This window comes from Odocoileus virginianus, chromosome 19 (assembly GCF_023699985.2).
Source record: "Odocoileus virginianus isolate 20LAN1187 ecotype Illinois chromosome 19, Ovbor_1.2, whole genome shotgun sequence".
Classification (NCBI taxonomy): domain Eukaryota; kingdom Metazoa; phylum Chordata; class Mammalia; order Artiodactyla; family Cervidae; genus Odocoileus; species Odocoileus virginianus.
In genome coordinates this window covers 27,654,338-27,726,426 of record NC_069692.1, presented here as the reverse complement: position 1 = coordinate 27,726,426, position 72,089 = coordinate 27,654,338, and the positions used below count along the sequence as shown (strand labels likewise).

The 72,089-nt window shown below is 41.0% G+C and overlaps 1 long non-coding RNA gene across 1 annotated transcript; it reads left to right on the top strand.

Moving 5' to 3' along the window:
• Positions 1 to 42,629: 42,629 nt before the first annotated feature.
• On the top strand, positions 42,630 to 70,677 carry LOC139039625 (uncharacterized). Its single transcript, XR_011492959.1, has 2 exons — positions 42,630 to 42,767; positions 70,185 to 70,677. It is a non-coding gene; the product is annotated as an uncharacterized lncRNA (long non-coding RNA).
• Positions 70,678 to 72,089: the final 1,412 nt, after the last annotated feature.

Sequence of the window (72,089 nt, the reverse complement as noted above, 5' to 3'; positions counted from 1 at the left end):
AGAAAAGAGAACCCTTTTATACTGTTGGTGGGGGTGTATGTTGGCACAGCTACTCTGGAGAACAGTATGGAGGTTCCTTTAAAAAAAACTAAAAATAGAGCTACAGTATGATCCAGCAAGCCCACTCTTGGACATATATCCAGAGAAAACCATAACTTAAAAAGACACATGTACCCCAACATTTATTCAGCATTATTTACAATAGTCAGGATATGGAAGCAACCTAAATGTCCACCAACAGATGAATGGATAAAGAAGATGTAACGTATATATACAGTGGAATATTAGCTATAAGAAAGAAAGAAATAATGCCATCTGCAGTGACATGGATGGACCTAGAGATTGACATACTGAGTGTAGTAAGTCAGACAAAGACATATCATATGATATAACTTACATGTGGAATCTAAAAAAAATGGTACACATGAACTTATTTACAAAACAGAAGTAGGATCACAGATATAGAAAACAAACTTACGGTTACCAAGGGGAAAGTAGGGGGCATTGAGATTGACATATACACACTATTATGCATAAAATAAATAACTTAAGAACCTAGTGGATAGCACAGGGAACTCTAGTCAATATTCTGCTGTAATGACCTACCTATATGGGAAAAGAATCTAAAAGAGAATGAATATATGTATAACTGATTCGATTTGCTATACACCTGAAACTAACACAACATTATAAATCAACAATGCTACAATAAAAATTAATTTAAAAAAAGAAAACACGAACCTCTCTTCTAGAGCCCATATCTCTCGTTTTGTAGAGGCTCTGTGCCTTTAATATCAGAGATCCTTGTATGGAGCAGAGAATTGATCCCCTAGGAGTAGTTGGAAGATCTTGGGGAGCTGTGGAGCCATGGGGTCCTGAAATCACTGACGGTAGAGCTCTATCATTCCCCCTTTTAACCACTCATCTTTTGCCTTCCCCAGTCCCACTTCTTTTTCTCCTGTCTGCCCAAGCCCTTAGCCCCTAATGGGATTGTTCAGTTCAGTTACTTTAGTTCATTTCAATTCAGCACATGTTATCAGATGGGAGGATATCTGTGAAAGCACTTTGTAACAGATAAGGTGTTTTACAAACAAAGTTATTATTCCTAAAATACTCATTATGTGCTAGTCCCTTTGCCGGATGTAGGCAGGAATAGTGAAGGCAAAAAAGATGAAAAGCCTTGATTCTGACATTCCAAGAGCCTGGTGTCTATTAGAGGAAATGGAAGATAAGAAAAATATGATGACTGCAGTGAGAATTAGAGATCATCAGTCATAAAGTGGTCTTCGTAACCTCCTGGAGAGGAGGCAGAATTTGAATGCACCTAGAAAGACATGAGAGACTTCCACTTGCATAAGTGGTGTGGGTATTGGAAAAACATAAGAAATATGGTATGCCTCTTGCACAGGGATTCACATGACATGAAAGAAGTGGATCCCTTCCAAAAAGGAAAGAATCCCACCTGATCAATGATAACCCAAGAGAATGAAGTGAATGAAGACTATAGTCATCTAGCTGTAGCCTCCATGATGTTGAATGTATGGATTAAGTGTGTGGGTTTCATCCCTACTCAGAAAGATGTCAACTTACACCTGAGGTCCTTAAAGAAACATGACAGAAATTCACCTATGCACAGAAAGAAGCCAATTCCCCTTGGTCTGGTTGTAGGACTTGAAGCAACTGAGGGTTTCTTTGAGCTACAGAGAATAGCCTGGGAGTGGAGGGTAGGAGGTGACATTCTTTTCTAACCAAAGTGCAAACACTCTTATAAAGAAAGGTGCATTTAGAAGGAATGTAGTCCCCATACATCACCTGTGATTAGCTTTGGGGCAACTTCCATGGACAGGAAGGCTTCTATTGAAGAGTAGACAATTTGCCTGCTTACCTTGTGGGTCTTAGGTCATCCCCTGAGAATGGGAACAATGCCCCCCAGACCTGTGGAGGAAACTCAATCAACCAACTCAGGTGTGCAATGAAGCATTTGAAGAGCCATTGAAGATGATGTTTACTCTCATTGTTTTTTTTTTTTTTTTCTCTCTCTCTCTTTTGGATGGAGGTAGATAGCATGATGTCTTTTACTAGGTACTATACCTGGGAGATTTTTGTTTTTCTGTTTGGGGCTTTTACCAGTTCTATATTCAAAGACCAACACAAAACCCCTGTTTACTTTCTGTCCTGGAAGATGCTGTCTGTTGTGCACTGAGAAGCCCTCCCCTCTCCTACCCTAACAAGCCTCTTCAGTTTGGCTACAAAGGGATATTTACCTCTGACACTTACCATCAGAGTTCAAACTTTGTCCATTTTTTACCAGCTCTGAACACACACAGTCAAACTCCCCTAAAAGGACACTGGGCACTTCTGGATGCATTTCAACAATGTTTTTACCCTAACTTCTGCATTTTAGATAATTGCAGAGAACCAGATCTCATGACCATGTGAAACAATTTTGTCAGCTGTGATTTTCCTAATGCAGGGATCCATATTCAAAGAAGAGGGCAAGAGAAGAGTTTAGCCCAGATATTAAAAGAGGGGGAAACAAAATGGAATAAATAAGCTTAGAATGGCTGCAAAGTTTTAGTCTTACAAAAAAAATAAAATAAGGCCAGAACTGTAATTAGATTCTCAGATTATAACCTTCTGATTATATCCACTTGTTTTTCTCTTCCACGCTCATTCAATATCACTTCTTTGACAAAATTGAAAAACTTAGTATTTCTAACATAAATTCTCACTGCGTAATTGGAAATGGAAGTGGAGGGGAGGCTTGAGGCAAGGGAGGGACTCTCTAAATGTCATTCAATGCAAAACTATCAACCTAGATGCAGGAAAGAACTAGCGAGTGAAATAAATCACCAGAAAATGTAAAGGAGGGGGGAATGAGCACCCAGCAGTTGTAAAACTCTTCCAAATCTTCAACTGAATGTATTTAGCTGGCGTGTTACTGCAGAAATTAGATCCTCAAGGAAAGAACCAAAACAGCAGACAGTAGGATCAGACAGCACGGGCAGCAATTTTGCGCCAAAAGACCTTGTAGAAAGGGAATGTTTATCACCATTCTTGCGGGGATGGAGGGGGGGGCGGGGGGGGGGGGGTGATGCAGGGAGATACCATTTTAGCATCCTCCCACACAAAAAAGTTTTGTACTTCTTACCATGGAAATATTAACTTAGAGAGGAAAGAAACAGACCCTTGGGAACTACTACCCTAAAGCCTTTCTGAAAGGGAAATACCCGGAAACATATCCAAAAGGGAAGAGACTGGCAAACGGATTTGTGCAGAATCCAGACACCAGATGTGTCTGCACTTACTCACCAGGGAGGCAGGCAGATCACTTTTCACACTGCCCTCCTGGCCACTCCCAGCCTATGGCCCACTTGTCAAGCCCTCATCAGAGCCCATGGTTTTTCAAAACATCACATAGCAGCACCCATCCCTGCTCAAACCTGGCCAACTCCCTGCAGCATCCTAGGTGCCCGGATGGTCTTATCTTAGTTGCCCTGTTCAGAACCTTCACTGATCCCATAGTTGCAGGATGAAGGCACTAGACACACGGGCACCCAACTTACTTGGGAGCCAAACCCCTTCATTCAAAATGAATTTCCGCTTTCTAACATCTCATGAAACAGTCGGAGGGGGTAACCTTGGTGGACTGCTAATGAACTTTCCTTGTATGCAATTTCTCCCTGTTTTTTTTTCTTCAAAGAGGAAAATTTATGAAAGCATTTACACAGTCATATGGAAAATTCTGGGTTTGGCATCCATTCCTTTCCCTTCACAAACACCACCACATTCATCACAGGCTAATGACTGGTCACAAGGGGCTGTAGATATGGGAGGAGGGGAGTACCCTTAGGACACCCTGCCAGTTTGGTGATGTGTTTTCCGTAAGTCCTGGGCGCCCATATTCTCCAGGTTCAAGGTAAAGGGGAGAGACTGGAAAAGAAAGTTCAGAACACGGACTTCTCCCATTCCAGGAGTGGCCCAGTTCCATTGTATATTTAGGACAATATAATCATTTATAATTGCCAGGTGGCTCCTAATGATTTGAAAAGAAGGTTGTTTTCAAGTGAAAGGCAATAAAAACAAAATTATTTTTCATGGAGAGGACTTTCACGGACAGAATATTTGAAGTCCTGTGTTACAGACCTCACTTTGCCTCTCAGCAGCTATCACAGAAATTTGTTGAACACAAAGATCTAATCTGAAACACGAAGAAGGTGAACTCACAGGTTTGTAAGGCCACTTCCACATGAAAAGTTCATGAGCCATTTTCTTCCTATAAAAATGTTCAATTATCCAGTTATCCAACAGCCAATCACACTGACCTTTCCTATACAGTACTGCAGCCAAGGCTGGGCCAAGTCCCCAGCCAGAGAGAGAGGCTGGGATTTTATTGTATCCCTAAATCACATTAGGCTATCTCTTCTGTTTCTACCTGCCTGCATCTCTTCTCCCTGTTGGCACAGATTACTCAGAGTTAACCCTCTAGTTGATTCAGCCAAAAATCACCTGGCAGATGGGCATCCTGGGCAGTTTGCCACACATAAAACAATAGGACATTAGAGGATCAAAGAGCCTTAGAAACTACCAGGATGAGTGGCATCAACACCTCAGGAAGACATACAAGAAGATCCATCAGAATGTAAGAAAAAGTATTAGGTCAACTGTTTTTATTTATTTTATCATATGCCTTTAAAATTATTTTGTAGGTATGTTTTATAGTACATCTGCTATATTAGAACCTTGAAGAGTCATAATCTTTATAAATTAGTATCTATCTGTTGACACTTGAATGCTAAACTTTTTTGTTGTTGTTACTTACAAGAGTATGTGATCAACAGAAGTTCAAAGATTAATCATATATGGCCCCAAACCAAGTTCTGTTTTTGTAAATAACGTTTTACTGGGACATAGCCACACCCACTCATTAAAAATCATCTGTGGCTGTTTCCACACTACAAAGGCAGAGTTCAGTAGCTGCAGCATAGATGGTGCGACCCACAAATTCTGAAATATTTATTATCTGGCCCTGTTCAGAAGCACAGTCACTAACAACCTCATTTTTACAGATGAAAGAATTGAAGCCAGAGATGTCAACTAAATCGGGAAAGCAGAACTCGAACCGTGGGTCTTCTTCAAAGCATTCTTCAGCTGAGGCTTTGTGCACGCTAGTACACTATTAGCCCCACTCACTTTGTGTTCTTTCAAGTCTTTTTTGCCCAAACCAAGATAGTACTTGACTAAAATCCCATTTTGCCCATAAAGGCTATCTGCCTGAGTTCATCTCATATTTCCTCCATGACTTGGTCCCTTTTTACCCCAGGTTGGGTGGCATCAGCTTCTTCTGTGTCACACTAGTGGCCCATCACTGCCAAAAGATGCTGGCACACTACTCATCTGATATTTAATCCAAACAGAAGATCACTTATTTTTTCCCCTATCCTTTACACAATCTAATTAGTATACTGTATTTCTTGAAACACTTAGAAATATGGTGATCAATAACATATTCACCCACTTGAAATATCTGGCAAAGGTGTTAGCACTGGTAAGATAATGAACATCAGTCAGAACTCTCCAACTGTGGGATCATCAAGAGATCATGTTCTGCCTGCTCGCCAACCCCAAAGTCTACTTCTTCAGGCATGTGAACTTCCTAGACAGAGTCACCAATATAAGCAGGTGTGAAGTTGGAAGTCTGTCCTCATGAACGGAAATTAGTCTGAGACTAAGAGACTGAGTTTCATGATGGAATCACTGAAGTTTGTGATTCTCTAAGTGTGGTCCAGCAGCAACAACACATGGGAACTTGTTAGAAATGCCAAATTCTCACTCTAAAACCATTGAATCAGAAACTCTGAGGGTGGGCCATAGAAATCAGTGTTTCAACAAGCTCTTCTGTGGATTCTGATGCTTGCTAAAGTTTGAAACACACTGATGAAAGGAATTTGGCATCACCACCAAGGACCAGGAGCCAGAAGGAAAGAAACTCTTCTATCACCACTGCCCTCCCCCTACAGTCTCAATCCTGCCAACCTCTACTGCATCTTTACATTTACAGAAGGTCCAGGGAGAGACACTCCTTCCTTGCCTTCAGTGAAACAGAAAATCTAAGAGTGAGCTTTGGATAATGAACGGGAAAAAAAATTCCAGCTTGCCTGCTGACCATAGTGTCTTACTTCAATTACAGTCCTTTCCCACTGCTGGCTCATTGCATTTTTTAATGCTTATCAAGAACTTCCTAAATATAAAACTCTTACATAAAAATGAATTATGGACATCTTTCTCAGTGAGCATTTAACCAGTACTATGGAGTTTGCACTCTGATGAAGGAGATAGATTTTTAGCTAAAATAATTACATGCAAACAAACATTATGAAAATCCAAGTAAGTGCTTTGAAGGAAAGGAACCAGTTGCTACATGAATGTATCATAGAGCAACTTGCCCTAAATGGGGACGCTTCCCTGGGGAACTGACATTTGAGCGAATCTATCTAAAAGACAAGATAAAACAATTTTTCAAAAGAAACAGGAGAAATCATTGTCCAGTAAGGGGGAAAAGTTCATGCAAATGCCCAGTAGCAGAAGGAAAATGATATTTTGAAGAAGTGAAAGCAGATCTGTGGGGTTGGAGCACAAAGTGGGAGGAGTATGTCAGGAGAGGAGGCAGGGAAAGTGAGGTATGCCCACGCAAAAGATTTAGCAGTGAGATCACTCAGGCTGCTGGTGGGAAACTATAAGGTAGCTGGAAGGGAGGGACTATTGTAGCTGTCCAGGCCAGACCAGAAGGTAAGTTAGGTCAGGAAGAGGAAGAGAGAAGTAAACAGATTTTTGGAAGATATTCCAGCGATAACAGTATATAAGACTTGGTGGCAAAAAGAGGAAGTTGGCAGGGAAGACTCCTTAGTTTCTGGTGTAGGAAGCTGGATAACTGTTCAGAGAGAGCACTGGAAGAGGAGCCGCTGGAGCTGGGTTGGAGCAGATGTGGGAAGTCTGTGAGGTTTGTTTTGAACGGGCTTATTGGGGTTCCTTTGATATTTACAATGAAGAAGGAAATGGCAACCCACTCCTGTATTCTTGCCTGGAGAATCCCGTGGACAGGGGAGCCTGATGGGCTGCTGTCCATGGGGTCGCACAGAGTTGGACACGACTGAAGCAACTTAGCATGATATCTACAAGGGAAAGTTCAGGTAGGCAAAGTAGAGTTCTTCTGGACTGTGCAAAAACGACCTAAGCTGGACGTATAAAATTGATACTCACAGGCCTAGAGATGATACTAAATCTACAGACTTGGGAAATTACCTACAGAGAGTATACTCAGAGACAGAGAAGAGGGTCTGACAGAGAAAGAAAAATACTGTATGATCTCACTTATATGTGGACTATAAAAAAATGCTGAATTCATAGAAACAGAGTAAACTGGTGGTTGCTAGGGTAGGGGAATGGGGAGATGTCGGTCAAAGAGTACAGACCTCTAGTTATAAGTTGAAAACTTTCTAGGGATGTAATGTACCGCATGACTATAGCTAACAATACAGTACTATATACTTGAAAGTTGTTAAAAAAGTAAATCTTGAATGTTATCTCACACACACACAGAGTAATTATGCGAGGGGATAGATGTGTTAACTAGTCTTATTGTGGTGCTCATGTTCATATGTGTGTGTGTGTGTGTGTGTGTGTGTGTGTGTGTGCGTGTGCATCAAATCATGTTGTACCACTTAAATTTACTCAGTGTTAAGTGTCAATTATACCTCAAAAAACTGGAGTGGGGGAGAGGACTCTGAGACAAACTCTTCAGGAAATACATGTAGTCATATATATATGAGAGAGTACTTCCTTTGAGAGATAACTGAAGAAAAGACTAGAATGGTTGTGAAAAACCGAGAGAACAAGGCATCACAGAAACCAATAGAAGAAAATGTTTCCAGAAAGAGGATTCTACTCCCAGGGTAGAACTCCAGGCAGAGTCACCATTTCGTAAGAGATGTAGCTGTCAGCAAGAACCTTGACCTCACATCCCAAGAATGTGTGGAAGTTCGAAAAAATCATCAGAATATCATTCAGAAAAAAAAAAAAAGATTCTGCAAATCCAATCACACTAAAAAAAAAAAAAAAGAAGAAGATAGTGGGACTTCCCTGGTGGTACAGGAGATAAGAGTCCATCTGCCAATGCAGGGGACACGGGTTTGATTCCTGGTCCAGGAAGATTCCACATGCCGCGGAACAGCTAAGCCTGTGCTGCGGCTACTGAATCCATTCAAATGAGAAGCCCTCACACCCCAACTGTAGAATAGCCGCCACTTCTGGCAGCTAGAGGAAGCCTGCCCACTGCAACAAAGACCCAGCACAGCCAATAAATGAATAAATACATATACTGAACTACCTTTTCTCTGTATGGTAAATGACCCGCAAGTGCTTGCATCTCCTAATCTCCCTCCCAAGGCCCCATCAGGTGGCGCAGATTTTTGGACAGCAATGGAAAACTTTCTTAGTGCTGGCTAAGACAACAAATCCAATGCCATAGCTCCAAAACCATGTCATAGGAGTAAAGCATTAAGCAATAAAGACAGCCTCCTTAGGTAAAGCTTAACACAACACAGGATATGTACAGATAGTGGCAACCATGTGAAAGTAGTAATTGGCACAATAGATAATTTACTGCTTTGGATTAAGTTTCTTTTAACAATAACTTCTAACATTCCCACTGGGTCTGTTGCTTATCACCTCATTTAGCCCATACCCAAGGGGTTGACATAGACAGTTAAAATGACTTGGACAAGACAGCACAAGTTGGATAGGTCTTGACGGTACAGGCTATCTGCCAGGGCAAGGCCTGTGTCTGATTCTTCTTTGTATTCCCCACAAATATAAATGAAAGTTACAATATGAATATATGTTGGGTGCAGTGTCGTTATTGACTGATAAGAAACACAAGGGAATGGCATATATGTATAAAAAGTAATTGAACTGTACACTCAGGATTTATATACTTTATATTTACATACGTCACTAAAAACAAAATAAACCTCAACATAAATATTGTTTGATTGCCAAATGCTCACCCTGAATTGCTTGACCTAAGGCTGTAAACAGTCATACCAAACCGTTCAGTTCATTATAACTTTATTTTGCATAATTATTTTGACAAGAATGGGCAGGGGGTTAGGAGGGAGGGGCAAGCAAGAGGGGTTGGCCCTGGAGGCCTGAACCTGTAACTCACATCTTCTGCACTGAATATTTAAGATATATCAATCCAATTTAATTATCACAGAAATTCAGTGAAATAGTTGTTATCATTCTCACTTCACAGAAGAAATGGAGACTCAAAGAAATTAAAAGACTTACTATATGTGTCTGAGCTCAAAGATAGTGATCGTTTCAATAAACTTAATGGGCAATAAAGAAATTCTGCCCAGGAAGCAACACGGCCAAGTGGCAAGTTCCACCAATAACCTTGTATTCCAAGGTAAGGATACAAGACAGTTCTGTGAAGGGGAAAGGCAAGAAAGGACCCAGATCACGAAAACAAAGCTTGTATTATGTGTGGGAAGCTGGGTGAAAACTGTTACACAGACAATGTTTTTTTAGAAACGTAAAGTGTGTGAAAGGAAAACACAAAGAATTTTTAACTCTCTTTTTTTTTTCTTGTTCAGTAAGTTTATTATTGTCTTATCTGAAAAATCTTGATAGAAAATTGTGGTTTGGTTTAACTCTCAGCAGCTCATCTCTGAGTTCTAAGGAAACTTGCCTTCTTCTGAGCTGCCCGATCTTTCTTCTGGGCAAGTGACATTTGGGGACGGTTCCACCTCTTCTTTTTAACTTCTTTCTTAGGCTTCTTCTCATACACTGGATTCTCTCATATTGCAGCATGAGCTTTCTTACACATCTCCTCCATCATGTCTGGAGTTACGCTGTTCTTTATGTACTGAGAGAATTGTTTCTTGTAAGCATCTTCATCTTCTTCAATCAGGTAATGCATGCAGTCTGCAACGTTCTGTCCCATGATGTACCTCAGCACTTTGGTGTACCTCAGCACTGAATTTTTAACTCTTTAAAGAAGATTGTAAGGCAGTATAATGTTGAGCCACTTTTGAATCTGAAGAGGACAGTCAAAATAGAAATGTGTCTTATTTCTAAACAAAATTTTTTAAGTTACTATTATATAATTCTTATAAAACAAATGTGTCACATCATTAGTTTGTTTACTTGGACATCTATTTTTCTAAATGTATTTCCTTGGGTTTGGCCACGTGCTGAATTATCACTTCTAATAGTTGATTATCTTGCAGTTTTTAAGTAGAAGATCCTATAATCCAAAAATCACAGTTGACAGTTCTACCTCTTTCCTTCAAATCTTTGGCTAGAACTTCTAGTTCAGTGTTGAATGTTATTAATGATGATATTCTTTTCTTTAATGAGAATGTTTCTAATTTCCTATTTATGTTCTCCTTTTCTATATTTCAGCCTCTCTCTCATGTTTCTGCTTTCTTTGTTTTCACTCTATTTATGTCTATCTAGCAGAAAAATTTTGGGAAAATGGTGAATTAATTTTCTTTTGGCATGAAAAATAAAGGCCAGAATGGCTAGGGGCTAGGAGCAGCTGAATCCAGAGAATTCCCAGAGCACAGGTGATGGGGAGGATGAACACAAGCATACACTCATCACCAACAAAGGAGAAGAGGCAGATGCTCATCTTCCAAAGAGTGGGGAGAGAGTCCAGAGGTCCTGGGTGCCACATCCACCTGTAAGCACCAAGGAACCAGCACCAGCTCCCAGCTTCAGATAATGATCCAGGCACTGATTTGTCTTTTTATTACCATGTGCAGAGGTCAACAGGCATTTTCATATGGATCAGACTTTGTCACTTATTTGGATCAGTGGACAAAAGAAGAAACTTGATACTAAAGAGATGTTTCTTATCTTATGAACCTGCCATTAGGAATAAAGACCAGTTGTTTTCTGTCTTTTTTCCTTCTGGGAGGTTATTGATACTAAGTAATTTTTCTGCCCCACAGCATCAACAGGACTCTATTAAAGGATATGAAAACTCAGAATCTTCCTCACTGAGTCAGGGAATCTTTAATCACTTCTGACTTCCTATTCCTTAAATCACTCCTTTGACAAAAGCCAGATGCTGATAGAAATGTTTCAACCTACATAAGAATCACATCTCTTGGAAAGAATCAAAATAAATTATTTTACAACCTTATCAGTTGACACTTAACAATACATTTGAAATATTCAAAAGGTATATGCATACCTAAGGAAATTAGGTATATAAACAGTGCAATTTTATTTATGTATTTAATGACTTTCTGGATTCTGCTGAGATCTTTTGTGTACCTCTAGAGACTGTACCATCCAAGAAACTGTAGACTTAACTAACTTCTAACAGAATCTGATCACCAGCTATACTAGGTTCTAGGAAACCTGTGTAACTGTGATCAGACATCGCCACAGATACATATATAACAGTATTTTAAAAAAATAAAAAAAACTTTTTGAAAAAATCACTATTCATCACCACCTCAATGGACATGAGTTTGAGTAAACTCCAGGAGTTCGTGATGGACAGGGAGGCCTGGCATGCTGCAGTCCATGTGGTCACAAAGAGTTGGACACGACTGATCTACTGAACTGAATTGGAGTGCTACAAAGATACCACGGAGGGTCAATGTTTATCAGAAGACAGTTCTCCCTGCCCACACTCGAGCTCCTCCAGACTGGGCAGCATGCCTTCCTCCACCGCACCTGCCCACACCAGCACCCTACAGACAAGAGAAGCCATCAGACCCAGACAAGGAACCCTGAAGTGAGAACTTTACTTAGAGTAGGGGCCAGTTAGAGATGTTTTAGATTGAGAAAGGGAGAAAAGGGGAAGAAAAATGAAACTACACCTGTGCAACTAAAAACACAAGAATAAAGGAAACAAATATAGCATTTCATTCAAAAGAAACATCAGATGGAGGGTGAGAGATTGTTACTCCATAGCAAGTAATGAAGCCTGGATGCAAACTGCATGGGGATTCCTGGAGAGTCATCTGGTGAGACAAGCTTTGGTCCTTGATATCTTCTCACTCAGCAGTGTTTTCTTTTTGAGTCATGACTGCTTTTACAGCAAGATCAGGGCCAAACATTTAAGAAGATTACCATTTGAAGAAGAACAAAAACTTCCCTCTGTTTATACTATTTCCTCATCTTGGGAAACTTCAAGGCTAAAACTTTAGCAAGCTGAATTTTTGTGTAACTCTTACATATTAAATTGTAGCCAGTAGGGCTGACTTCTTCACAGATTTTAAGTTCTGTTATTAGGAGTAAATTAGAAAAAAAAATCCCCTTATATCTGTTCCCTGAGATACTCACTTATTCCCACCAGGAACAAACAACAAACCACAACCAAGTACTATATTCAGAAGAGCCAGTAGCTAGAGAGAGAAAGTCAGCCTAGCCAAGAAACATGTATGACATCTTACCTCTTTCTTCTCTGGAATCAAATCCTTAACTTACTAATTCACTATCAAGTCAGCAAACCTACAGGCCAAATCCAGCCTACAGACTGTTTTTATATAGCCCACAAGCTGAAAATGGCTTCATACTTTTTAAACAGTTAGAAAAACATCAAAAGAAGAATATTTCTGTGGTAGAAATTACATGAAATTCAAATTTCAGTAGCCTTTAAAAAAAGTTTTATTGAAACAGAGCTATACTGAATCACTGACTTACCACCTATGGCTAATTTTGAACTACAACCATCAAGCTGTATAGTTCTGACAGAGACCATATGACCTGCAAAGCCTAAAATATTTATTCTCTGCCCTTTGCAGAAAATGTTTGCCAACCCCTGCACTACATAATATCTGGCCATCACCATCTTATAATTTGAAAGCTTCATATTTCATAGTGTATTTAATATAACCCAAATGGCATATCACTAAACAGGACAAAAGCAACCACTTATACTGGATTTTGTGGGACACTCCTTATTTTAAATATTTTGCCATGTCGCCAATATATTGTATTCATTATGCAGTCCATGTGAAAGGCAGGCACCAATATCAAGGGGCTTGCACGCCTTGCATGCTTGTTTGGGAGTCAAGATGGAACTTTACACTAACAAGCATTTCCAAATGAAACTCCTGTGGAACAATGTAAGAGAAAGAAAAAAATCACACACTGAAATAATGCCATTCAAGAAGACCCAAATGAAATTTTACTAGAAGGTTTTCAGTTGCTTTTGATAGTGAGGCAAACAACTCTGCCCCAAAAATTATAGCAAGGTTGAGAATGAAACAGCAATTACCATATATTTCTCTTTATCTGCAGAAAAGGTAATGAAAGGGAAGGATTTCTACACCTAATGCAGCGACTTAACTGAAAGACACCGGATAACAGGGTAAATGCCTCCAAGAAGGCTGAGTGTGGAGAGGAATCAGACAGACGTGGTAAGAACTGGGGTAGCTGAGTAGGAAAGATCTACAGGAAGCTGTCCACAGCATGACAGAGATGGAAACTGACAAGACTTCTCTGAAACTGTACCCACAGATTGTCCAAGGACTTCTGATAGAGTGCTGTAACAAGTGTGTGTGTGTGTGTGTGTGTGTGTGTGTGTGTGTGTGTGTGTCCAAAAGGAAAGTTTAAGGAACACGGTGATAAAAGAACATATGGCTAGGTGTGGATGTCTTGAGGAATACATCTGCACCAATGTAAACATGCTATCTATGCTGCAATTTGGACTTGTCCAAGTCAGCTTTCAGATTCTCACCCAATTTTCATCATCAACAGAAGCACCGATTTAACGTTCTCCAATGATCCAGGGAAAAATTTCTCAGTGTACCAAAGGTCCTTGAGCAATTCCTTGTTTTCATGTGTATTTCTGAACTTGTATGTAACTCAGGGTTCATACACTGAATATTTCTTTCTATTTTATGGAACGAATTGCCTCCATAGCTGTTTCTACACCTTAGGTGCCATCGAAGTTTTTTGGGTTTTTTTTTTAATGCGACCACTCATTCAAACTGACTTAAGGGCTATGATTTATGGAACAGACTGAGTCACTAATCTCAGCTGGCTGCCTTTGTCCTGCTTGGTTTACTTCCTTCTTTTCTGAAGGGAATTTTCTTTGAAGAGAAAAAAAAATTACTTTTAGATTACTTGTTACAGAACTTTTTTTGAAAGGGAGTTTTTTTTTGGGAAATTATATGAATCTAATAGTGAAGTTCTTGTAAAGCAAAAATTCTGCTCTTCATGTTGTGGACACTAACAAAGAATGTAGAGAAAATCATCTGTGTGGAGATTGTTTATAAGACACTTCAATGAAAACAAAATCTTTTCTTAATAAAATTGACTTGGGGGTGTGCCTCTAGCTTCTCTGGGCCTCATGGTATCCTCCTACCATGAAGTAAATTAGTTAGATAGTGTAATTGAATTCTATCATGCTAAGAAGAAACACAATATGAAAAGTACTACTAATACTAAAATTTAAAGATTTGTTCTACTGAAACAAAAAAGTTCCAATTTATGAAACAATAAAATATGGGGTAATTCAAGTGTTATAAGTATTTTACTACGGGGTTCTTGTCATAGCCAGGTCACGCAGGATCTGTCAAAATGTAATGCTTTCACTAAATAGATCCAATTCACCAAAGTTGATGAATGTAACCATTTTGAAGCTCTTATACTGCTTCAATATGATCTCTTTGTATATATGTTGATCCACATATCAAAATATATCAGATAACTTGATGCTCTAGGCATTTCATAGACATTGTCCAATTTAATCTTCCTAACTTGGAATTTACAGAAAAGGAAACTGAGGGCAGACCATGGGACTGTTGCTTGAACCTCACCTGAGTCTGTCTGATACAAGCATTTACACCAAGACTGTGCTTTGCAGACTGGTTCCATTCAGTTTTTACTTTGTCACAAAAAGAGACCTGGTCAAGTTTATTTGTTCTGTTAAAGCAGATTTTTGGTTTAAGTTCCTTTTTTCCTCCTTTCCCACCCCCAACTCCTTTCAGTTGTAGTGTTTTTTTCTCTTTTGTGGCTGGGTTTGATTTTTAAACAGACTTCTCAGGAAACCTGTGTTCATGTAAAACTGGAGAGCCGAGGCACTTCCTAACTGGAGTAGGCAGGTCCCACCTGAGGGTGTGGGGAAGGAGCCCACCCCCAGAAAAGATCCTCTTATATATGTCCGCCAGGTGATATATCTGCATACCTCAATCTCTTTAGTTCATGTGACATATTATTATGAATGCTGTTTTCTTTTCTAAATGAAATCATAAAAGGATTTTGCCTTCACTCTAGCTTACTTGTGAACATAAGTGATCAAGGAGACTTAAATGCCATTCTCCAAAAGCAATTAAATCAAATGATTACTTACAAACTGTTGTCTTCCCAGTTTCATCTAAATGTATAAGCAAATTGAAACCTGCCAAATATTAGCCTCAAAGGTTAGTATTTTCCCTACATGTAAGAAGCCCTGGTACTGAAGCTGAGAACAAATGATAATGGTGCCAAAGTCTTGGGAAGATTGCTTCTTCTTAAAAAAAAAAAAAAAAAAACTCGGTCTTATTTTTTCTTTCTAACCTGCTATTCATCAATAACAGGAATATTAAGAGCTTTCTATTATAGACCTGATTTTTGAAGGGAGAAATTGGTTGACTGTAACCTATCTGGATGGAATTTATTTTAAATTTTTTCCTATTGAATATTGTGCTTTTCTGATTGAGAAACATCTTGGGAATTCCAAAAGTTGGTACACTGCTGGCTTCTTTCTGTCCCCATCTTTACCAGCACATTGATAGTGCTACTTTCTGTGTCGTGAGGCAGAGTTAAACATTTCCTTCGTTAGCTGCCACAATCAACCCAATTGTCTGCAGATGCACAGTTCACACTGTGACACATCATCCTGACGGCAAATTCTTTTCATGGCTGTGAACTCTTCTGCTTAAACCACTTACTTCATTGACATAAGCAGGATCTTCTTACCCTGGCCCAGCAGGAGACAGAAGAAATCTTTTCCAAGCATGTCTTTCTACTGCCACGGAGAAAGTGTGAAGCCAGAAGTTTAAAACCGCACCATTTTGTAAAGCTAGGCCTTGGCATTGCTCCAAAGTGCACAATATCTTGGGAACCAGGTGTGCAGGCAAAAATAGCTGCTTTCATTTCTATAACACTCCGAGTCAACAAAACTCATTTACATACATTATTTCATTTGAGTCTAACAATAATCCTGTGAGGTCAGCAGGACAAAAACTATTATTGCTATTTTTCAGATTGGGAAACCAAGATTCAAATGTTACTGGTGTGATTATTTTAAGACAATGGGAGCTAACAAAGAATGGTGAGCTGGGAGCATAATGTGATTTCACGTGCATTCCCACAATTGCATGGACGACAGCCCTGCAAGGACGTGGGACAAATCCTCTTAATCCAGGACTTCAGATAAAGAAACAAATAAGTGAAGGGAACCTCTGTCTGTGTCTCTGCTGACAAATATCTCTACAGAGCTTTTGACAGGACACACTCCCCTTGTCACTGTCCCTCTTGGCGGGCAGCGATGTGGAGGGGACAGGCCAGGGCCCTGGCTAGCACGTTCTGCTTACTGGCTCTGGCTCCACCCCTCCTCCCACTCACTTCCAAACCCCCCTAGCCAGCCTCCACACAGCTGTGGAGAACAACTCAATCAGACATATTTTTATTGAGAATTTGAATAAAAGTCATATAAATAACATTACTGAAATTTTGGAAAATAGAAAAAGAAAAAAACCCACCAAGAAGTCCCATGACCCTAACTAAACCTCACTTAGTATTAGGGTAAGTTTCCTCTTTTTTTTTTCCTTGTACATCTGCTTTTCTATTTGTAATTATAAGACAAATTTGTATACATTTTAATTTTGCACTGTCAGTAATTGTATCCTAAGGTGTTTATCTTGTCACTACACTAGTCTTTTTAATGGCCATTCTATCAAGTAAATAAAATATCATTTACCGTGACTCGATTGTTAGACACATATGCTATTTCTGCTGTTTCGTGGGTGTCGTTTTCTCCCTGTTTTGGATTGTTCCTCAGGATAGATTCCCAGAAGTGGGATTACAGGGTCAAAGAGCGTTTTTTTGGCTCTCAGTCATGCCAAAACACTTTCCTACGGATTTGTCCTAATTTAAACTGCCGCTGGTAAAATAAGAGATTTATTAGGATAATTATTTTGATTTTGCATATTTTATTTTTTATTACTCTATTATCTAAATTTGTATATTGCTAATTAGTAGTACACTTCAACATTTCATTTTCATATTTTTTTGGTGTGTGTCAATGATCTGTTCATGACAGTTAGACTTTGACAGTATTGTCTCACTGAATAGTTGAGACTATGAGTAGTTCCCAAAGCATGGAGAAAGAAAAAAAGCATAATTAAGAAAAATAATGACTTCTAAAATCATAGTTAAACGACTCGGCAGCTTTCCTGCCTGCTGCTCCTCCTACATAATGTACCAGAGTTTGCTTCGTGTATGTGATGTGGGAAGCACAGTCAAAATCATATCAAGGTCCATCAGTTCAGTTCAGTTGTTCTCTCAGTCATGTCCGACTATTTGCGACCCCATGGACTGCAGCACGCCAGGCTTTCCTGTCCATCACCAACTCCTGGAGCCTACTCAAATCATGTCCATTGAGTCAGTGATGCCATCCAACCATCTTATCCTCTGTCGTTGCCTTCTCTTGCCTTCAATCTTTCCCAGCATCAGAGTCTTGACATGTGAGTTAGTTCTTCACATCAGGTGGCCAAAGTATTGGCATTTCAGATTCAGCATCAGTCCTTCCAATGAGTATTCAGGAATGATTTCCTTTAGGATGGACTGGTTGGATCTCCTTGCTGTCCAAGGGATTCTCAAAAGTCTTCTCCCACACCACAGTTCAAAAGCATCAGTTCTTCAGTGCTCAGCTTTCTATATAGTCCAACTCTGACATCCATACCTGACTACTAGAAAACCCATAGCTTTGATCAGACAGACCTTTGTTGGTAATATCTCTGCTTTTTAATATGCTGTCTAGCTTGGTCATACCTTTTCTTCCAAAGAACAAGTGTCTTTTAATTTCATGGCTATAGTCACCATATGCAGTGGTTTTGGAGCCCCCCAAAATAAATTCTGTCACTGTTTCCATTGTTTCCCCATCTATTTGCCATGAAGTGATGGGACTGGCTGCCATGATCTTAGTTTTCTGAATGTTGAGTTTTAAGTCAACTTTTTCACTCTCCTCTTTCACTTTCATCAAGAGGCTCTTTAAATTTGTAAATCAAGGTCCATAAATGATCCTAAACCAAAACATTTTCCCTGTCTTTACACTGGACTACTCTTCACATTAGTTAACACAGAAAAAGTAAAGATTATACAGCCTGGTATAAACTGAGGCCCTACATACTACAGACCAACTGAGTTATCTTATTCGGGATAAACCAACTAAACGTGCTAAGCCTGCATCTTCATTTATAGAAAAGAATGATAGTGATCTTTATACAAGGATGTTGGGATGACTGGGGAGACATATGTATATTACCTATGTATATTAAAATGTTAGACATTAGCAATTTTGAAACACAACTTAAAGAGCTAAGAACACTGGAGTTTAGAAGTGCCAACACAGATACAACCTTCTCATTTTCTAATCACTGAGGACCCCAGCTAAGACCTATAGGGAACAAATAATATTTTCTTCTTCTATGTTCGAAGCTCAGTATTATTAAGAGACCACAAAACTACCAGTCCTTGTTGTTAACTCGACAGAGACAGTAGGCACTGGACAATTATGGCTTCAAATGGTAAATGTTTCTTCTTAATTCTAGACTCCCATGAGAGCAGAAACTGTAAACTCTTCAATGCCTATTGCAATGCATGGCACAGGAGGCATTTCATAAATATATACTTGCTAAATACAGAAACTAATCCTAACAGAGTAACTAGAAGTTATTGATTCCGGTTTTGGGCTGAATAAACAGGCTGAATGAAGGAGATAAATTTGCTAAAGAAGTCTGTTTGAAGAAGAGTGGGAGTTAAATGACCTGACTTACTAGTGCAAAAAAAATACATACAAATTTAAATACCAAATCTATGCAATCTGCTTCCTAACAGTACTAAAGAGCCTCACTCTGGTGCTCTCAGCCCTTCACAACGTATACAAGCAAAGCCTAAGAGGAATTAGCTTGTATTTGAAATCCCATCATTGGATCCTCTTGATATTCTTCAAGAAACAAAATCACCGAGCTGCATTAAGACAGCCAAATCCTCTCATTTAAAAGCTTGACTTAGGAAACAGAAATGTATGTACCAGGGACAGTGAAAGGATCTAGTCCACGGACATGCTCAAACATTTTAAGGAAAGCTATTATTTTCAGCACATGTCAAGATGATGAGAAGGGGATGTGATGAATTACAGAAAAACTGGTGTTTATGCCTGAGAGGTCTCTGGGCTCTTCTGTGCCTCCTGGAAATTGTTTATGTGCACAAGTCCTGTGATCACGGGGCTGTGATTAGCGGATGCTGACAGTGTGACAGCAAAGGAAAGCATGAATCACTGCTGCTCCATATAGGAGAAAGCTGAGCAAGATCAACTATGCCTAGAGAAGGACTTTTTCCACATTCTGCCTAAGTTCTGGTGACTTGGTGCTATGTATGGGACAGAATGGGGAAAGAGGGGGAGGATAGATGAAGGATGAATTTCACCATTTCTGGAAGTTCTTCCACTTTTTCCAGTAACTCTCCTCTATCAAGAAATTATAATTTCTTAATTTGTACCTAACAGCTAATGATCTCGTGGCTTTTTTTTCATATTGATCCATCTATTTTTTTATTAATTAAACCACCCAAAGTGCTCAACACTATATTTCTGAAATGACTCTAGCAATAAGAACATTCATATCTCTTCATTCCATGCTTTCTCTACATCAAAAATCCAAAATAAGACTGGGTAAATAAAATATGGTAACTTTCCCAAATTTCTAGGAGTTATCCACCAGTGAATTTGACTGGATGATTGAGACATAATAACATGTCATAGCATTAGAGATATTTTGTTATCATCTAGAAATGGTAGGAAAAGGTAGCTAGAAAAAAAGTCTTCACTGAACACAGGTAGAGATGTCCATCTTTGGCAAAGTCTGTTCAGTCTTGCTTGGTTGAGATATTGTTCTATCTTTAGCTACAAAGACAGAATATGAATTTCAGTTGAAGAAACTAACTAGAGAAAAAATACGGTGATACACAACCACCTAAATCAGTCAGAAGACACTAGTTCAAGTATTGGCATTACTTGATTGAAAAAAGACTTTGTACCTCTGAATCCCTTGAATTTGTTATGTCTGATTCTTTGGATGAGGGATAGTTATTCTATATCTTACTGTCCACTCAAGAGAGGTTCTTGAACAAAAGTAGATGCACTTCCTGTCACAGACACCAGTGGTGGATTTGGGAGTATAGCTAGACTCATCTTCCTGCAGGTCCTTCTCCTGTCTAAATCTGAAAAGCTGACTCAGTTCTAATGGATGGTATGGTGGGGAAGACCCGATAACTGCAGGTAACCGAGAAGAAAACACCCTCAGAATGACATGAGGTGGGACAGTTAGAACTGATGTCATCTTCTGATGGCTTTCCAGTGATTTCCTTAGAAGAAATCTGTCCGTGATCCCTCAGAGAGATGCAAAGGAAAAAAAAAAAAAAAAAACCTGGGGTTGGATGAGGGCCTTTATTCACAGCTGAAACTGATGAGGCCTCCTGGCAAAACCCCAAAGCACTTTGTTTCCTGTCTTCTCAAAGTCCTGACCTCCAGTATTTAAGGAACCAATAACATTTTCTCATTTCTTGAGTTATTTTTCTCATGCAACTCATGGCAGCTGTTTGCCAGCTCAGCATTCAGGCTAATTTGTTACAGAAAATGGGGTTAATGTGTGTTTACCAAGTTCTAAAGATTATCATAAAGGCCTAAATACGTGTTGTGTGCAATCGAATTAAGTGTATAATATCTTCATCTGTCACGTGTATTGTAAAGTTGGAACCTTGAGATCCAGAACACAATTTCTAGATGTGTCTTAGTTTCTCATTTGTTTTTTTTTTATTTTTCCTTGGAAAACATGATAGCAAAATATTCTGATAATGATTTAACTTTTCTTTAAAAAGCTTTCTGAAAAGAAACACAATTTTTGTATTAACTATGTATTCGTGCTATTTTACAATATTTTTCTTCTGTATCTCTAGTAAATATGATATTCATAGGTGGCTCAGCAATATTAGTTGGGTTGGGAGAAGATCCCCTGGAGAAGGAAATGGCAACCCATTCCAGTATTCTTGCCTGGGAAATCCCATGGACAGAAGAGCCTGGTAGGCTGAAGTCCAAGGGGTCGCCAAAGAGTCGGACATGACTTGGTGACTAAACAACAACAGCAGTCTTGCATATTCACTTGAGGACTGAAAATTTCCACCCAGATAACGGGAAAGAAAAGAAAAATATACATAGTCCATTCATTTCTTCAAATATTAAAACTTTGCAAGTGCTAAGCCTGTATGTATCATGTTACTATCTGCTTTCATTTGAAAAAAACATTAGTGATATTCACATACAAGGGGAAAAAACTGATATTTGATTGTCCCACTGACAGCTAAAATCCATTGGAAACCACATACATTCACTTCCTTTTAAAAAAATTTCCAGGAACTCTCTCAAAAGAGAGAGCCAAAAAGCTTCCCAAGCCATAGCCATCCCATTGTTCCCTGGTTCTGTTTGGGGTTTTGTAGCACTAGCTGATGGAGGAAAAGTTACCAAGCTGTGGCAACATTTTTTCAAGTTTAAATCCTTCTCAAATATTGGAGTTGGGGTCCAGCTTGGGTATTCTGGTACATGATTGTATATATTTTTTTGTCCAATGCAACTTTCCGTTTCTAAGCAGAGAAGAGGCTGGAACAGTATAGTAAAAGGATCATAAGCCCGCTTGGACATCAAAGAGTGCTCCACAAAACTCGAAACTCATATTTTGATGTTAAGAGTAAATGAATCAGAAACTTATGACTTACATATCCCTAAAAAACACACATGGACTCAAAGAAATGAGTTTTAAAAAATTCATAACACAATAGCTTTAATATACTACCAACCAACATTTAAAAGAAACTAATTCAATACTTGTAGTAGAAAAAAAGGATTTGCCCAGGATTCGTCTGGGCATGTATCTCTGCCATCCTTGAAATATAATGGCCTTCAAGGACTCACCTACAACCCAAACCAATTTAAGCACTAAAGTACATAGTTTTCTTAACCAGTTTCTTTATTGCTTAACATTTTCTTTGAAGAATAAGTGCTGAAAGATACTAATAGCAATAAACAGAGTAAAACATAATAAATTATTTTCTACCTTAAAAAACTCACTTATTCATTTTTCCCAACAAATATATATTGAGCGTCTACTATGTGTCAGGCACTGTTCTGAGCTCCAGGGACTCAATAGGAAATATAACGGTTAAGGCTCTGTATGTATGGAATTTACCACAACAGGAAACCTTCCTTTTCTTGCTACTGTTGTGAAGCAGCTCTTTAGCTGTTGTCAAAAACTTGGATTTAGACATCTGGATGACTAGCTTTGTGTCTATGCTGAACATCTGCAGAAGAGGAAGAATAAAAGGTCCTAGGAGACTCTAAGTGAATTTATGAGAGGCAGGCCTCAAGCTCATTGGATTGGCTTTCTAGCAAAGGTGCAGTGAATACAATGATGTAAATTGATCTGATTTTCAGAGAAAAGCTGATGTTATAACAGAAAGTTATGATTTTTTCAAGGGGCTTATTTTAATCAGCTATAAATGACACAATCAAACCTGACATAGCATAGATCTTTAACCAATATAAATCAATTCAACAGGGCAAATACTCAGATAGCATTTTATTTATTCCCAGCTCAAGAGAAGTGCCATGAGGAAGAGCACAAGAGATCCTAAGAACTAAAGAATAGCTTCATACGTTACCCAGCACTTAGATGCCCTTGGTCTACTTATGTACCGCATAACAGCAAGACATTAAGTTAGATCTCCATCTTCCAAAAATTGCCCACATCTTCTATCTTAAATCACACATACCAACCCAACAATACTGCTGTTCCAAGCTCTGATCTCCTGACTCCCCATCTCCCTCCTTACATGAGTCTACCAGCGTTACACAGCCCCGACCCAAACAGGTACCCCATTCCCTCACCCTCAGTTGTCTGTATCTCAGCTTCCTACATGTTTCCTTTCCTGTTATAACCTTAATGCCTGACTCATAGTAAGTAAAATATTTTTTTGTTGCATGGATGGGTGGCTGGATGGATGAGCATCCCTGAAAAATTTCCTGACTTGAGGCTCCTGGACTTTTCCGAAACTACAGCTTCCATGCAGATTCTTAGGGAGAGACCCCTGATAGATTTACCCCCTCAGTAAATTCCTGACAGGAGTCAATACAAGTAGATTCCATTGTCAAAGAGACCAGAGTTCAAATTCCAGTTCTCCTTCCAGTTCTCTCAAATTCCAATTTATGAGCTCTATTATTCTGACCAGTGACTTTTCATCTCTGGGCCTCAGAGCTTCATATTACACCTGTCTCCTCAGGCTGCTGAGGATGGCATGTGATGGGTTCCTTAAATCACCAGATACATGCTGAACTCTCCCTCTCCACCTTCCAATGCAAATTCAAGACAGTTAACTTTGGGCGGGGGGAATAATCTCATACAATTAAATTTTACTTAAGAACTCTTGAAGTCAAGAGTTGGGAACAGCAGAGGGAAAGGCTGGAAGGTCTTGAGATAATTCTTGTAGACATTTTCCTGAGAACAGCCGTGCCTAAGGAGGGCTTCCAGGGAAACCTCTGGAAGAGAGTAGGAGAAAGGGGAATAGAGTCAGTCCTAAAAGGCATTAAGACTTAGAATATGTCAGCAAGCTGTGTCAAGACCAGGGGTCTCCAAAATGCATGAGATGACCCATGAGGATGTGGAAAGAAAGCATTAAAGTCTCTACTTATAATTTTTTTAATCCAAAAAGAAAATCTTTTTAAAAATTAAGCTTTACCAGCACTTACAATACAGGTTGGCACTGGCCTTCTCATCTTATCCACATATCAAGAGGTCAAGGCCTCAGTGACTGCTCAGGAGGGGTCCCAAGGGAGAGGGTTCCCTTGGTGGACAGTGGGACTGGGGCTTTCGATGCATTGCAGATCCAATGTGCCTGGTTAAGTGGGTTTACAGCTCATCTAGTCCAGTTTTAACTGAACTAACCTCAAAATAGTCAGGCAGCCCAGAAAGTTTACTCTAAAGAAACTGTGGGTTGAAGATAATACTCATAATATGAGGATCAGCAAACAACACGAAACTACAAAGCCAACACTTCCACTCCAAGTAAGACTTCTTCATCATCTATATTATGAGATCAAAAACTGTAACAGTCTTGTCAGATCTGGCATATTAAATCACACTGTTCTCACTTAAAATGTTATTAATAATATTTATCTCAGGAAAAACAAAAATGTCTTTTGTATCATTGAACTAAGTGAATGAAATAAAAGTTATGAGTAAAACATCACAGTTATAGCTCAACCCTTTAAAAGTTACATATCATATATGCTTTATAAAATATATATATATATCTTGATATAGTAAAACATGCATATATTTTATCCATAAGTAAGTAGGCATACACTAGAAGCACATGCTCCTAATTTTTTCCTGACAGGAATTTCCCCTGACAACTTGAGAGACCCTGCCCTTCAGAGCAGTTTGTACATGTACACACTGCAGGAAATCACCTGGCTGCAGTGAGCAGAGCCCTGCAAGAGTGAATCAGTGTGAGCCAAGCCCTGTCTGGGTTCCTGGAGACCACCAACAGTCAGGCCATGGGACAGGAGCCATGCTGGCAGGCTCCCCAGAGCAATCACATGGTCAGCAACCAGGATGGGCAGCAGGCAGGCTGACCAGCCCAGGTGAAGACCCACTAGAATTAGTAGGCATTTATGGCTTTGTTTATACCCCTTACTCATGGAAAATATTTTGAGGAGGATGTTAAAAGAAAAAATGGAATCTGGATTCTTGAACAGGAAGGGGGGAACTTTCAATTGTAGCAAGCAGTCTGGGGGAATGCAACAAGATGGGATTTGGAGATAAGAATACACAAGGGGCAGTGAGATAAGATGACTCAGCCAAGGGTGTTTTGAAGAATGAAATGAACTCTTATTCTAGGAAGCAGAAATGGGGAAGGAAGCTCCTTTGATGCCAGGATTCTCATTTTGAGACATAACAATAATGGCATACTTCACAATGGCAGAAAGAAGTGCAGGAAAGAGGAGAGGTGGTGCTCAGGATTTAGCCTAGTTTAGGGACTAAGAAACTAGCATGCACCATTTTGGCATTTCCAAGTAAGTTTTGAAAATATAAAAATATTCTAAAATGGATGATGGAGGAGTAGAGAAAGCTCCCCTCTTCCCTGAGAAAGAGCCTATCTATCAATTATAAAAGGCTCACCCTTAATATCAAGGGTTTCCTTCTCACTGCTGCAGAGTCTCGGTGAAAACTGCAGCTTTCCAGGGCAGCTTCTTTCTAACCTGTGACTCAGGAATCAGGCTGCTTTCATCTTGTGGCTCCATAATTTTAGCCCATAGTTTCCAGGCCAGCTTGGCAAGGGAAGATTGGACCTTACAGGTTGCAGGGGCCTCCCACTGCCTCTGCCTAGAAATGGCACTTATCATTTCTGCTCATGGTCCACTGGCCAAAAGTAGCTGGAGAATGTTGTCTCCCATGGGCCCAAGAAAAACAGGATATTGGTGAGCATCCAGATGATCTAAAAGAGTATATGAGCACTCACTTTGAACTACATTATGAATTTGCTGGAGAATCCATGAAGAATTTAGAAAATGTGACTAGGAGCATGAAATAAACAATCTAGGTATTCTCAGGAATACTTTGCCAGAAGGTCTTTGTTCCCCATCAAAGGTGTCTAAATTCTCCCTTTAATATCCTAGGGCAGAGCTGCTTACTTGGTCAGGTAATCTTCTGTGTAAATCATCAGTAGTAATTACCAACTTCTCCCTGGTTCAAGAGAAATTTCAGTTTTTACTTAAAGGTTGATATGGGGTTTCCAATAATTACTTTTTCCTCTCCAAATAACTTGTTAATAACTTTGCTTGGAATCAGGGGCTGAATCAGTTCCCTGAGTGAGGATTCTCTGTCACCTCAACATTTCTTGGATCTTTACCATTCTGTTCCATGAATTTCCTGTTTCCCTTCTGCAGTGACTGTTTTTATCCCAACTCCCCATGTTCACTGACAACACTTTTGTTGCTGTTGTTGTTGCTATTGTTGTTTAGTCAGAGGTGTCAGACTCTTTGTCACCCATGGACTATAGACCGCCAGGCTCCTCTGTCCATGGGATTTTCCAGGCAAGAATGCTGAAGTGGGTTGCCATTTCCTCCTCCAGGGGATCTTCCCAACCCAAGGATCAAACCCATGTCCTGCAGCGCAGGAGGAATTTTTTACCACTGGGCCACCACTTTAATCTTGGCTGAAAGTCTGCAGGACCCACTGGAACATAGGTCAAGTTGACATGTTAAAGGCAGGAACAGAATGACTTGGGTCATCTGCCACAGGAAAGAGGAGCGATAGTAGCACTGCTGGTAACAATCAGAGCTCCCATCTGGATTTCCCCACCGTAGCCTGCTTCTTAAGAACGTAGGAAGAAAATACCCCAGGAAAACTAAAGTTTTTCTTCATTGCTCATTCTTATGTTTGATTTGAGCCATTACAGGGAAAGGCAGAGAAATGACTCAAATCCTGATTTCACAGGACTGTCCAAACCATCAGTGACTCCAGAGCCTGGATACCCTGAGGACTGGGGCACCCCAAGCCCCATACTGGGAAACAGAGTCAGTTTGGGGAGTTACAATGCTCATGTACAATATGGTGCTTCTCAAGTGATTCCTGGAAATGTCAATCCTTTGAGGAAAGTTCAACAGTTGAAATCCTGACCTTGGGGAGCAGGGGGAGTCATCTTCCACTTTAGCCACAAACACTCCATTTTCCTCATCTATGGATTAGAGATTTTAAAAAATAGTAATATCCAGTTCAAACAGTGGTTGCAAGGATTCAGTGAGATAGTGCCTAAAGCAACAGTTCAGGGCTCAATCACTTTAATCTCCTAGTAGAATCAGTTCAGATGGTGAATACCTCTGAGCCGCAGGGAGCAATATAGGATTAAGTGGAAGACAGGAGACTTTTCCATTCTTGTCTTTGTTCCTCTCTCTCTTTCTCAGCTCAGACCCAGCCTTCTCTTACCTTACCAACTCCTCTTAAATTTCATCATTTCATTGAGACTAGCAAGAGAACTCTACTGCTCCAAACTTTAGAGAAGCAAATGGAAAAATGGAATGAATAAAACTGGATTCAACCTAAACAAGAAGAGTCAGGAATTTTACAAGCTAACCCTAATAGAGTGCTTTCTCCTTCCATACTGCAATCTTGCACCTCTTATAAAGTGGCCCCTATTGTGGAATATTATGGACAGTTTTGAAGTGCAGGTAAAATGGGATGCAGAGACTACAATCGTGTCCACACTTGTCCTGAAGCCACTGTTTGACCTAGCCTCTTCAGAGGAAAAAAAACATATATATATATGTTGCATCAAACTAAAAGTGCCAGGACTTATACCTTTAATTATACAGCTTCTCTGGATAAAGGAGGCCACCACTAATTTTATATTGTCTGACTATTGCCTGCACAAGTACAGTTTGCAAGAGAACAGAGCAACCCCAAATTGGGCCATAAGGACCAAGGTCTGTGCCATTTAGTGCCCCCATCTAGGTAAACCAAGACATGAATAACCTTATTTCCATCCTGTGAAACTGTAATAGTAATGATGAAGTAAACTTTCATTGATGCAGATTGTAGGTTCTCTGGAAGATAGTCTATTAACTAGTAATCCACTCGGGATTACTCCACTCTGAAAACGTATTAGCTATTGATCCAAAGGAGAAGCTTACTCAGGGAACACAATTCAATCAGAAATTTCCAGCAAGAATTAATTGTATAATAACACTCTCATTTTGACAACCAATTGTTGTTTTGTATATGTTTATGAAGCCTTGGCACCGTGAAAAGAAATCATGACTCTTGACAGAGTGATGACCTAGCTTATAACCCAATGGCACAATACTTGTTATGATGTTTTATAATCATTTATTTCTTATGATAAAAGTAATCACTTTAAAGGTAATCCTGGTTTACTGCAGAAACTTTGGGGAATACGATAAGGAGACTGAGAACTCATAATCCCGCTTCTCAAACAATTACTGTTCACATTTTAGGTTTCCTTCATTCATGCACATTGACCTGAATAGCTGAAACCATGCATGTATCTTTGTATACTGCTTTTTAGACTTATTATATATTCAGCACTGCTGCTGCTTTTAAGTCACATCAGTCGTAGCCAACTCTGCGCGACTCCAGAGATAGCAGCCCACCAGGCTCCCCCATCTCTGGAATTTTCCAGGCAAGAACATTGGAGTGGGTTGCCATTTCCTTCTCCAATGCATGAAAGTGAAAAGTGAAAGTGAAGTCGCTCAGTCGTGTCTGACTCTTCGCAACCCCATGGGCTGCAGCCCACCAGGCTCCTCCGTCCATGGGATTTTCCAGGCAAGAGTACTGGAGTGGGGTGCCTTTGCCTTCTCCATATTCAGTACTAACAGTCATTAAAAATCATCTGCTATGATCATTCTTACAGCTTCATTCCTTTGCATTGAAGACCATGCTACTGTTAGCATGGAAGTCTACTGCTACTTATTCATTCTCTTAAAATTAGACATGTAGGATGTTCCAAGTTTTCAGTTCTTATAAGCAATTGTGTGTTGAACATCTTTATGCATACATTCCTATCAGCATTTTAAACTATGCCTTAAAACACACTTCCAGACGCCAAATTATAGAGGCAGAATATATGAACACCTTATAAATGTTTGTTTCTAACACATAGCATACATACAGCATCACACTTATCTTTCTGAGGTGGGACAAAGCAGATGAGATTTAGGGATAGGAGTAGGGAATGGTGAGGAGGCAAATAGGAACCCCAATCTCTAGTTATCCTATGAAGTATTCTGGCATCTGCACCACCCAGTGAAACAGTATCCATTTACCTAGTTCCTGAGGTGTAGGATGTTTTGACAGAAGGACAGAAGGGGAAAAAGCAAGCTTCCTCTTCCCAGATAGAGAAGAGCTGCTAGACCAAAAACCTGGCAGGGGCATGTGGGTCACCCACCTATGGGCCTCTGTGGCATCCAGAGAAGCCCTCCTATTCTCAGCCCCTGCTGGAGAACGGAAGATACCCCTGGTTTACAACGCCCATGACACCTGCTGACGGACATCCATGCAGCTCCCACCTCTGTCCAGAGAACTCCCAGCCTTTTGCATTTAATGCAGGAGGAAGAAATCAAGCAACCATTTGTAAATGTTTAGGAAAGTCTTGTGCAAGTTTGGTGGGTATGTCTGGCCAGGGGGAGGCAGCAGTCTTCTCCACTGGGATCCCCTACACTCACCCCTTAGGTGAGGGATCACCTCATTCACACCTTCCATTTCTCAATTTGTTTTTTGATCTGAAATATATTTATTGGATCCTATCTACCACCAGGTGGTAGCTTGGCAAAAAGGACTCAACAGTAAACGTGATCTCTGCCCCACCCGCATAAAGCCTTTGGTTTAATCAAAGAAATAAGCAGTTCAACAAGACACAACAACATAGAAGGACAGCCTGAGGTCATGGAGGCTTCTTGTTGAGGGGCAGGCTAAGCAAGGGCCATAGAGTGAGCCCAGGACACAAGTGCCCCAGGCAGCAGGAAGAAGGATCCACATGATGCTTCCACTTCATCCACTAGGTGCTGGGGGTTTTCTCAGTAACCTTTCCTCCAGGGGCTCAATGCATATATATTCAGTTCAGTCACTCAGTTGTGTCTGATTCTTTGCGACCTCATGGACTGCAGCATGCCGGGCTTTCCCACCCTTCGCCAGCTCCCCCGGAGATTGCTTAAACTCATGTCCATTGAGTTGGTGATGCCATCCAACCATCTTATCCTTTGTCGTCCCCTTCTCCTCCTGCCTTCAAGATTGCCCAGCATCAGGGTCTTTTCCAATGAGTCGGTTCTTCGAATCAGGTGGCCAAAGTACTGGAGCTTCAGCTTCAGCATCAGTCCTTCCCATAAATATTCAGGACTGATTTCCTTTAGGATTTACTGCTTTGATCTCCTTGCAGTCCAAGGGGTTCTCAAAAGAGTCTCAAGAAGATATATATGCATATATATTCCTATGTTTAAATATATGTGTTCTAGATAATATCAACAGACACGATGTAATAGTAACCTCTAGGTTTACAGAAAAATCTTTTGACTCCATTATTATCCCTCTTTGAATTTGGCTGAAGCTCAATATTTGAACTGCATTAAGTAAATAGTCAAGGTTAGGGTAGGGGGAAGCAGCTGCATTCATAACTCTGGCCCACAACAGAGAGGATGCACGTCCCTACTGAATCCCATCAAGGCAGAATGGCAAATCCTATTGTTTGTGAGCACTGAGTCCATTCATGGGCAAAGATGAATATGGAACGCAGGAAATGATGCTGAAAATTAAATGTCTGTTGCACGGTAGCCACAGGCAAAGCCCTCCACAATCAGTAGGGATATATCCCCCCACTGAAGAAGGTTCAATCAAGGATAAAGCATGATATGATTATGTACACTCAGTAATCCACTTACCTCTCCTGAGACTGCAGAACCTTCCTCCTTTGTGTCTTCCTTTCCATCCCTCTAACTGAACTGCAGTAATGGATGTCAGAACAGTCCTTGCATTTTTTTTCCCTATCAGATCCGTTAAGAGGGGACGAAGGTTCCTGTTGTTAATTGCGGGGGATCTCCCACTCTTTGTTTTAAGGAAAGTTTAAACAAAATGATCACCCACTCTGAGGCTTTAAACAAAGTTCAAACAGAACAAAGTTCTCTTGCCAAGGTTTAAGGCAAATTTCCTCCGTCCAGATGGCTTCCTCAGGCAGGCCAACGTAAGAACCAAGACACTCAACTCTGCTGGCTTTTAATGCGGCTCCTTGATTGTTGCTAACGATCCCCAGCTGTTCGCCCTTTACTGGCTCCTTCGCCTCTACTCTGGGGCCACATCTGAGGGGTAAGGGACATACTTTGCCTCCAAAGCAACACAGGTGGGCTCCTAAGTGCTGGGACCATGTACAAGGACAGGGTTAGAAAATTCATTTGCACAAAAACCTTAAAAAAAAAAAAACTCAAGGACCATTTTTGATATTAGGTAAATAAACCACTGACTCACATACTTGGTGTCTAGAATATACTTAGCAACAGGGAAGGCACACAAATACCACCCTGCCCAGAAAAAGAGACCCTCAGATGAGACTTCCTAATACAGACCTCAATTTTGCATTGATCTTTGCTCACTGCAAATGATGTAAAGACTTGACTGTCTCCCCACTTGTTGGTATAAGGCCCTTATCCTGTCTGTCCTACACATGTCCTCGAGTGACAGCAATTAGAAACAGGACCCAAATGCTGTCCAGAATCTTCAACAGTTACAGATTATAAAGAGGCTTTTTGACAAAAGTGAGAGCAAGGTGGAAGCAGGAAGCTTTACTTTCTCACATTAAAACATGAGATAGCTCTTTAGGGCCTCCTCATCAATGACCTATTGATGAAATATGTTACATTAGAGGCAAGTCTAAAGAAGTATGCCTCCCGCCAGAAGGACTGCTAGGTAGTCGTGGCCACAGTGCTTTCAGGCCAAAAGAGAAGATCAGGCAAAGTCAGCTTAAAAGCAACTTATTCGTTACACAACACACAATCTCCTATATGCATGGCCACTAGCAAACACATTCTGGATTTCACTAGTTTATATCTTTCAGGCTTTCTTCAAGTTTTCAACCTGACTTGTCTTTAAACTTGGAAGAGGATTATGACAAGTCAATGCACATGTGCGTGCCCCTCTTCGATGGCAAAGCAGAATTATCACTGGTTCCTTTTCCTAATTCAGAACTTCCCTCTTCAAGGGATCCAGAGATTTCATGCATCTGTTGAACCCCAAGAAATCTGCATTCTATTCCAAAGAACAACAACATGGTATTAAGTTTTTGTGAATATAAATAAAACATTATGTAATGATGAACCAACAATAGTAGTAAGTCCTGTAACACAAAATAAAACAACAGCAGCTGCAGCCTGGAACAGGTGGTGAGGAGCCATACCCAGAAATCAGAAACAGCCTTTGTGCTGAATCAAGGCCTAAGAAACCCCCTTCCATTTCTGTGGCTTGGCCAGAAGGAGGTCTGCCCCTCTGAACAACAACAAACACAAAACCAAAGAGAGATGGTGCTATGAAGCATGATTTGATCCATTTTCCTTTCCAGCTTGGCCAGCTGCACTGGATGCCATCTTCACAGGACCAGCTTCTTTGTAGATTCTGGCACCATCAGTGACTCCAGCCACTGCCTCAGCACACATAGACCTAAACATGCACACATCCTTAGCTGAGATATTTCCACAGATCTGGTTTGGTCTGATGTTTCCAGGACAAGCTCTGGTGTCCATGTACCAAGGCCCAGCAGAACATGGTGGGAAGTCTATAGGGTGATGTCTCTGGGAGTGAGATATCCAGTATCACAGACCAGGAGATCATAGCAATGGTCTTAAGAGAATAATGTTAAGCTTATCTTCTGACAGTTATGTTTTTAGGGAAAGAGCTTCTTTAGGTCAAATGCAGCAGATCAGATCAATTTTTCTTGGAAAATGTTGGAGAAGAGACGATAGGTTCTCCTCTGTGGACCTTAAGCTGTGTCCAGTACAATGCAGTTTCAAGAGTATTACTTTTTTTTAATTTGACTTATTTTTTTAAATCTTCAAAGGCAATTATAGGGCACTTCCCCAGTGGCCCAGTAGTTAAGAGTCCACTTTGCAATTCAGGGGACGCAGGTTCGATCCCTGTTTGAGGAACTATGATCCTACATGCCATGGGGCAACTAAATTTGACACCACAACTAGAGTAAGCTCACGTGCCACAAGGAAGACCCAGTGTAACCAATGTTTTAAAAATTAATAATAATAATTTTAAAAGCTTATGAATAAAAATTTAAAAATAAAGGCAGTTATAAAAAAAATGAATTTAATGTCATCAACTTTAGGGAAAAAATCAATCATGTAACAGTGGCAAATAATAACTTTGACTAGACCCTTAGATAACATTGAATTTTAAGGGCATTAATCTTCCCCTTGTTGAGCTGTTGAATAAGCAGATCCTGTGTAATCCATTCTTTTGGTCATTTTTTTAAAGACTGGGTTAATGTGCTCACAGGCAAGCAACTGGTATGCTTCATGGGCAAGTCTGAAAGTCCACTGGGCCTGCACAGTATCAACTGCAGGGGTGACAAGACCAACAGCTTAGGCTGGCTTCTCAGGGGAAAGACATGATGCAGAAAAAGTGCCCTGGATGACACAGGTGCATGTGCACCTGTGGGGGGGCGTGAGGCCAGACGAGGAATTACAGACCCAGACCCGAGATAGAAAAGGCAAGCAATGTTCCCATCAGCAGTAGAACCGAGAGTTCTGACGCAGCAACTTTCCTTCCTCCTTCAACCAGGGCTCCCTTGGTCACTAGAACTGTGTGGACAAAGTATTTGTCTTTGGGCTTCTGAGTGATTCTCTTCCTGTGGGAGAAAATGGAGCTAATAATCCAGAGGTAATAACTGTTAGGAGCACTTACTAAAATAAGTGAATATGCACTAGTCGGGCCTGTCCACCTCCACTGACAAAGGTCAGCATGTAGTTGGAGGGAGAAAAGCAAAAGAAGGGAAGAAAAAAGAGGCAGGGAAGACAGGCTGTTCCAAATCAGTGTTGGGCCACAGTTAATTCTTAGCCAAAAACCAGTAAAACCTTTTTGAAAATTAAATCTTTGCATGAAGTCTATTTCCCCAGCCCTATTCCTTTCCTCTCTCCTCTCTTCCTTTTCTTCTCCTCACTTCAATTTTTCTTCTTCTCTCTTTCCTTTGAAATCACCCAGAAGATTTGAAATGGCTTAAGTGTAATCCAAAAAACAAAAATTTTAAATATAAATTATGTTAGAAATTCAGAAGCAAGGATAATATATATTAGAATAGAAAGTTGAGCCCAGGGGAATTAACAAAGCATAATTGCAGGTCAAGGATCTCACAATTATGCAAATCAAGCTCCACGTAAACAAAAAATAAATAAATAAACCAAAAAACTGACCCTAAAAGAAACAGAAGAACTGAAGAGAACCTTTTGAAACAGTGATTGGCAGTCTCAGAGACATTTAATATTAGATCCACGTTAAAAAAAAAAAGGCTAATTTAAAAAGGAGAGATTAGAAAGCATAACACAGCTTCACAAAAATAACAAAATATGTGGACACCAAAAGAGCAGGATCTATATAGTCAAGTTCAGATATTATCCCAGCACATAGAGCACAAATTAAGAGATAGACATGAGAGAAAAGAACACCAGTGGGAGGATACATCTAAGGGAAAGACTATGTAAATATTAAATAATCAAAAGAAAATATAAAATAAATTTCACCAAGCTGGTGAAAAACACAAGTCCTAAGAATGAAATGGCCCTACCAATGAGGGACAGATAAAATTTTTAAAAGATCCACACCAAGATAAACATTGTGAAGTACCAAAATTGTTTAGAGAAAACTCTAGTGGGTTCCAAAGAAAATAGATAGATTTATCTATAAAAAATGAGAATCAGAATGATATCAGACTTCTCATCACTACCTTACATGCTAGAGGAAGCAAAGCCTTCAATTTTCTAAGGGAAATGTATTTGAATCTAACATGTCTGTGCCCTACTAACTTGTCAATTAAGGACTAAAACAGGTATTTTTAAATATGCGAGAACTAAGAAATCTTATTAGCCAAGAATTCAAAATGAATCCATTATCCAAGAAAGTATAATAGCAACACCAAAAAAAATGATTTTAAAAGGAAGAAAATGACAAGAGAATAAAAAAAAGTACAATCTTAATATGACCCAGGAGGTGTAAAAGGAGCTGAAAATAATTAAAAGAGAATCCACTGGACCTTGACATCTAAGACCATCTATTCTGAGAAGCAAGATTTTCAGTGACACGGGATTACTTTTCCTTCAAAATAGAGTGAATCACACGACTTAGTTTTTGCTATTTGGGGGGCTTAAATTTTTAGATGTCTTTAGAACAGTAACAGAAGAACTTAATTTTATTAAAGGAAAAAATGTAAATGACATAAACCTTGACAATTTTAAAATGATAAAAATCAGAAGTGAAGCAGGAAAGGGAAGTGAGAGATAGTAAAATGCTTGATTCCTCATAGAGGATGTAACGCATTGTGTGTGTGTTTGTGTGTGTTCAGTCATGTCCAACTCTGCGACGCCATGGACTGTAGCCCACCAGGCTCCTTTGTCCATGGAATTTTCCAGGCAAGAATACTGGAGTGGGTTGCCATATCCTGATCCAGGATATCTTCCCAACCCAGGGATCCAACCCAAGTTTCCTATGTCTCCTGGATCGGCAGGTTAATTCTTTACCACTGAGCCAACTGAGAAGCCCTGTAATGTGCATTAGCAGAAAATAAAGCAGGAAAGAAATTTCAAGTGTGACTATGTTAGGGAATGAAATAGTGAGTTTTCTTGATCAAAATGGCCAAATGAAGAATGCCTCTCTTCGCTCTCAAATGCAAGAAAACATAAAGGAAATTGAAACGGTCTAAGCCCATAATATGAAAGAGAACTAATTAGAGAAGAACTATCAGGGTATGAGGACCTTCCAAAAGTTTCGGAAAAAACGGATGATGTGTTGATAAATTAAAACAGGGTGGAGGAACCTCAGTCAGTTATTCCTGGGGAGGAAGCTGCCACAGAGGAAGGAACAGGGTATCCCAGGTGCGAATGGATGACACAGGGCAGAGGTGAGGAAAACGGTGAAAACATGAAGACTAATTGAAATCGTAATCCAGAAGAGTTACTCACCCCACCACATTCTGTCCCTGCTCCTACATCCAGACTGCCAGACAGTTACACATTACCCCCAAATTGTAGCGTTCTTTGCTAAAGAAATTAAATGAACTCTCAGAGGAGAAATAAGGAAGCTAACAGAAGTTCCACTCACTCTGGCTTTTAAGGGACATGTAGGATAAAAGGTAGCTCCCACCCTTTCTATCTAAAGAAGGCTAGCACCTCGATCCACAGAACCGCCAAACAGTGTCCCCACACAATCCCCTCTATTCTCAAGCTTAAATTTGGATAGAATAGATGTGGGATTGATGCATAAAATGCATGCAGAAAAAATGAACAGATCAATAGTGTACTGCTCAATGTAAAATCACAAAGTGAATACACTAATCTTGTTGTTATTTAGTCACCAAGTCATGTCTGACTCTTTTGTGATCCCCATAGACTATAGCCCACCAGGTTCTTCTGTCCATGGAATTTTCCAGACAAGAATACTAGAGTGGGTTGCCATTTCCTACTCCAGGGGATAGTCCATCAACTACCACCTATATCACCTAGATTTTAAATATATACATATATATTTAAATATACATATATTACCCAAACCTCAGGGGTCCCCGTCATGCCCCTTTCTCGTCATGACTGCCTCTTCTCCACAAAGAAACGTGGCTCCCAGATTTGTTCGGTCTATATTTGAGTTTTATATAAATGGAAGTGTGTAATATGTATTTTCTGACTTTTTTCAACCCATATTGTGTTCACGAGATTCATCCATGAGTCTATGAAGAAAATACAGATGTGGTCCTGCCCTCATGGAGCTTACCCTTAAATGTGTGGAAATATTCAACAACAAGCAAATAAGAACAACAACAAAACTGCTGGTTACACAATGATAGAGTTTTGTAATACAAAGGGACCAGATAGCTCCTCTAGACTGAATGAATGGAAAAGTCTCTCTGAGAAAATGACATTTAAACTGAGACAAGAAAGCACCAATCAGAGTAAGGATAAGACCATATATAAGGGGCTTCCCCGGTGGCTCATTGGTGAAGAATCCCGCTGCCAATACAAGAGACACAGACAGGGGTTCGATCCCTCATCCAGGAAGATCCCATGTACTGTGGAGCAACTAAGCCTGTGTGTCACAACTATTGAGTTGAGCCTGTGCTCTAAACCCCGGGAGCCACAACTACTGAAGTCCCCTTGCCCCAGAGCCCCCGCTCCACACCAAGAAAAGCCGCCACAATGCGAAGCCCAAACACTGCAGCTAGAGAGTAGCCCCCTCTCACTGCAACTAGAAAAAGGCCCACACAGCAACAAAGACCCAGCACGGCCAAAAATAGATTTTTTTTCAAAGAATTCCTTTTTAAAAAATCCATAGATAAGTAGCAGTGTAGAATATATAAAAAGCTCCCTTCTTCCCTCCTTACACACACACACACACACACACACACACACATCGATAAGAAAAAGACAGTCAAAACAATAAAAATTGGGCAGTAGAACGGAACAGTCATTACACAAAAGAACATATCCAACAAATATATCTAATACTTAAAAAATCAATACATATACAAAACGTGCTCAGATTCATTACTAATCAATAAAATTAACAATTTTAGCCATCAGAGACTTAAAAAAATCCGCACAACTATTTTACCAAGAATTAGGAAGAGTATAAGAACAACTAGAACTTTGCTGATGCAGGAGTGTCAATTGGTACAGCTGATATGGACCAGGGTTCTTGACCTTCCCCAATCAATAGAAATTAACTAGAAACGAGACAAGAAATTCAGGCAAGGCATTACTGGGGCTCCTGGTGCAGCAGTGGGAAATAAGAACTAGTAAATTTCCCTTGTTCAGCCCAGGGGGTTTGGGGAGGGGGCTGTGAGCTGGTTCCTTCTATGGGCTAAGAATAGGGGGTGTGTCCAGGGGTGGGCCGGAGGGGCGGCTCAGGTAGTTTGCCCACCCTTTAGGTGCTGTTGAGAGCCAGGGGCAAGCACAGTACCCTGCTTTTGCTCCCAACACCCTGTTTCAGCTCTGGGCTCTGCAGAAGTGGCAGTTGGGTTTTTGGTCTTTTTGTGTCTTTTGTTCATAATGTGCCCCAACTGGGCATGCATGCAGTTATTTTTAGTCACTTATAGTTTCTTTGTAATTTGTAGCTCCAGGAGATGTTTGTCCAGGTGCAAGCACTGCAGCACTGCAGGAAATGGTCCCAGACTGTCTCACAACTATTTGGAAGACTGTTTGCCATTATCCTCTAAAGTTGAATTTAAGCTAATCTCTGACCAGAAATTTCATTTCTATTTACATCCAAAAGAAATTTGTCATATGTGCACCACACAGTTTTTTTTTTTTAATGTTTATAGTTGTTCTGTTTGTAAAAGACAAAAATTGGAAACACTCAAATGACCAGAAACAGAAGATGAATACACTGTGGCATATTCATAAAATAGGATACTGCAGTATCCTGCAGGAAGAACTAATGAAGTGCTTGCTGCTCCACAAAACTGGAAGGAAAAGTCTGCCTCCAAAATCCTCCTTTTGTTCTTTCTGAACTCGGGGATTCAAACTCCTGCCCTCAACTGAGCTGGCAGTCTCTGTCTCCAGTTCTGTGCTTCCTGACTCTGGGTCGGTCACCAGAACGCCACACAGACATTCCTTTCTCCATCCACCCGCACCCCAACTCGTGCACTCGCTGGCAGCCAGGTAAGCTCTCCACACTCCTATTCCTCAGTTTTCTGGTGATCCTGACATGCAGTGGTCAGGGGGACAGTCCATGCCAGGATAGCCCACGTCAATCACCACTGTGTGCCCAGCGCTGAGCAATGCCTGACATAAAGAAGGGGCTCAATAAATATTTTTTGAACGAAAGGATGAATGTTCAATCACTGATGTTCCTATGACATCCCATTTGGGATCCATTGAAATCTAACTGCTTGAAAAAGTGGACTGTCTATGTAAGCGGCTGAATGCAGTGGTGTCTCAGATGGTCTTAGTTGGCACCATGTGACATGTTTTGCTTTGCTGATTTTGCATGCACACACACGCACACACACACCATCAAAATTTGTTTTACTTTCAGTTGTCTTTTCGAATTTAAATATAGGATGGGCAGCTTGTTTTTCCCAGGCAAGGATGAATTAAATTTGATTTCACTTGGTTTGTCCTTATAAATGGAGACTTCTCTGTTTAGGAAAGTGCTCTGAGGCCCTTAAATGCAGAGAGTTTAACCAATGATTTGAAGAAATCTTACTCCCACAGGACTTTCTTATCTCCTAAATGGTATCCTTTCCTTTTTGTGTAAGGCAGACTGAGAGTTATACTGACATTCAAAGGAATGAAATAGGAAATCCAACTGTAGAGTGAATTTCAATGAAAATGAGCTAATTAGTAAATAAATGACATGACTTTCTGACACCTTGGTAGAAACAGAATAGAATAAATAGAACTCTAATGATGATATCTAGCAGCTACCATATACTAAGAATGTATTATATGCCAGGCAGTGGGTTAACCCTTAACTAGATAAAGACAGGATAAATTGATTTTATCAGGGTGCTAGATCCAGCCTAGAAGAATTCAGTTCTTACATGGAATAGATAATACAATAGTTGGTGCTCTGGTGTGAACCAGAATGACTGGTTTCCCCCTGTCCTTGCTAAAATTACTCTGCCATAAAATTGGCTGTTGGAAAGTCCTAAAATTCTGAGAAATCACAGGAAATACAAAGATGAATGTAAGGATCAGGGCCTGCCTTCCAGTCGCTCACCATCTTGAGTAAGAAAGACAATGTGTGTTTGTGTTAAGTCACTCAGTCGTGTCTGACTCTTTGCAACTCCACCCCAAGGACTGTAGCCTGCCAGGCTCATCTGTCCATAGGATTATCATGGGATTATCCCAGCAAGAATACTGGAGTGGATGCCATTTCCACCTAAAGGGGATCTTCCCCACCCAGGGATCAAAACCGCATCTCTGGCAGTTCCTGAATTGACAGGCAGAATTCTTTACCACTGAGCCACCTTGGAAGCCCCTGAGGAAGACAATACATAAATTCGATCAGAATGCTAAGGACTATGAAAGACATAGTGGTAGCCTGGGCTTAACTGAGGAAGTGATGTCTAAACTGGGTTCCCGAAGGAGGAATAGGAGTCTGGAAGGAACACTCCTCCCAGGCACAGGGGTCAGCACATGCCAAGGACTAGCTGTGGGAAAGGGCATCCTACATGAAGAGAACTGAAAGCAATTCAATACTGACTGGAGCACAGAGTGTGTGTGGACATGGCAAGACTTGCTATTGAGAAGTAAACAGAATCCAGACCATGAGAATTTTTAAGCCAAGCTGAGCAGTTTGGAATTCATCCTGTGGACCATAGGGAGTCACTGAAGAATTTAAAGTCAGAGAGTGATCAGATTTGTGTTTAGAAAAACCACTTTTGAGAGGTCAGACTGAGTATAGGGGTGGGTAGTGATTTGAAGAAGATCATGGTGATGACATCATAAGCCAAATTAGAAGCATCAGGAATGGAGAAAATAAAAAGATGAAAATCAAGATGAGAGGGAAATAAGAAACTAGAGATGACTCCTAGGTTTCCAGATGACTGTTCCAGAAAAGAGTACTATACTTTGCAATAAATGATTGGGGCTTCTCTTGTGGCTCAGTGGTAAAGAATTCACCTGCCCATGCAGGAGACGTGGGTTCAATCCCTGGGTAGGGAAGATTCCCTGGAGAAGGAAATGGCAATCAACTCCAGTATTCTTGCCTGAGAAATCCCATGAACAGAGGATCCTGGCAGGCTACGGTCCATGCGGTCGCAAAAGCATCAGACACGATAGCAACTAAACAACAAAAATATATGATTGAGGATGCTTCCAAGTCAGGAAAGAAACATTCATTTGTTTTTCAAAACTTCAAATTCTGTTAATTACAATTACAGTGCTGCTAGTTGGGAAGATCCCCTGGAGAAGGGAATGGGAACCCACTCCACTATTCTTGCCTGGAGAATCCCATGGACAGTGGAGCCTGGTGGGTAACAGTCCATGGGGTCACAAAGAGTCGGACATGATTGAGTGACTAACATAAGATAATACCATCAGGGGGCTTGACCACAATTAAGAGGAAGCTCAGCACTTCAGTTTCTTGTAGTGGGGGGATCTACGAGTTTCCTAGTTCATTTCATCTAAGAGGAAAGAGGACTTGAACGACAGTTAACCAGAGGCACCAACTGATTACAGTCTAGGGAGAGACCTAGGGAAAGGCAAATTGCCGCTGCTGCTAAGTCGCTTGAGTCATGTCTGACTCTGTGTGACCCCATAGACGGCAGTCCACCAGGCTCCTTCGTCCATGGGATTTTCCAGGCAAGAGTACTGGAGTGGGTTGCATTGCTTTCTCTGAGAGGCAAATTAGATGTTGGTCAATCCGCAGAACAGAATCTCCTGGCAAGGAAGCAAAGGGAGAACTGAATAGAAGAGAATGATTAGTGTCAATGGGATGTCACCAAGTGGGCACCACAAGTGAGAGTGAATTCAGGGTAGAAGCCAAGAATTAGATTTGATAGAATGAATTGATTTGCTGAGAACTGACTGGCCAGATATAAGGAGAGGATCCCACTGCTGAGATCCTGTAGATTGGTAAGTTGGCTCAGAAATATCTCAGGTATAACTCAAACTGCTTCCTGTTTGCTGTTAGCAAACTGGGCAGAAACACTTGGAGATGCTCTCAAGCAGCTAGCAGAACTCCCCTGCCTTCTATGAAAAGCTGCAGCTCTTACACTAATGGTTGTTTGCAAACTGAACTATGAGTAGGACTAGAGATGCTTAACAAACCCTGAACCAGCCAACCCCTACAATAGGCTCATAAACGAGGTATACCAAGGCAAATCACAAACAGACAAACATCATTCTTTGTAAGCCTTCCCTTGATGCCTACTGTTTTCTTCTGGTAAAATGGGCTGGACCAAGTGAAGACAGAAGTTTCCATTTCTCTCGAAGTGGTGCTTGAGGTCTGGACAAGTTCTCCAGTTTGGGCAGTAAAACTCCCTACAGGTCTGAAGAAGCATTCTTAGAGGTCTCCCAAGTTCTCAACAGGAATTTTTTTATTTCGAGTTTCCACTTCAATAATGATTGTAAAAACTAACATAAGTATATTTTGAATTAACTTCATGACCTCCTTAACATCCAGTACTGCCCAGTAATGCCAGTGTTCTCTTTGTTACTAGTTACAGACTCACTGGTGACAGGTAGTACTTTTTTGTTGTAAGCTAATGAGAGCGGGGGAAAGAACAGAAAACATTCAGTAGAAGTGATTCTCCAGGTGGAGTGCTCCTAAGTACTCCAGTAAAATTAAAGCACTCGGTAATAAAGCATAGTAAGTCACTTGGTAGATAATATTTCAAATGCTAAGGAAAGTCTAAGGTACAGTAATACTAAGAGCAGTCAGGAAGAAAGCGCTGCATCCTGCTTTCATAAATGACAAAACAAACCTATCTTTGTCAGAAATGCCCCTGGGGAAACTCAGAAGACTTAGGCAAGGCGAGCAGGAGGAAAGGTCTTCACACAGGGGTGACTGATGGGCCCTAAAATGCATCAGAAGCTAGAGTCCGCACAGGGAATGGAAGCCAGAGTTCAGGACGGCACAGAGAATGAGAGGAGAAGGTGCTTGGGAGACCTCAATGCAGGGCAAGAATTCATCTTAAAGTTTTGGGGGAAGGTAGGATTTAACTTGATTCTGTTTTCTCTGGGTTTCTGCATTCTTCTAGGTTCTGTGGCTTATGATATATAATACCTAGGTTTGAGCTGCTTTTCTTATGATACTTATAAGGCTGAGGTCACCTTTATTATTAGGTTGGAAAACTTTTATGATCTGTCAGGTTCTGCTTGTGTTAACAAGGAAAAGCATCCACCTTAATGGCACTCCCAGGCCAACACTAAATTTATTCCTTTACTCACCAAATTTACTGGCCATCTAGTCCATGCTTGCCATCAGGATATGCTGTTGTTCAACCACTAGGACACAGTCAAGAACAGGAATGGCACGATCCCTTCCCCCCCAACCCATGCCCCATGCAGGAGCTCTCTATCATCTAGTAATCTAATGGTCAACACCACTGGACCACGCTTAGGATATAAAAGCTCCTCCCCATCCTGACACTGCATTTATTTTTAAAGTGAAAACAATAAAATAGATACCAATGTACTGGTAAGGCGGGTTCTCTGGGCCCTCCCCATTCAAAGTAAGGCTCCTGTTCTGATAGCAGCAGCACCTGGGAGCTTTTTAAAGTGCAGAATCCAGGTCCCATTGCAGACTGCCTTGTCTGAATCCACATTCTGACTCCAGGTGATTTACATGCACATCAAGAAGTAAGGTTCTCTTATACAGTTTTAAGAGAAATGGTTGCCTTTTATCCATGATAATAAATCTGCAAATATTTTATAGGTACTCTTTTTTAAAAAATCATTTAGATTTCATCACAGTTTCTCTGGATGAGCCCTATTTCAATGAGTCCTGAGCCAGCCAAGAAAAGTGTGTCTGGTAATAATCTAAAAATAAAATTCTCAAGTTCCCTTTATAACTTCTGCATTTCTCATACTTAGTTTTTTTACTTTTACTTCCAAACAGCCTATTGAAGGGAAAAAAGTCTCAATCGCTATGACTTTTCTTGAAAATTTTATGGAAATTTTAACCTTGGCATTCACGTGTTTAGAATATTTATTAAGATTGTCTAAAATAATAATCTTAAATCTGATTTATCCATAAAACCTCACAGACTGAATCCTTAAAAATTAAGAATGTAACTATCAGAAAAGTTTTCTACCAATTACATCACAGGTATGCCTTCCTTTTTATCAACTATAGAGATAATCAAGGGAATTCATGAGAACTTTATATAGATTTATATTTATTTGGGGGGATGGGTGAGAAACAGAGAAGGAGAGAAACTTTGTTTACCAAGCAATGTTAAATAAAACTATTTTAGGACTCTCCTTATTGCACAAACAGCAAGGAAAGTAAGAACTGTTTGGAAACCACTTTATCAGTTCCAAGCGCTTCACTACTTTAATATCCTACTCTTCTTCCTCAGGGCTTTCCCTTTATTTGTCCAGTCACCTAAAAGGCTTTCCCTTCTCTCTGGTTGTCAAAATCTCTGATTCCCCGAGGTGTTATTTTACTCCTTTCTTTTTCTTCTTTCCTGGACTTTTAACACTAGCACTCCCATACAAATAGCATCCTAACCCACACTTTCACACATTCAACCTTGTGATTTTTGCTGATAAAATGCTAGTCTCTAAAAGACATGAAGTTAGATATAAAAAATATATTTTATATTTATAAATTATATATTAAATTATAGATACAAGAAAATTCTGGGCACATAATAATTACCTAATAAAAACACATCTGTGGATTGGTCAGCTAGGTAAAAACTCCACTTGCATTGAATGAGCAAGGATATGAAAAGTGTTCACATCACTTAATTTAAATGAAGCTGAAAATTATTAGAATTAATAAGATTCACAATGAACACCTGGCCTAAGGTTAAGAAATTTAGGGGTTTCACAGTATTTGGTTAACTATTTTTTTGGCTCAGTTTCCCCTTCAAATCAGCTAAAGAACTAAAACAATTTAAGAAAGGTTTTTTCAAAGTGTTTCTGTGCCCACAAATCTTACCAGTATTAGTAACAACCTTACGAGCACAATCAAATGGAAGCTATAAATAAAAGGAACACAGTCTAATAAGAATTCACAAGCACATGGTGACCTCTAAGAAGACACAGCTCAACTTGAAACTCTGTCTACACATGACTCCATGGTCGACCCCAAAAAGCCCAAAATTAATTTTAAAGTTTCCCATCATCTGAACTAACTCTTCAAAATCCATTAAAAGTCCCATTTCTTCCAGCAAGCTCTCTTCTACTCCTAAAGCTAACTACTACCCCTGTCTTCTACAAACCGCAGTTAAGATTTTACACTACCTTAAAGTGTATTTGTTCTCATAAATGCTTTGCATTTATACCTTATATTTTTTAAAAATTTGCTATATCTGTACAGAGCTTAACACATAGAGCTAAACATATAGGCACACAAGAAAAGTTTGCTAATCAAATAATGACAATTCTACCGCAAATAATTCTATTTGCTAATCAAATAGATATACTGACTAAAGAAAAGTAATTATTTGCTCATATGTAGTAAGATAGGAAGTTTTGGAAGTAAATTAAAGTCATGAATGGTAAAAGTGAAGATTGGGGAATGTGGGATGAAAATGATAAGTGATTTTGCATCTCACAAATGTTTGGGCTCATACATTTTTCTGAAAGTAGTCAGGATGAATTTAAGATGCATATATGAACACACCAGCTTCTATGTTGAAGCATTGGCTCTAAGGAGAAGGCAAATGATCTGTATTTGTTGTGCAGATTCAGAGTCTAGTAAGTTCAACTCAGAGTTACACATTTCCAAAATCAAATGCCAAATCCTTTCACATCGGCCAGTCCTCCAAAACCATAAAACAGCCATCAATCTATCAAATATGATGGAAGAAGTATTAAAGTTCCTGGCATAAATATCATTCTGGGTATACTTTTTCTTTTCCTATGGGAAGACAACACAAGACTCAATATTATTAGACAACCATAACATTCCATATTTCTTCACAGTCAACTCATCCTGAGTGCATAGACAAGTACCATGCATCTCACCCCACAACCTATACTCCCCAGTTCCCAGTGATTAAAAAAAAAGAACTTCACCCAAGTTCTGCTGACGTCAATGGTGTGTTTGCGTGCAAAGACAGTCTTGTGGATGGATTGAAGACAGTGATGTTGTAACTTTTCTTAAGGCCTCAATTATTCAAAAAAACCTCACTTCTAAAGGGAAGTGTCAGAAAGTCCAGAACTCTATTTCAAGGGAAGGCAGCAAGTAAATCTTAAAAGAACTGAATGTGTTTCAAAGTATGTCCTTAAACTGAAAGTTGACATTCATGCCTTGGCAATGTCCTAAACTCCATTGTAATAAAAAATGATAATCATACCTCCTTAGCGGGAAAAGAAGGTAAAGGAAAAAATAGCATAAATAAAAATAGAATCACAAGGAGCCATAACTTTTCATATTGGGGATTTTTTCCTTTGTTTCTTCAACATTTTACTTATGCAAAATATCATCTATGAATCTAAGTTCTCATAGAGTTTTATGACTAATCAGAAAATTAGTACTAGACATTCTGGTATCTACAAAAAGCCAGTTGCTCAAATAATAAATTAGTATTTATTAAGAAATAAAAATGTCACATGTTGGACTTTGCACTACATGGTAGGGAATAGTGAGTATCTAAAAAAAACTAGAGAGAGAAACTCTTGCTCCCAAACATTCACAGTCTACTAAGAAGGACAGGTAGATATTCTGCTTTTTGTTAATTCAGAAAACATTTGCTACCAACCAGATATGTAGTACAAAATAACTGAATAAAGCTTTAAACATCAGTTGACCAATAAAAAGCAATGAAAGTTAGAGTCCCAAGTGCATTCTAAGAAGGGTGCACAGAGGTTAGTGGATATCTGGAGGCAGGAGTGGGTTGTCCCTCAAAAAATGTTGTATTTGGTCCATCCTTAAGATTGTTTTTTTCTTGTACTCTACCCCCTTATAAACAACAGGGTGGGAAACCATCTCTGCAACTTGGAACTGTTCTCATTTACAAAAGTCTGTCAACCAGAAGTTCAAAATAAGAGTGTTCTTCTTTTTCAATTTCTACATGAAGAAAGGAATCCTTTCGTTCCAGGAAAGACAGTGTTACCCAAATGAATCACAAAATGGTTGCTTTGACACACTTCCAGATTTGTGGTTGTTAAAGGCAAGTTTCAAGTAGAAAATGCTGTCTAATTGTCAAGTAGCTTGCTCCTCGGAGCCTTTTCTGAAGCATAGGGTACAGATCAGCTGACCGGTTGTTTCAATTCATTTCAGTCCCATAAGCCATGTAAAGATCTGTTCTCAGTGCTGAAGTGACACATACAAAATGAAGACAGAGCCTCCACCCCCATCTCCCCAGTGGACTCACTTCCACATAGAACCATGTTTGGTGCCCCCACGCAACAGGGACACCAGCCAATCTGGTTATCTTAGTCACTCTAGCTTGCTTTTTTCATGCATAAAAAATGCCATTAGAGGGGGATGTGATAATAAGATAGGCTATGCATGTGTGGGGACTTAGGGGAAATCTCTACCTCCAGCTAATTTTGCTGTGAGCCTAAAACTGTTCTAAAAAATAAAACACCATTAGATAAGCTAAGTGTTTTTATTCATCATTTGAATCTTACTACTTTAGTCAGAAAGGACTGAATGCTCAGGAGAGCTTATCTAGAACTCTCACCAGATGTTGACCTTCTCTATACTTCCTAATCACTGTTGTCAGGGAGGTGCTGTGTTTGCATGTTCACTGTACATATCCTCCATTAGAACATAATCTGTATCAGGGCAGGGCCTTTGTTTTCTTCACCATCACAGCCCCAGAGCTTGGCACAGTGCCTGGTACTGAGTAAGTATTCAATAGAGTTAACCACCATCTGGCAAAGAGAATGAACACACTATTGGAGAACGAAGCACAAGGCCACCCTTCCAGACTCTACTCTCTCGGGGCAGGATGCCTGTGGGATGATTCTCTAAAATCAGAAAAATACACAGTAGGGATTCAGTAAATGTGTGATTTATCAATGAATTCAATCACAACATCTTAGAGTCTGACTAAACATAGGCAGACATCCTTATGCAGCATCCCATCTGCACGATCATTCAGCCCCTCCTGGATGCTTCCAGTGATGGGGACTCAGAACTTCCACTACAATTTCTACCCTTATGTTAGCATGACAAATAAGAAAGAATTAATTACACCTTTATTCAAATACAGCTCTGTTCAAATGAATTGAGACATTCTCCTTGCCTCCCTAAAGAGGCCCCTTTCTAGCTGAGTGTCATCCCTGAGCCCGATGTTGATGATTCCTCTGGGTATATACCCTGGTATGAGTGGATAACCTAAGGCAGTGTCCTTCACAATGTGTGTGGGCCTCTGAATCCTCTTCGAGCCTCAGAAAAATACAAATGCCCATATTCCTTGTTAGACTCCCCAAATCAGAGCACCTGGGGGAGGCCTCCAGGAAGACATAGTCAACCAGGGCTGAAAAACACTGAAATAAGGACATTTTTAGTTTCAGGTTCAAGAAAGAGAGATGTCTGTGGCAGAGATCCTTTAAATCTTGAGTGGGAGAGAAAAGGGCTTGAAGACATTTCTCTGCCCTGCTCCCAGGATGGTTTGGGCTCCCACAAGGACAGCAGGGGCAGAGGTGGGAGAGTTGAGGAGACACTATGGCCCGCGGAGGGAAGCCAGCATGCTGATGCAGCGCAGACATTCGGGGGCAGCTGCTGCAGCCGCCAGGAAGGCAGGGCAGGGGACTCGGGACAGCCAGAGGTCACAAGGGGACTGTGGTTGACACATGGACTTGAGCACATGGTAGACACCCTGCTGGGGACTTCCAGACTGGTTGGGGAGAGAAGAACCCTGCAGGGAGAGTCATTCTTTCACCTAAAACATCTTTGCTGAGCACCTACTATTTCCCAGGCACTGTTGGAGGTTCTAGGGTTACAGGAAAGAATGGAAATAAGTATAGAATCAACCATAGCAAATGTTGAGTTCTTAAAGCTCAAATGACTGGCAGAGGCTTTGCCAAGTGAGGACTTCAGGAATCAGGAATGCAGTCTTAATAGCTAACATCAGAGCAGATACACAAAATTTCCCCCAAAAATGTATGCTTAGTGAAAAGAAGTTAGACAGAGAAAGACAAATACTCTTTGTTATCACATATACTTGAAATCTAAAAAATAAAACAAATGAATATAGATAACAGAAACAGATTCAGAGATATGGAAAACAAATGAACAGTTACCAGTGGAGAGAGGGAAGGAGGTGGGAGCAAGACAAGGTATAGTGTTAAGAGAAAAAACCTACTATGAATAAAATAGATAAGCCACAAGGATGTATTATGTCGCACAGAGAAATTTGGCCTCATTTTGTAAAAACTTAAAGTGGGATACAACCAAAAAAAATAGTGAATCACTCTGTTGTACACCTGAAACTAACATAATATTGTAAATCAAGTATACATCAATTTTTAAGAAATAGATACACATAAAGAGATCTAGTGGGTATTTCTCTTCCTGGCCTCTTACTTGAAGAGGAGGGAAATCACTCTTTGGCTTGCCTATATTTTTATAAAGGTACACATCTGCAGCACACCCTGGCAGTTTCTCTGGGATTCCAGGCATCCCTTCTACACAGAGCCACCCTCAGTTCTCACTCTGCCCCACAGCACTCAGGAGAATGTCAAGTGGGGTGCAGCCTCCCCTTTGTTCTGGCCGCAGCTGTCTCTATGGGGATGAGCCCTCTAAAAGCCCAGGGTAACGGTCTTGCCCATAACTGCTCAGGAGAAGCTATGAAAGGCTAAACAGGCCGCCACATGAACATGATGCTCTTTAATTACGAGGTCCCCCTGTGGAAGGAAGGCCGGCAGACAGGCAGACACATTCCAATTACACTAATACACCTTGTAAACATCAAATATTTTTATTCTGAGATTAAAGAGAGCCTGTATCCTCACAGCACTCCTGAGACGACCGTGCATCTCAGGGCTGTTGCCAGTGCTGCTGGGGAAACAGGATTTCCTCTGGTTAAAATAGACTTTCACAAAAATAACAGCCTCGAGTCTAGAGGTGGTCAAATGTGACTTCCACTGCAAGCTGTCCAAAATTTCAATCACAGTATTCAAAAAGCTTACAAAAGGACTGAGTTCACGTTCTCAGAGGAAACTGATCAGCCTCCCCAGTGTCGTCCCAGCCTTTACCCCAACCATGCAGAGCCTGTGGTCGGTTCCCTTGGTTAAGCCTGATGGTGGTAGGCCTTGAGGCTTCAGTCTGGTTGCCGTATGGGTCACTCACCTCCATCAATGTCAGCCCCTCCTGGCCACACATACACACACACACACACACACACACACACACACACACACACACACTGATGGAACTAACTCAGCCACATTCTCACATTCAGGTCAACTAGCAACCAGTAACCTGAATGTGCCAGGTAAATAGTCTTGAGTCACCAGCCACTGGCTCCAAGCTAATCTGAGAAGTGGGTAACGAGATTGAAAAAACCCACGCATAAACCTTTCTGAGAGCAGACCTTTTGGTGGGTCACCATCATATGAAAAAAAAAAGTCCTTGAAATTCCTATTCTCTATTACAAATAAATGTTGTCACAAATAAACTCCCTAAGGAATAGGTTTTTCCATTTGAACCAGTAAAACTCAACTCCTATAAAATGAAAAATCCTACTTAGAGCAAACAACTCCACAATACAACAGTAGCTGTTTATGGTCTGCTAAACAGTTGCAGGCAAATCAGTCTTTATAAGGGCATCACAGTTTCAACACCTAAGAGAGTTCAATACACAGAGAAGAAGGCAGAGAATCATTGAAAACTCTTCTCCTGTGGCATGAGCAATCACTTGTAATTTCTCCATCACATTAACATGAATTTTTGTATACCAGTCCCTCAAAGTGAGTGTTCCTGCTACAAACTGGGGGAAAGTACACCTTATGGGTCCCTCTACAAAACACAGTCTCTCTGAGACGAGCAAAGGAGGTAACAAGAACCAATGACTTTCACTTTAGGGGCTCTTAGAGCAAAACCCTGTCCATGGAGTTGCAAAGAATCAGATATAACTGAGCAACGAAGCACGCATATACAGCAAAACTCCCAGATACTCGGGGGCTACCTGAGTGGCTCAAAAAGCAAGGAAGTGGGCAAGTGACAAGCCTGTTCACCTCCTCCTGTCCTCCCTTCCCCTCCATTTCATCTTGGGCTTTTATACAAATGCAAGGGAACACATGGGAAACTCTGAAGGGCAGGTCGGTACTAAGGGCATTGAGTGGTAAAGAGTGAGAAAGGCAGGGTCCATTCCCGCATACACCCCACATTTGGGTTAGGGAGAACATGATGGCGGGGGTGCTTTGAGCTCATTGTTGGTACCCAGGAAGCCAGAGCAGTCAGTGCTTTGTTCACTCAGTGAACACCCTGACTACTCAGCTACTGTGGAACTGGCACCGGGCTGAGTTTTGGGGTTGGAAATGTGAATTGGACAAAGCCCTCAGCCTCAAGCCGCTGAGAATCTGGTACAAGAAATACATAAGGAAGCATGTTCAAAAATGAACAGTATAAAAGCTCATCCTAACGCGATGTGAAGAGAACATAAAGTGCAGAATTTGCATAAAGGAGAAAGATTACCTTGACCTGGGCGGGAGCAGAGTGTTTGGGGTGGGAGGAAGGGGAAGGGGAGGTGTCTAGGCTTTGGTGATACGAGCCAGACCTTAAAGAATAAAAAAGAAATCCACCAAGGCAAAATGAGAAAATAAAATTCTAAGCAGAGGGAACAATCCGTGGAAAGTGCTGGCATGTACAACAGTACGGAGCACTTGGGCAACACCAGGGCCTTCAGGATGGCTAACTGTGCTGAGGCTAGATGCAGGAAGCCAGGCCATGGGGACTCGAACCTCAGGCTAAAGAAACTTGACTCTATCCCACAGTCTTGGGGAGCCACAGAAAGCTGGGGGGGGTGGTGGGCAACAGAGTCACTGAATCTGCAACGTGCTTTACTAAAATCACTCTGGCTGAGGAGGAGAGAACAGATCAGAGCAAGGCCAGACTGAGGGAAATGAAGGTTATGGCCCAAGCTCAGGGTAAAGCAGCAGGAGCTGGTGCTAGGGCAGCGGCCATAGAGATGGAGAAAACAAGAGAGGCTGGAGTCAAGTTTACAAGGTTGAATCATGACGGGACTTAAGGAATGAGGAGGAGGAACTGCATCTAGAGAGATTCCCAAGGTCTCGGGTGCTGGAAGAGGAACAACAGGGGAGAAGTTTTGAGCGGGGTGTGTAGGATGAGTCGAGATTGGGATATTTTGAGCCTGAGGTTCCTGTGGCTCGTTCAAGTTTGAAATGTAGAAGAGAGGTCTGTACTGAGTAAATATCTCAGAGCCTCATCTCTTCCAAAATTGGGCAGAGCCTCAGCATAGAGGCACCCAGAATATATTTTTTAACTAGAGAAGAGTCTAGTAGAAAAGTATGGTAAAAATGGGAATGCCAAAGCAACACCAAAGATGAAGAGGCTGTCCACTCAAGGACTTGGTAGATTTCTGCTCAGGTGTACTGTATTTGAGTATAAATGCCAAATTTTCACTGTCTAGGAAACTTGGTAAACCTCTTCTAGGTAAATATATATATATATACACACACACACACACACATATATATACACATACACATATATTTATGTTTCCCTTTTTCTTAAACTTTATGTGGAAATCACTGCATTAAGACTGACAAGTTACTTCACTTACAATTCCAAACTTGTTTTTACTTTTCATAAAAACTGAAAGTGATGCTTCTGAGCAGAAATGGATGGGCATTTTAAGGACTGCCTTCTTTTATGAAATCTAGCCCATATCAAACATTTTTTATTAGAAATTACTAACACATTACAAAGACTCACATTTCCTTAAATAGAAAATAAAAGTCCACTTTCCCATAACTTAGATCAGAAAGACTGCTTCTTGTTTGCCGGGGGGTTTTTATAGTTGCAGCTTAAATTCGGGATGATTTTTATGAGGCAAGGACGACGTAGATCCTTCTGCAAAAAGAGGAACTTTCACAATTAGTGAAAACCAAGAGTGCTGACATGAGGAGCTGGGGGGGAAGATGATGTGACCACAGCACCGTGACGAAGGGAAGAAGAGCCCCAGCCCCCCTTCCCAGCCTGCATGCCAGCCCCACACATGTCCCCACGCTTATGGATCATCCTCCGTGGGCTCCATCTGATTCCCAAAGCAGGTACCACAAGAAAGAGCCGAATGCCTATCTCTGCTTCTAATATTGAAACCAGCTGTGTTTATATCTCCCTGACCACCTCTTCTGTCTCCCCTCATAGTCTGCACAGACAAAATGTTTTCAGGCCAGCCAGCAACCTTTCAACTTCACGGAGCACGTAACTTCTTAACAGCAAAAGCCTTTTGTAAGCTTGTTTTCAAAACCTGCACGTAGCCAGTAGAAGCCAAAGTGATATATAAAAGGATGTTCTCCTCTTAGCAGGAAAAACTTCAAAGCAATCCCTGACATACCAGAATTCACTGCTTTTCCAGTAAATATTATCTGTTTTGGCCAGAGAATCCTAGGTTTGGGGATAAATTCAAAGATGAAGAGCCTGTGTTTGGTATATTTTTTCTATTTATATTCTAAGCTGGAAACGTCATCCACTGGCTATGTATAACTGCACAAGGTGGCCACTCAAGGGGAGTGGGGTGAAAGCTCACTTTGGCTTTGTGGGTTCTGCCCTTAGAGCCATTTTGGCAAGCACATGGGCAGGCGTGTAGCAATGGAGACAAAAAGCAGGTGTGAAGGGAAGTCTGCTCCCAGGAGTGTTTGCCCCTCAGAAGCAGGGCAAGCACCCTTGTAGAAAGGAAAATTAAAGGCTTATCCAATCCTTGGATAAAAGCTGCATAACTTCTAAAGATAAAAAAGTACTGTAAAATAGTTGTTATATTATTATGAGTATTTTATACATATCTGTTAAAGAATTTGATTAATGAACTACAGGGGTTTGGGGCTTGTGTTTGTTTTGTGTGTTTGCTTAATTTGTGTCCTCAATTCTCATTCAGAAGATGTCCTTTCAGTCTGCAGCCTAGGTTCCAATCTCACCATCTTTCACGCACTCACCACAATCTTCCCCATAAGCTTTACCAACAGCTCCGTTTGACCACTGCTGGGTTTTGCTGCTGACACAAAGTACCTTCCGTACTTTGTATCATTCTGCAGGGCACCAACCTCAACAAAGCCCATGGACATCTTTTTCATTTTTTTTTTTTATGAGAGGAGGGGGAGAAAATGGTTTACTCTTTGACTTAGAGCTTTGACCAGGTGAGATCTCTTTCTCTTTACCTCTTTATGATCATAGCAAGCATGTTTCACAAACTCTGGTCTACCATATGCAAAATGATCTCTGAGCATCTCTGACACAAAGGAATTCATGAGCCAATCAGAACCAAGGCAATAAAAAGACAGTGTATAAAGGAACAAAATGTAGATAGAGCCACATTGCCGATTGGAATAATTGAGATTTACTTTGGCTGAACACAAGATAAGAAGTTAGAGATGTGGGCATTTGAATCCCACTTTGCCATCAATTCACAGGGCACCTGTTCACCACATCCCCTTTGCCTCAATCTCTCCATGGTGTAATTCAAATTACCTACCTATCTAGGACACACAAAGTTATCCACTTTTTTTTTTACCACGTTTTAAATGTGGTTTTAGTCTGAAAAGCAGCTTTTGGCGGGGGAGGAGGGAGGTAGAATATTTACTTTTTAGGAGAAAAATTAAGTCTGCAATCCTTAGTATCTAAAGAATAGGGTTACTTGGGAATAGATGCCCAGAGACCCCTTGAGCATTCCTGAGCCCCCTAAAGCCCAGACAAATGATTCTTTCCAGCTTCAAAAGCCTGGCTGGGAGTTCCAGATTGCATCTCACAGGCATAAGTCCTTGATAGATCCACTGTGGTTTCAGAGCTCAGCCTTCAGGAACTCAGCTTCAATCAGCTGAGCCAGCGTGGATCCTGCCAGAGGCAGTGGGCTCAGGCTATCTAAACCCATGAAGAGTAACTGCTCCAACAACACACAAATGAACTGGTAAGGTGGCCTCATGTGAGGAATGAGTCCACGCATCTGTGGGGGTGTCCCTTTCTCGGATGGTTAGCCATCCAGTAGGTTCACAAGGAAACTCCCGCTTAGCAAACTCCATTTTCCATCAGGAGCAGCTGGTCTTTGTCAAGAACTAGTTCCTACTGGAAACAGTCTTATAGAAACTGCTCCTCTCCTCCAAGGAAGCTTTCTATACCAAGAACGAAGGCTGGCTGACCTGAAATCAAACACACTCTTATCTGAATTCAGCTGGAAAGACTTCTTCCTTAGTTTGCTTTTTCCTAGCCCTTCTACATAGCACACCCTTCTATTCTTGAAGCCTAACAATTAGTCAAATTGAAATGCAGCTGAGTAGTTCACACTTTCTCAATGTGCTACATTTCTGGATTTTTCCGATAACATCTTAGAATCATTGGCAGCATTTTAATAAACCATCTCTTAAGTCTCCTTCATTTCCTGTTGATCCTTTCCAGCTACTGTTTCACAGGACAGGTTTTCTCAATAGGGCCCCAAATTTTGAGAGTCTGGCTTCAGAGCCTGCTGCTTTCCAAGAGATTAACTGCGTAGGCAAGCCTCTTGGCATGAAAGAGAATCAAAACAGGTCTAACATGTGACACACACAACTAGGCATTCTTAATTGAGTTACACTGTGTAACAAGAGAAATCAGACCCACCAAGGCTATAGTTAACTTTGTCTCAGTAAAGTATGCTACCCTGCAGTGTACCAGTAATAATATACTGTCCTTTGGGAACAGTAAAGAATGTTCCCAAAGGACAGTCCTTGGACTAGGTGATTCATCTGATTCAAAATCTATACAATTGTTCAAAATATATATTCTCTAGTCCCCACACCAAACCTACAAATATTAGAACTTTTTTGGCGAGATCCAAAAACCTATATATTTTTTTAACTTTCCTGGGTATTTCTTTCTTCCCCCCTCTTTTAGCTAGAATGCTAGCTCTGCCATTACTTAGGAACATACACTGGGGAAGTTACTGAACCTCTCTGAGCCTTAGTTTCCTTCTCTGCCAGATGTTTATCATAGACACAACTTAGGATGTTAGTGAAGGATAAATAGGACGATATGAGGGAACTCCCTGACACAAAGTAGGCACTTCAGACTTGGGAGCTATCAACAATAATAAAAGAGCAACGCAAATGAGAATGGCCATGTGTCTGGGGCAGGCAGGAAACCAAGGGGGACCGAGCAAACTCTGGGCCATACACTGAGGGGCAGATTCCCCAGAAGGTGCCCGGACACCATTCATCCCAGCAGGCACGGCTGTCAGCATCCAAGCGCAGGTCCAGCTGTCAGCATGAGAGGCGCGACAGGAAAGAGCAGGGAGGTCTTGGGACGTCCTGGGAGAAGCCCTTGGGACTAGAGGGAGGAGACCAGAAGCAAGGAATCCGAAAGTCTCAGAAATCAAGGCCAACAAGTAGCCTCAAAGCAGCAGGCAGTCATGTGATCTGGCAATCCCACTTCTGGGGTTAAATCCAAAGGAAATAAAACCACTATCTCGAAGAGCTATCTGCTCTCCTATAATACCACAGCATCATTCACAATAGCCATGATTTGAAACAATCTAAACATCTGTCAGATGAATGGATAAAGAATATGTGATGATATATACACACACACATCTGTATACATGTATACATATTCAGCCATAAAAAAAGATTCTGCCATTTGTGACAACATAGAAGAACTTGGAGGACTTTATGCTAAGTGAAATAAGCCAGATATGCAAAGACAAGTATCACATGATCTCACTTATATCTGTAATTTTAAAAATAGGTTGAACTTATAGTTACAGAGAGTGAATTGCAAGAGACTGGAGGATAGGAGGAAAAGGCAGATATTAATCAATATTGATCAAAAGGTACAAATTTTCAGATATATGGAAGTTGACGGACTAATATTAAGAATCAAGTGTAGAATAAAGCCAATACCCAAGGGATGGGAGGAGGAAAGAAATAGATGAGGGACAGGAAGAGGTACAAACTCGTAGTTGAAAAATACATGAGTCACAGGTATGAAATGTACAATGTGGGGAATATAGTCAATAACTAAGCAATGTTTTTGTGATGACATGTCTAACTAGACTTGTGATGATTATTTTCAAGTGCATATGAAGAAAATCACTATGTTGTGTAATGGAAACATTGTGTTAAACAAGCATATAAACAAACTCAGAAAAAGAGGTCAGATTTGTGCTTATCAGCAGCAGGGGGCTGGGAGAGGGGAGACTGAAGAAGACAGTCAAGAAAGGTACAAACTTCCAGTTATAAGATATATAAGCACTAAGGATGCAACATGTAACATGATAAATATAATTAACATTGCCATATGTTATATAGGAAAGTTGCTAAGAGACTAAATTCTAAGAGTTCTCATAAAATATATTTTTTCTACTTATTTAATTTTGAATCTATATAAGCCTGGTAGGCTACAGTCCATGGGGTCACAGAGTAGGACACGACTGAGAGACTTCACTTTTCACTTTATATATAAGATGATGAATGGTCTCTAACCTTACTTTGATAGTCATTTCATGATGTATGTAAGTCAAATCATTATGCTATACACTTAAATTTATACTGTACTATATGTCAATTATATTTCAATAAAACTGGAAGGAAAGAAAGAAACCCAATACCTATATTTGCCATTGTATGTAGCTTGCTTTTACTTACAAAATCTTTAGAATTTCTTTCCATAAAACATTCACAGCAGAAGTATTCATTTTACTTGCCTATTTCACCTCTAAATTCCACCACAGTTATTGGGATTATGTGAGGTAAAGAAATAAACCACAACGACTATTAGGTCAACTTGGCTACCTGGAATTCTGATAGGAAAGTTACCTACAGCCCTGTCTTACAAAGTGCTTAAAAGCTCAATCTAAGGACTTAAATACATAAATTTTAGATGTACAGCATGGTGACTATAGTTAATAATGTATTATACACTTGAAATCTGTTAAAAGAGCAACTCTCAAGTAGCCTCTACACACACACAAAAAAGGTAAGTATGGGAGGTGATGGATATATTCATCAATCTGGTTGTGGAAATCACTTTACAATGTGTACATATATCCAATTATCATGTTGTATACCTTAAATATATACAATTTTTATTTGTCAAAAATAAATAAATAAAAATCAAACCAAAACCCAAAAAAGCAGCCAGTAGTCAAGCCTGGGTGACCCCCTAGGTGATTCCACTGGAATCCACAGCAGGATTCCAGTCCGTTAAGACAGAACAGAGGACTATGGAGCAAGCTTCTTCCAAAGATAGAGACTTAGGAATAAAGAATAGGACAGAAGCCAAGATATCAAACAGCTCAAGATAAGTGACCCGCAGAGGACAGGGCCTAGAGCGCCACCAACTTCTTCAGAGAGCGTCAGCGTCAGTCTTTGTCATAAACTGGTTTGACTCAGGTGAAAGCCGCCCTACGGCTGCAGCAGCTGAAACGGTGGGGCTGGATGGACCTAGGTAGCAAGTACCCTGCAGAGGCAGCTGGCAGAGCAAAGCTCCTCCTCCCAACAAGTGCAGTGAGGAGGGCAGGGAGAGGGGAAGGCCAGAGGGCAGGGTGGAGAGTCCCTTGATGGGAGAAAATAAAGGATTTTTCCTTCCCGGGGCTAGCAGAGCCTTAAAGTGTTTCTTCACATGAGGAGAGAAAGACAAAAAGCCATACCAGCTTATGTTCTCCAGGGAAAAGCAGAACAACTGATTAAACTGGCTGGAGGTGGGCCGTGTGGCAAGCTGGGAGGCAGACACGGCAGGGTCGGAGGCAGACAGGAGAGGGGGTCGTGGAACAAGACAGCAGGTAGTAAGTGGATGTGGTCAGCAGTTGAGGGTGGAGAGTGAGGGGCTCCCCAACATTTGGGAGGACTTGAGAAGAGGGCAGGGAATGCAAAAGAGAATGTTGAGCTATGTTCTAGAAAACATTCAAACGTTAGCCAGAAGCTTAGAGAAAGATGAAAACGCCTGTCTGTGCTTCTTTGAACACAGAGCTAAAGACTGACCACGTGGCTCCCAGCTGTCCAAGGGCCGCAGTTAGTAGAAAGAGCTGTCCTAGACAGAGAGCTTAGCCCTGCGAGACCTCTCCCGTGATCATCTAGGGAGTGTAAGCCGGGTTTGTTGGGGGAAAGAGCAGGCACCCCTACCACAGCCGCCTGGGCTGGTAAGGCCCAACCTGCCCGACTCAGCTCAACCTGGAGTGCCGGCCCCACTGGCCACGTCCAGTCTGTGTCTTCCTGCCTGAGAGCCAGCTAAGCACCCATCCTCCCCCAGGAGGGAAGTCTGAGGATTGATAACCTCAACCTGAACCCAAACCTGCCCCAGCCTTTGTCCACTTCACCCTGCCAGCACCTTCCAGCTTTGGCTTCACTCATTGTATTCATAGCCTCATCCCAGCAACCCCCTGGCACCCCAGGAGATGGCCCCTCGCCACCCCTGTTATGGGATTCTGCTTCAGTCAAATAATTAGTCAACAAGGAAACCCAAATCCAGACCTAGAGGAGAAAATAAAGGGAATGGAGATCAACTACTCCAAAGGCCAGATCAGCTCAATGCAGTGAAGGAAGGAGGAGGAGGATGCAGGCTACACCAGAATCCTGGGTTCTCAGCTGGACCACACACACCAGATTGGAGGCAAGAAGAGTGGCAGAGGTGTTAATTTCCTGCCTCGTCAAGCATGGCTCACGAATACGGCAGCTTAAATCCCCAGCGGCAGTAGGAGCTGGCAACAGGAAACCCACTGTAAGGGGTAAAGATGGCAAGGTCTGAGCACCAGGGACTTGGATGGACAGAGGTCAAGGAGGTCAGTCCCTGGGAGAAGCTGCAGGAGCTGGATAGGAGAGGAGAGATGTCAGTTTGTCAAGTATCAACCAACTGCAGGACACTGGGAGATGCTTTACATATGTCACCAACATTAATCCTTAAAGGAACTCTGGGAAGCATCTCCACATCACAGCAGAGATGCCTGAACCTCAGTTTCTCCTCAGTCGCAGCTAAGGAACGATGGGGCTTAGATTGAACACCTGCGTCTCATTGTACATCCTGGGCGTGTTCCCACAGCACCGCTGAGCGTGAACCAGACACCACAGCCCAGCACAGGAGCCGGCCCCAAAGTGCACCTTGGGTGAAACCAAACGACATCTGAGATCGATGTCAAACATCACCTGGGGGGTAGTGGGTGGTGAGTGGGAGGAGAGGAGAAATAAGATTGGCCACGTGTTCATAACCGTTGAGGCCAGCGGAGGGCTGAGCCGAGGCTCAGTATTCTATCCTATTTTTGTATGTGTTTGAAATTTTCCATAACACAAAACCAAGTCTCTGCTGTATGAAGTCAAGTTAACACATCATTTCCCCTGGCCTTACCCATCACTAAATGCACACTTTTTGGTTTGGGGCTTCCTTTTGGCTACAAAACTGAATATTCACTTGAGCAAAGAATTCTCACTTTCCTAGGAACTTCCTTCTGTGTGGAGTAAGCAGAAACAGTAGTCAGAGTTCCACTGAAGAGAATGCTTTCAGGAATTTCTTGTTCCATGAAAATAAGAGACTTAAGAGTCTTTTCTCGTTATAATATTAAGGGGGGAAAAACAGGATATAAAACCACAACTGAATCTTTAAAAGGAATTTGATGTCAATACATATATAGAAAAAGGAAAAACACTAAGATGAAAACCATGGAATTAATTTTCTGAATTTTACACTGGACATTGAACATGCATATGTTTTTGGAAAATGTTTTAAAAACAATTTTTTTATGGGCTTTAGAGAAAGAGAACTGGACTAATTAAAGTCTTTGGTCTGTGTTGTCGTTGGTCTAGCAGTACTTTTCCAATCATTAGTATTGAAAAGGTAACTATTAACAGCTATCACGTGCCAGGCAAGGCATAGGTTATTTCTAATCTTTACAACAATCCTGCAATCTGGATGATTTTGCACTGATTTTGAACTCAGACCTGCTGGTTCTGAAGCCTGTCTTGCTCCATCACACCGACCTCCTGCCTCTCAGCTCTTACCTTCTAGAATGAGAAAGTGTCAGAAGCAGATCCCTAAAACACTGGGACTAGAGGCTTATACCTCCAGCTGTGTCTTAGGTTTCCCTATGCTGTCATGACCCATATTGTCCATTAGTCTTGGTCTGGCCAGGATGGAGCTGATTAATTGCTATCTGGCCAACAAGACAGACTACACTAGCCTTCCTAGTTTCTAGGAAACTAGCCTAGACTAGTTTCTCCTTCCCCTCAGTTGAAAGAATGTAATCCCAGCACTCTATGTACCAATGACTTCTGATTTATATTGGAATATGACCATTCTCTCCAAATAATACTCACATAGCAATTTCCCTATGATTTAGTTATGGTCCTTGGAAGGGTGAACTCTTATCCAGAAAAACTATTTCATTATGGAAGAAACAGCCAAGATTACTTCTCCCTCCCTATGACAGCAGAAGCCATGATACGGCAACCATGATGAAGTACAAAGAGGGAAGAGGATTCTCTAAGGGGGTTGAGGGCCGACGCTAAAGCCAGGGGGAAGTCGGGAACCTGAGCCAATGAGAAAAGAGGTTTCAAACAACCATCTGAATGGGCTATTGGCACTGGCAGCCTCTTGAGGTAAGAGGGCAGAACGAGCTCTTTGAAACTGGCCATCAAGGAAAGGATCTAGTCAGCAAGCCAGGCCGGGGAGCTCATAGGCTGGGATCTGTGAGAGCTGCTTTCCTCTAGCTACACACCCACCACCATCACCACAATCTTAGTGACTGTAGGGCCTGTGAGAGTTGTTCAGTCATGTCCGACTCTTTGAGACCCCATGGACTAAACAGTCCATGGAATTCTCCAGGCCAGAATACTGGAATGGGTAGCCTTTCCCCTCTCCAGGGGATCTTCCCAACCCAGGGATCGAACCCAGGCCTCCCATTTGCAGATGGATTCTTTACCAGCTGAGCCACAAGGGAAGCCCAAGAATACTGGAGTGGGTAGCCTATCCCTTCTCCAGTGAATCTTCCCAACCCAGGAATCGAACCAGGGTCTCCCGCATAGCGGGTGGATTCTTTACCAACTGAGCTATCAGGGAAGCCCAGTGAGGCCTGAAGCAAACTCAAGTCATTTTTCTATTGGTGAAACATAGAGACACCTGCTCCTTGACAAGAAGGTTTCTTGTTCTATGAAGTGTATTGAGCATTCAATAAAAAGTATTCTATACACAGCTCTACTTTACAACAAATTTCCCCAGAAATGGCCAGATCATTTCCCCTGGTAACTAAGGCTGCCCACCGCACACCAATTCCCTAGTGGTGGGTTAACCGCTGCGGCGGCACAGCTGTGGGGGTGGCCTCTCACACCTCAACAGCCCCGGCGGGGGCTCAGCTGGACCTGTTCTCCAGGCAGGCAGAGAGAGGCTGTTGTTGCTGCCTATTCTTGGTCTCTTCTTTGTTCCACTCAAATGACAGTAACCAGAAGCACATCCACCCTTCACAGCCTCCTCAGCTATAAGAATAGGTAGGGATCCAATTTGGGAGGAAAAAGAAAAACCCAGGAAAATATTCAGAACCACTTTCTCATGAAAAGAAATGGAGATCTATGAAGGTGGCATATCTTACAGAAAAAAATCATCCACCTAAAACAAAGTTATTGCTGAAGACACTGGTGCCTGAGTCTCTGAGAGCGGGCAACAAGGGAGACGTCAGCAAAAGGATTAAAGGAACTCATTGGTTATTGTTGAATGATATGGCCACTATAACCTTAATCATCAGGCTATTTGGATAACAGTTTTAGCGGCCATCTACCCCTTGCAGGCTTCCCGGGCAGCTGAAAGACTTCCATCCACTTTGGATTTGATCATCTCACCTTGTATTTGTCCGTGATCCCAAACACTAATCCTGAAATCTACTATGTCATAAGGTAATTAAAATAAAAAGACATTTGAGGCTTAGGAATTCCTGCTTTCCACTATTATGCCAAATAAACTGTTGCTTGCTCTACGTTTAAGAGGTAAGGTATTTTCTAAAAGATCTAAGATGACTGAAAGGACTAGGCATCAGTTTTGGTTTGATTTTACCTTTTAATGGCTCAAAAATTACTAGCCACGAACATAATGAGTAGACAAATCAGGTGCTTTTACCTTCAGAAACACCTTTGTGTGTAGTGGTTTTGGTTTATGTGGGTCTTCTGTTTTTGTTTTGGGGGTTGTTTTTTTAGCATAAAGGGAAAATGGTGGGGAAAATACATATTGTATTTTATCAAACCCCAAATGTGAAAAATAGTTTAAAAGACTGCTGACGCAATTGCAGCTGGGCTCATTGAAGCCTAATTAAAATGCCGGTAACACATGATCCTGCCCAGAAGTGCTGACTACCGCCAAGCAGAAACCAGGGCCATTTGGCTGTACAATATTAATAACAACAGCAGCCAGAACATTATCATAAATGTTTTGAGTGAAGCCCCCAACCTCTATTTCAAGGTTTACAAAAATCTATGATTTTCCAGGCAGTGGTAACCACAGAGAAACCAGACTTAATTACAGAATAAGAAACCAGCAACTGAACATATGTCTTAGACTATTGGACTGCTCAATCACTATGATTCAATCCTTCATTCATTGTTGCAGCAATGCACTAGAAACTGGGGATACAAAGTTAGAATAAGGGCATGATTCATGTTCTCAAGAAGGTCAGTCAAAGGCTTAAAAATCTTGAACTTAAAGCTTGAATCACAAAAAAGCTTCTAGAGAAATTAATAACTCCAGACAGAAAAACAACATGAATGACAATAGAAGATACAGGAAAGGAGTTATATACATAAATCCCTCTGCTGTGTGCCTCAGTGTACCTGGCATTAAACTAGTAACAGTTGAAACAGATTTTCTTTCTGCCCTAAGAATGAACTGAAATAGTGTCTACTATATGCCACATGATATTCTAAGCACTTTACATACATTAATTCATTTAGTCCTCAGTTTTGAAGTAAATAACACTATCATCCTCATTTTACAGATGAGGAAATTGAGGGGCTAACAATTCATCCAGGCTTATTCAGCTAATAAATGATGGAGCCAGGATTTGAACTGAAGCAACTTGGCTTCATAGATGGTATTCTCAACTATGTTATACCTCTTCTCTATAAAAATGGTTATGTTTAAAACAAAAGAACTGTACCTAAACACTGTACCCTGGTTGCTAAATTTGTTTCTCATGGGGATATAGATTAACAATTCTGAAACTGTTTTACATTTATGCTGCGGTGGTTGATGTTGTTCAGTAGCTCAGTCGTGTCTGACTCATTGCAACCCCATGGACTGCAGCACGCCAGGCTTCCCTGTCCTTCACCATCCCCCCACGTTTGCTCTGACTCGTGTCCATCGAGTCAGTGATGCCATCCAACCATCTCATCCTCTGGTGTCCCCTTCTCCTCCTGCCCTCAATCTTCCCCAACATCAGGGTCTTTTCCAGTGAGTCAGCTCTTTGCATCAGATGGCCAGTGAATATTCAGGACTGATTTCCTTTAGGATTGACTGGTTTGATCTCCTTTCCATCCAAGGTTCTCAGGAGTCTTCTCCAACACCACAGTTCAAAAGCATCAATTCTTCAGCACTCAGCCTTCTTTATGATCCAACTCTCACATCCATACTACTGGAAAAACCATAGCTTTGACTATACAGACCTTTGTCAGCAAAGTAATGTCTCTGCTTCTTAATAAGGTGTGTGTAAATGTCTTTTAATTTTATGGCTGTAGTCACCATCTACAGTGATTTTGGAGCCCAAGAAAATAAAGTCTGTCACTGTTTCCATTGTATACCCATCTATTTGCCATGAAGTGATGGGACCAGATGCCATGATCTTAGTTTTTTGAATGAAGAGTTTTAAGCCAACTTTTTCATTCTCCTCTTTCACCTTCATCAAGAAGCTTTTTACTTTCTCTTCGCTTTCTGCCTTAAGGGTGGTATCATCTGCATATCTGTAGTTCTTGATATTTCTCCTGGCAACCTTGATTCCAGCTTGTGCTTCATCCAGCCCAGTATTTCGCATGAGGTACTCTGCATAAAGTTAAATAAGCAAGGTGACAATATACAGCCTTGATGTACTCCTTTCCCAATTTGGAACCAGTCTGTTGTTCCATGTTTGGTTCTAACTGTTGCTTCTTGACCTGCATACAGGTTTCTCAGAAGCCAGGTAAGGTGGTCTGGTATTCACATCTCTTTAAGAATTTTCCACAGTTTGATTTGATCCACATAGTCAAAGTCTTTAGCGCAGTCAATGCAGCAGAAGTAGATGTTTTTTGGAATTCTCTTCCTATTTCTATGACCCAGTGGATGTTGGCAATTTGATCTCTGGTTCCTTTGCCTTTTCTAAATCTGGCTTGTACATTTGGAAGTTCTGTGGTTGAACAAATATTAAATGGACAGTGAACAGTTGGAGGCAGTTTTCCTACTATTAGAGAGGGAGTTATAGATAAGCAAGAAAGACTAGAATGAAACCTACAGTGTTGTATTATAGTCAGAGACACCGCTATAAACTTATGTTTAGCTTAATATATATCAGTTCAATTCAGTTCAGTCGCTCAGTCATGTCCAACTCTTTGTAACCACATGGACTGCAGCACACCGGGCTTCCCTGTCCATCACCAACTCCCGGAGCTTGTTCAAACTCATGTCCATTGAGTCAGTGATGCCATCCAACTATCTCATCCTCTGTCAACCCCTTCTCCTCTTGCCTTCAATCTTAACATGTATCAGTTCAGTTCAGTTCAGTTCAGTCACTCAGTCATGTCTGACTCTTTGCGACCCCATGAATCGCAGCATGTCAGGCCACTCTGTCCATCACCAACTTCTGGAGTTTACTCAAACTCATGCCCATCGAGTCAGTGATGCCATTCAGCCATCTCATCCTCTGTTGTCCCCTTCTCCTCCTGCTCCCAATCCCTCCCAGCATCAGGGTCTTTTCCAATGAGTCAACTCTTCACATCAGGTGGCCAAAGTACTGGAGTTTCAGCTTCAGCATCAGTCCTTCCAATGAACACCCAGGACTGATCTCCTTTAGGATGGACTGGTTGGATCTCCTTGCAGTCCAAGGGGCTCTCAAGAGTCTTCTCCAACACCACAGTTCAAAAGCATCAATTTTTCAGCTCTCAGCTTTCTTCACAGTCCAACTCTCACATCCATACATGACCACTGGATAAACCATAGCCTTGACCAGACGGACCTTTGTTGTATATAGATGGTTAAATGCAGAAGTAGTTATAGATGTGTGTTTATACAGCTAATACACATACATCATTCCCAGCTCTGTCTGCTAACAGGGCCTGGAGACAGTCGGGCTCCAGAAGCAATGAACACACCCAATACCAAGATCTTGGTTTCTAAACATCATTTTTTCCAGTTAAAGGAACCAGAGTCCCTTGAATAAATGGCTGTTTCTGGGAGTGGGGCAGAAATATACCTGAAACATCTTGCAGTACCAGAAGAGAGAGATGTGTTCAAAAAAACAAAAGGATGGAGACATAGAAAAGGGAGACAAGAGCCAACCCAAAAGAGCTCCATGCCAAAGCTGGTATAATTCAAGTAACAGAATAAATAACATTCTATAGAATTATCACCCAAAGTATAAAATAAATATATGTGAGTCCACACTGATACAAGTAAATGATTAAATAAACAGGTGAATGAAAAGTGACTTATCTTCCTTATAGAAGAATTCTAAATAATATATGTAAATACTCTTCATTCCTTCATCCCTTCCTATTTGCTGCTGCTGCTGCTAAGTCACTTCAGTTGTGTCTGACTCTGTGCAACCCCATAGACGACAGCCCACCAGGCTCCGCCATCCCTGGGGTTCTCCAGGCAAGAACACTGGAGTGGGTTGCCATTTCCTTCTCCAATGCATGAAAGTGAAAAGTGAAAGTTAACTGCAGCCTACCCCATGGACTGCAGCCTACCAGGCTCCTCCATCCATGGGATTTTCCAGGCAAGAGTACTTGAGTGGGTTGCCATTGCCTTCTCTGCTTTCTATTTGGGGAATGCGCTAAATTTAGTGACTGCCTTCCAAAGAATACAGTTGAGAAGTGAAAAATATACCAGTGAAGAAATCTGCCATGCAAATGCTACTTTAACCAAGTCATGGAGGTTAATATCCTCTGTGATATTATCATGGGTATGATGTACCCTGTCACATGATGTGACAAGGATACTCCACTATCTTATTCTTTCCAAAAACCCATAATCTGGACTAATCATGAGAAAATAGCATACAAATTCAGACTGGGGGGCACTCTATAGAGTATCTAGCCAGTATTCCTCAAGACAGTAAGATTGTCAAATTCATAAAAAACAAGACTGAGAAACTGTCACAGACCAGAGGAGACCAGGGAGACATATCTAAATGCAATGTGGTTCCCTGGATTGAATTCTGGAACAGAAAGAGAACATTAATGGGAAAAAGTGGTGAAAGGCAAATAAAATCTAGAGTTAGACTGGTAGTAATGATGTGCCAATATCAATTTCTTCATTTTGACAAATATAACAAACATATAAATTATATATGGTAATATAAGACATTAACATTAGAAAAACTGGTAATGGAAATATAGGAACCTCTGGGCTATCTTTGCAAATTCTCTGTAAATATATAATTTTTCCAAAATAAAAAGTTTAAGAAAGTATTATATTCTAAAATAGCCACTCTATGTAAAATAAGTAGAGGAGCAATTAGGTACCATGCCAGTGAAAGGAGGCTAGAAATAAGAGCATAATAATTTTTATGTTAATACTAGTTTTCTGCTCTCCAGCACTACTTATAGTACTGTTGTTCCTTTCCTAAGATACTTTGGGGAGAACACTAAACCCATCTGAACTCACTTTGTTCACAAATGCTTACTGGGTAAATAAGCACCAGGCACTGTTCTAGGCTCTAGAGATGCTCTGATGGACAAGACACGCTTCCTGTGTCCAAAGAACATCCAGCTTCATTGATGTCAACACAAAATAAAACACAGCATGATAAATCCTGATGAAGAAGAGGTAATTTCAAGATGATAGGGGCACACACAGGAGGAGCATCTGACCAATTCAGTACCAAGGCACCATGGAGGACAGAGACACAAACCTGGAAAAGCCCGTGAATGATCTGCTATGTCTTGTGACCATCACAAGGATCCCTGGTGATGGTGATATACACCAACCTCCTGTCAGCATAAAATGCATTTGGGAAATACAAATTTAATTATATTACCTCTTCCTAAAACTCTTCGAGGGCTTTCCATTACTCCAAAGGTGGCACATCCTCACCATGCGTGATGGATAGTTTTATATGTTAATTTGGCTACATTAGACCTCCCAGAAATTATCCACTAATTGAGGGTGTTTTTGTGAAGACATTTTAGATGTGCTTCACATCTACAGTTAGGGCTTCCCTGGTGGCTCAGATGATAAAGAATCTGCCTGCAATGCAGGAGACCAGGGTTTGATCCCTGGGTCGGGAAGATTCCCTGGAGAGGGAATTCCCTGGAGAGGGAACACTCCAATATTCTTGCCTGGAGAATCCCATGAATAGAGGCTACAGTCCATGGGGTCATAAAGAGTCAGACACAACTGAACGACTAACACTTTCAACATCTACAGTTAGTCAACATTAAGTAAATTCCTTGATAAAGTAGTGGGCCTCATCTAATCAGTCAAGGGCCTTAAGAGCAAAATCCAAAGTTTCTCAGACAAGAAAAAACTCCAAGAAGAAATTCTGCCTCAAGATTGCAGCATCATCACCTGTCTGAGTTTACAGCGGCCTGCTTGCCTGACATACAGACTTCAGACTTGCCACCTCTCTTTGTTTAAATATATTTCATTTGGGGTTATATTATAGAGAGGATTTACGGAGAGAATTATATGTAGGGTATACGCTATATATATATGCATCCTATTGATTCTGTTTATATGTATAAATACTGTGTGTGTCTTCATTGGTTCCGTTTCTTTGGAGAGCCCGGACGCACCACGGGCATGGGCTCCAGGCTTCACGGCTCTTACCTTTCTCATCGGCCACACCTTACGTCCCACTCCTCTCACTCTCTCTCCCACTCACAGTGGCGTTTTCTCATCCTGAATCCTTTCAACTCCTCCTCCTGTCCCCTCCTCCCACGGGCTCTTGTCTCTGTCTGGGCCACTCTCCCTTCTTTTCCGGATGGACACCTATTCTTGCCTCAGTCCATAGCTCAACCCCTGCTTCCTCAGGGCATCTTCCCATTATCGAACTCTCTCAGGAAGCCTTCAGAGTACTTCACATCCCTCCTGGGTAGTTGGACAAATTGGCACCTCGGTCTTCATTATACGTAAGCCCCATGTAGGCAGGAATGATGTCCGGTTTTGCTGATTTTTTGTAATTATATCCCCTAGCACAGGTCTTGGGGCACGAAAGCTCTCAATAAGTAATTTTTTAATGAATGTCAACACAGATGTTAGAAGAGCAGAAAACTGCCCCTCTCCATAGCCACAGCCTCTGAAGCTCTCACAGGTAGAATCCAGTGACCCAGTCCTTTTGACAATTCATAAAGCTGAAACTTAAGGTCACAAGAAAAGGGGAACTTGGAAAGGCAGTCAAAGCAGGCAGAAGGAGGGGGCTTTACTAGCTGGAGACAGAAATGTCTCTGCAGATGGGTTGGAGGTGGTCAGTGTGGCTGCAGCCTCAAGTTGACACCGACTTCTCCAAAAATACCACCTGCCTCTTCACCCAAACTGGAGTTTATGTAATCACATTTCCCAGTTATTACCAACTGCTGAATGTTGAAACTCTCAGAAGCACCTTTTTTAAGTCTTAAATATCAACTCTAGCCTATTAAAGAAGAGAAAAAGAAAATGAAGATATGTTCTCACTAGATTTCTTTTTATAAAGAAGACTCAAACCTGAAAAAAAATTTCCCCAAGTTTAAGTACTAAGATTTTATTAGGCGGTACAATCCCAGGGTAACAAGGGTGAAGGGAAAGGCAAAGCAAAGCAAATGATACACCCAAATGATCAATACATTTCTTCTTTAGGTTATTTTTACCATGAATAACCTGCACTGAACAAGCTGCAAATTTCTCAAAACATCAGGCCACTAGATCATGTCTCTAAAGGCAGTAGCCACACCTGATTTCTTGATTCATATATATGGCAATTTTAAAGCATATCTTCAAATTTATTGACATTCTTCCTAGTGACAGATGGGGTCTGATTCCCTTGCTTTTGAATCTGGGAAGTTTGTGACTCACTTGTATCCAATTACATGTGTTGGAAGTTCTGCTGGGTGACTCCAGGGCTTGCTTATAGACATCAATGTGGTTCTATCTTATTCACAGAGATTGGCATCACTGGAGCCCTGAGCTAGCAGGCAAGAAGTCTGATAGAAGGTTGCCATGCTGTGAGGAAGCCAAGTCACACAGGGAGTCTGCAAGAAGGTGCTTGAGTTGGCAATAACAGTCTTCAAGTCCTCCTTTCCAAGTGCCAAATATGTGAGTGAACAAGTTCTCAGATGACTGTAGCCCCCAGCTGTTGAGTCAACCCCAGACATGGGGGAGGGGAAGCGCAAGCCAGCCATTCCCATTGTTCCCCTTCTGAATTCCTGCCCCAAAGCACACAAACAAACATATTGCATTGCACTTCTTGTTTCAGGGAATGTTTATTATGTAGCAATGGTAACCTGAACAATATGGAAAAATGGGTATTATTTCTTAGGTGTCAAAACAAGTGTCTAACTTTCCTCCACAAGAGTCAATACCCATCAACAGCTTTTATCTCTTGACAAATCTCTCAAATGTAAACAAACAAATAAACAAGTAAAAGCTGGCCTCAGCACTTCATGAAAGGAGTAGATTCCAAGCAGAGGGAGAACAGAATTGTCTTTGAGAAAAGAAGTGCTCAATGCTTGATGAATGAAGAAAGGAATCACCCAAAGAACCATTAAATATTTAGGTGAGTATATAGCAGAGGGCACAGGATCGTTTTCCACAATCAATGGCAATCTTAGTCCCCAGTTCGAAGCATGCAGTCCTTCGGAAATTTTTATGGCTTAGCCTTGTGTTCTCACCCTTTAATATTTAACGGCATTTATCAACAACTAAATCACACGAAAAATGTATACTTGTATTCTGCACATTTTCTGACGCAAAACTAAGCTGGAAAACAACATCTTCTGATGCAAAACAAGCTGAATGACAGAAAGAATCAAAATTATTTTGACCAGGTGGGAAAATGAAGCAAGATAAATATAAGTGGCTGGAGTAAACTTATCCCAGCAGGCAGCTGGGGAGACTGTACAAAGACCTCAGAGTCTTCGGGCGGAGTGTTGGACTCATTCCGAAAATGATAAGAAACTATAGAATACTTTGGATAGGGAAGAACTGTGATAAAACAGTGTTTTAGAAAATTAACTTCAACATCTTTTTAGGTGATGGAGTCAAGGAGGACAAATAGAAGGAAGAAAGGTCACAGTGTGTAGGAGAAGTTTCTAAATGCATACATAAAATGCATACAATAAAAATGCATACATCTGGGCTGGTATGACCATAGAAAGAGGAAAAGAAGGGCAGAGGTGATTCAGTGGTACAACCAGGAAAACTTGGGCAGCTGACGGGGTATTGAGAGTACAGGAAGAATTAAAGAAGACTCAGAGGTCTGGAGTGAGAGATCAGTAGAGCTGATGGAGAGAGAAACAGTGGAGGATGAAGCATGCCTGGAGAAGAAGAGAGAGAGCTCAGGAGGAACCTGTGGCCTTTGAGATGGCGCCAGTAAGACCTTTAGGTAAAAAGAGCCAGTGGATAACAGGAGACTTTGGATTAAGGTTTAGGGGAAGACACAGGCCTAGAGAAGTAGATTTGGGATTCATCAGCCTCCAGGCAATCCCTAAAGCCATGAATGAATTCCCATAGTGCACCATATTAGTGAAGTCGCTTAGTCGTGTCCGACTCTTTGCGACCTCATGGACTGTAGCCTACAAGGCTCCTCCATCCATAGGATTTTCCAGGCAAGAGTACTGGAGTGGGTTGTCATTTCTCTGGAGCCTTTATAGCATTTCACAGCTCAGGGTGAAATATTTTGAAAATATACTGAATCCTTCTTATGCAGTGGCTGCATAATTAGGTCTACCACAGCACAGCCACTTTATTGATCCTTTAATTATTTAAAAAAAAAATATGAAATGCCAAGAGTACCAAGATATGAATTTATTTTGACTCTCTGTATATTTTGAACTATTCCTCCTACTC